Source organism: Peromyscus eremicus, chromosome 2 (assembly GCF_949786415.1).
Source record: "Peromyscus eremicus chromosome 2, PerEre_H2_v1, whole genome shotgun sequence".
Classification (NCBI taxonomy): Eukaryota; Metazoa; Chordata; class Mammalia; order Rodentia; family Cricetidae; genus Peromyscus; species Peromyscus eremicus.
Window position 1 is genome coordinate 47,800,226 of NC_081417.1, and position 72,089 is coordinate 47,872,314.

The window sequence follows — 72,089 nt, forward strand, 5'->3', positions numbered from 1 at the left end:
ACATTTCTGACAAAAGTAAAAATGGGACAGAAATAAACGAAAACACAATACATAGTCTAATTTCTCGTGCCTTATCTGGCAACCACAACACTGGTATGCATTCAGAGAAGTTAAGTGGTATCAAAGTGATATTTACACAGTTACAATTACTGCATCAGGGTTAACAATGACTAAGAAAGGTAAGCATCTTAGGCGATTGCCAGCTAACCAACAGATATAACATGTGGTGTGCAATCACAATGGAATATAATACAGAGTGAAAAGGGGGATCATGTGATGCATCAAACATATATACATATACATATATACATGTGTGCATACATATAATCCAAAGACATCATATTAAGTGCAAAAATGCTAGGCACTGAGAGACAAGTACTATGTGATGCCTTATATTTGTGAAACATTAAAAAAGTAGTCTCATAGAAACAGACAGGCATTACCAGAGGTCTGAGGTGCATAAGGAAAACTGTATACCATAGCACATATAGTGTGGGATCTGAGCGAGGACTTTAGCTGTTCTAATACAGTGTATGGTTCAACTTTTTCATATTTTCAATCATTATCACAAAAACAATACTGGTAAGATGATGGTTTTGTGAATAGTTTGTTTCTACAATTTTTGCATAGATGAAAACATCAAATTATACTGTAAAATACACATATTTATTTATCAATTAAAAGAAAGCCTAAGTAAGAAGATAGAAAGAATATCTTGGTCCCTGCACAATACTAATTATGTGCTATGCCATACAAGATCCTTAGATATGTAATGAACACTAAAGTTTTGTCAAATTAAATGTAAATGTAAATGGAAAACTGATAGTAACTTATTTTTCTGCTAAATATCTACATACCATGAGTATGCTATTGGGGGTTAAATTATGTCTCCTACAAAAATCATGTTGAAGTCTTTATTCTTAGGTGTTGTTAACTGGACATTAAAGTTTTTTGGAAATAAGGACTTTGCACATGTAATACAGTTAATATGGATAGGTTAATTAGCTTGATTATGATAAGCATTTTACAAAACATCAGTCTATATACCTTAAATCTATACAAGGATTTTTTTTTTTTTTTAACCAAGAATCCTTCAATGTGGCAGAAGATGCAGTTCAGTGGTACAGTGTTTGCCTAGCATGATTAGGGCCCTGGTGTTATCCCCACAACAGCAAAATAAAGGAAAACAAAACAGCTTCAGTAAAGCTAAGAAAATGATGACGAAGTAACACTGGATTATTATGGTGCCTAAATTTACTAACTAATGTTGTTGTAAAGACAGATATTTGGAGACATAGAAAAATGATACAAGAAGATAGGAAAGAGGCAGGAGGTATGCAACGTCTCAAGGATCGCTGGCAACCTTTAGAGGCCCAGGAATGGCAAAACAGTGTTCCTATGGGCTACTTCTGACCTGAGGAATTGAGGGTTCTTTTAATCCACTATGTTCTGTTCTAATTTATTGATGCAGACCTGGAAAATTAATGAATCCCTCTTGAATTTAATAAGGATTTGAATAAGAAGGTCACCCTTGAAATAATGGGATTCTGTAAAGTTGAGTTCCTGTATATGAAAAACAACATAAGAATTATGTTTGCCTAGAATATGGAATCTGGTAAACAGGAAGGAAGGATATATTTAAGTAAGACTTCTACATCTACCCTCATGCAGATACCTGATCGATGATAAATAGATGGATGGATAGACAGATAGGTAGACAGAGAGACAGACAGATAGGTAGGTAGGTAGGTAGATGAGGATAAATAGATGATTGGTAGATAATAGATGACAGACAGACGGATGATAGAAGGTAGATTGATGATAGATAGAACATAGATGTAGATATAAATAAAATTTGTTGTGACTGAACATAAAGTCATCAAGTACATCATCATCCGTAGCATTTCTCAAACATTCTGGTCTCCTTTTGCACCTTTCAAGCTTTCAGGCTGATCTTGCTAACTGATAGCATAGGTTGCCAGGCTAAACATGGGTAACTTATACATCTCCTCCCGTTACTTTTCAAGAGGAAACTGAGGTCCTGCCCTCTATTCTCTTGGCAACGCTCACTGTTTTCACCATCAAACTCACCTGTCATTTGTCTTAAAGTGTGTTCCCATATGGATGTTCACTAGCTTATGTGATGAGGCACACATTTTAGTGCAGCTGCATTGATGAGAAGAATGTAAACTTAACTATATTTTTTGATATTTTTTTGTGGGTGACTGACCCCACTGTATCTATCTATAGCATAAGATGAATTGGCCTGGAACTCAAATTCAAAGTCATATGTGATTATGGCAAGGGAAATCTTAACACTATTTTAAATTAAAGATGATTATAGCATCAGCATATCTATAAAGGAGATTCACGAACCATCTCAGAAACCTTGAGAAAAAGAATTTAAATAGCACTTCTTTCTTTTAAAAATTCTATTTTTAATTCGTGTGTGTGTGTGTGTGTGTGTGTGTGTGTGTGTGTGTAAGTTGCATGTAGAAGGTAGAAGTGGCCATCGGATCCTCTGAGGCTGGAGTTTTCAGCAGTTGTGAACTGCTTGAGCTGTGTGTTGGGAACCAAACTAAGATTCCCTCTGGAAGAACACTTTGAACTACAGAGCAATCTTCCAGTCCTCTAAATTGCACATTTTGAAGAGACATGCTTGAGCACTAAATTCTGACTTTACAAAATATCTGAAGGCAATGGCAGATCTTAAGATTTCAATAAAAGGGAAAAGAATAAGCATCAGGCAATTTCCTCAATAAGAAATACAGGGTCCTATTTTCTTGTTCTGGTTAATGAATGGCTAAGACCTAGTATCAAGCTTTATTTTTTAATTAAAGTGAAATTGGTTAGTGCAAAATTCCTGATGCGTAGGTATTACTTTGTCATTCCAGTGAAGAAGGTTATATGTCTTACCCTTTGCTCATGCACGCAAATTAAAAACTGATCCTTGCAAGGAAACTGCAAGCTACTCCTTCTTTCAAGTTCATTATAGACTAGAAAGATGCATGAGATTCTTGAGATAGTGATTAGATAAGAAGGGAAATTGTGAATGACAAATGTTTCTTTTCTCTCCAGTGAGAAAAATGGTCATTATAGTAATGTAACTGGACTTATAATAAATGTCGTTATTTATTTTCTTAATATTTTCCCTAAAATTTATTCTTGAAGGTGTGTGTGTGTGTGTGTGTGTGTGTGTGTGTGTGTTTAGCATCATTTTTCAGGACTTAGAATGTTCAGGTTAAAATCTAATATGATTTATCTTTTTCATTGTGAGCCTAGCTTTTGTGACCAAGACATTTTATCAAATCTATGCCCTCTAGGCTCAGGGATCTATGCTGCAGAGGCACAGAAATATAGTTGGATGATGCCAAGGAAACAGACTTTTCCAGACATAACAGGATTGATACACATATGAAATTACAGAGACTGTGGCAGCACCCACAAGGCCTGTACAGGTTCAAACCAGAGAAAATCCCAGTACTGAGATTTTGGAACAAAAATTTCCATCCATAACCAAGAAGCTAGTTGCAGTTGATTACTGGGAAAAAGAAAAGCAAGATTCTCCAATGGTGTATCACTTGGTACATCAATGACTCTCCAAGGCAGGCCCCATATCCAGGAGTTGTTGGTGGACACAAAACTGACTTCACAGTTTTTGTTTTGTTTTGTTCGGGTATTTTTCTTTTTTAAGTTTTCCTTCTATTTTTGATATTATAATAAAATGAAATAATTTCTTATTTGCCTTTTCTCCTTCCAAACCCTTCCATATGCCCTTCTTTACTCTTTCAAATACATGTCTTCTTTTTTCCATTAATTTCTGTTGCCTGATTATATGTTAATACACATATTTCTAAATGTAATTTGCTCAATGCATATAGTTCAGATGTATGTTTTTGGAGTTGTATATTTGTTTTAACCTTTGATGTTTGCTTTTTTCTGTTTTTGTTATTTGGTTTTCTTTTTTTATTTCTTTGCTCTGAGGGACAGAGAGAGAGAGAGAGAGAGAGAGAGAGAGAGAGAGAGAGAGAGAGAGAGAGAGAGGGAAAGAGGGGGGAATTGGAAGTTGAGTGGGAAGGGGAGGATCAGGGAGAAGTTGCCGAGGGAAAAGATTAAGATCAAACCACTTCAACTTTCAGCTAAAGACTAAATCTCAATTCTGATTTGTAATAAGTCCCTCTGTTCCTTTCAATCCCACTTGGACAGGCTCACACTGTCACTTCCACTGGGACAATCACATGTTTTACACCTTTTCTCCTGTCACTCGTGTTTCCCAAAACTCAGCCCCTCTTTATAAACACAAGCCATCCTGTGGTTTCTCAATGCTGGGGCTAAAGGTTGCACAGCTGAGTGTGGAAAGAAGAGGACAATCTTCAAATTCCACCTGCATCCATCCATTTCATCTTGTCTTCCTCACTACAACCACATCTCAATAACACAAGTCTGTCCACTCTTTCACATCATATCTTCAGACATCTTTAGAATTTTTGTCTGTATTTTCACCCTCAGAATTTTCTTGAAAGCTTATGGAATTCTGGTAACCTCCTAATATAGAATTCAAACCTTAAATTGCTTATTAAATTTCATCCCTAAATCCTCCCTTCTCCCATAATTTTGTATTACACCAAAGGATTTTTTTGTAATTTAGCTTGTACTATAATGCATTCTCAATATTATGTTTCGCCACTGCAACAAAAGTGTTTTTAAAAGCATAGTAGATTTAAATGCAATAATCATTTTCATAATTTTAGTTAACAAATATTCAGGACATTTTATGATAAAACATGAGAAACATGTTCAACTTCCAATGTGTCCATTGCTTTTATAAACATTCTTGCAATTTTCCTTACAAATGTTTTCCCTGTAAATATAAATGGCTGAGTAAGAACAAGTAATTTTTCCTTTGCCATTGGATAATAAATAAATTAAATCCATTTTCAATCGACATTAGCCTTTTGAAAACTAATTCACAAATTCAAGAGGATTTATTGGTATTCCATTGACCTTTCTGAATAAGAATCTCAAGGGCAAGCTTAGAGTTCAATTAATAAAGATTCTATATAAAATTCAAGGTCATTGAATTCTCATTCCATTGAATTTTTCAGTTTGCCTTTGAAACTAATTACTCATTCTATGTGCAGGGACACTGGGTATTTATTGATGATCCTTTCCTTGTAGGAACTTTGCTTAACAAAATAACAACAACAACCATTGGATCGGTCTCTGTCTCTGAAAAGGGGGACATGAATGACCTCAAGACATTTATACTTGAAAAAAATGTGTGAGTATCAGGCATAGACAGCTTCCATGTAGAGTTCTCATGTGAGAATATGCAGATATTCAGAAACAGCATGATTTTACTGCAGTTTGTCTTTTCATGTGACTTTAAAGGAGGTACTCCAAGTATTAGTTCTCACTTATGAGAATTAATGAGATACTGTTCTTGACATTTCATAAAGAAATGCAAGGGTGTTTTGTCAAAGGAAGAAAAGAAGAGAAATCACAACAACGTGCAGTTTTGTTTGTAAGTATGAAATTTTCTTTTGGTTACAAAACTGACAGTGCCCATATGTTCATGAAGCTAAAATAGTATTTTAAGTGAGGCGCCTGCTTTCCTCTTCCCCCAGACTGTTGTGAGTCATTTTTAGCAATTTGCTTCCTACAATAATTTCAGAGAAAGCTGCAAACTTTTTTGCAGAACTCCATATTTAAGGTGAAACTATGGGAATCTTTGTTACTCATTAATTTAGTAAGCATTTCTCCAATAACTTCTATGCACATATTCTGATAATAGAGATAAACGAATACTAGACTCATTCATAAAGGACATTTCAACACTTGATTCAGATGAGACAGACGCAACTGTATATCAAGGTACATTGTAGTCAAGACAATGTCAGGAGTTTGTAATGGAATTTGTGGGCTATAGCAGAAAGACATGCAACTGAATCTCTGAGAAAATGTTCCACAGAAGAGTCTGTGCTTTATCTAAATCATCGGGATTTCAACAAGGTCTTTGAAATAAACCCTGAGATAATTGCTGTAGAAGAGCCAAATGTACATGGAAAGGAAAATTCAGTAGTTTACTTAATACTGACCTGGGATACTTGCTACCAAAGGGAAGTGATTAATGGCTCTAGGTTAGACATCAGAAAGTCACAGATACCTACCAAGAAACACATCTTTATGCCATTTAAAAGTCAATGATGTGGTCACATACAAGACATGCCAACTAATCTTGTAATGCCTTTAGCTACTATGTAACTCAATTTTCAATGATTCTGAAAGACTATAGCAATTAGTCAAAATAGATAATGGATGTGAATAGTTATACAGAGATACATTTGAGATCCACTAAGAAAATAGAAAAATTAAAAGGTCCAGGTGACTATTTTTGGAAGTAAAAACAATCTAGAGTTTTAGCAAAATGGAAGATTGTTGTGAATCATGAGAGATTTTTTTCCCCTAGAATATTAGCGGAATTTTAAACTACAAAAAGAACTACGTATTTTGCAGTGAGTGTGGCAAAGCCATCCATGCATCTTTTCCAAAACACTGCCTACCAGAAGAGGGTGACTAGAATGTGTGGACTTTGAAGCTGTGCTTAAAAAACATATGGAGAATATTGATACTTAGCAAAGGGAAAGAGCTAGGGTGCAGTAAGCGGGATCTACTAGTTCTTTATTCCACTTAGTTAATCAGTTTCAACTCTTATCTTCATGTTCCGTCTTAAATAATTTGACAAATGTCTTCAAGCTCCTCTCATTCTCATATACAGCTCTTTAACCTGAGAAGTTGCTTGGAAGTTCTGGAATGTCAGGAATAGTCCTCTGCACTTTTGTGCATTGTTGTGTCTTTACCTGGATGTGATTCTCTTAAATGCTATTTTTATTGTAACTAATACATATTAATTGTATGTATTAATGGGTTACAGTGTGACATTTTTATACATGCAGATATCATCCTTTAAATACATCCACCTAACCAGTGACACTTTAAGTTTCACCTCTCTCTCCTCCTCACAATCTGCTCACCTTTCTCTAATACTGCTTTTACTATTTTGGGACACACACACACACACACACACACACACACACACACACACATTTGTTGTCATTTTGTTTCAACACAGGGTTTCACTATGTAGTTCTGGCTGCCTCTGCCTCCCAAGTGCTGGGATTAAACATGTACATCACTACTCCTGGGTATATATAGTTTGCTTTAGTTTTTACATTTGAGTGAAGGCAAAAGATAGTTGTCTTTCTATGTTTGGCATATTTTATGAAACATAATGTCTTTTATTGCATTCATTTTTCTACAGGTGGGAAGATTGTATTATTTTTTATTGAAAAGCATTCCATTTATAGACAGACCACTTTTTTTCATTATTAAGAAATTTTCTATTCATTTTATATACCAACCACAGATCTTCCTCTCCTCCCTCCTCCCTCCCCAGCCTTCCCCTGGAGCCCACCTCCCCCATTCCCACCTTCTCCAAGGCAAGACCTCCCATGGGGAGTCAGCAGAGCCTGGTACATTCAGTTGAGACAGGTCCAAGCGCCTGCCCCCTGAACCAACGCTGTGTAAGCACACTCATGCACCAGGGACTGATCTGGATCTCACTGCCAGTGGGGCCACTAAACAGTTCAAGCTAAACAGCTGTCTCACCTATACCCATGGGGGCTCCACAGCTATTGGTCCACAGTTCATGAGTTCCCACTAGTTTGGCCTGGTCTTCTTTGTATGTTTCCCCATTATGATCTCGCTGTCCCTTGCTCATAGAATCCTTCCTCTCTCTCATCAACTGGACCCCTGGAGTTTCATCTGCCGCCTGGCCTTGAATCTCTACATCTGCTTCCATCAGTTACTGGATGAAGGCTCTATGATGACAGTTAGGGTATTCACCAATCTTATTACCTGAGTAGGCCAGTACAGGCACCCTCTCTACTATTGCTGGTTGTCTAAGGTGGGGTCATCCTTATGGATTCCTGGGGACTTCGCTAGCACCCTGTTTCTCACTATTCCCATGTTGTCTCCATCTATCATGGTATCTCTTTCCTTGCTCTCACACTCTGTCCCTGTTCCAGCTTGAATATCCCATTCCCTTATATTCTCATCCCCCATTTCCTACCCTCCATTGCCCCCCTTACCCCCAGGTTGCTCAGGGATACTCATCAATTTCTCCTTTGCCATACCACCCTGAACGCACCTGTGTGATCTCTGAAGCCATGCAAGGTCGGCCCTGGTTAGTACTTGGATGGGAGAACACATTTTTCTTGATACATTAATCTGTTAATGAGGACCTATTTTGATTCTGTGTCTTAGCTATTGTGAATAGTGCTTCCCTAAAAGATGGAGAACTTTTTATCTTTATTTCCTTAGGACATAAACTCAGAAATGGGCAGAAATATCTAGTTTAAGCTCCTTTGGTGTTATTTGTTTTTAAGAGCTTTCATACTTTTTTACATAGCTGTTCTACTACTTTATATTTTTCTCTTAGCAATAATAAATTATAGTCTTATTAGTGAGAATGACGAATCCAGGTCTAAATCTTTGTGATAGGAAGTCACAGAATTTTGTAAGCAGAGGAAATATTGAATTGAATTTATCTTTCATACAAACATGTTGAGATAGGATCATGGAGGCTTAGGCAATAAATGAGGTTAAGTATTTTGATGGTTTGGACCATGGAAGGAAATGGTTGAAGTAAATTAAAAAAACAAACAAACAAACAAAAACCTAAAGTCAAAACAACTTTACCATTGATTTTTACTTGACTGGCCTAAAAAAAAGAAGTCAAATATGCTCCCAATTCTCTTATCCTTTGCAATCAGTTGTGGTTTTCATTTGGTAAGTTTTCTGGATTAATACTTTTACATTTTATGCATAAAAATTTGAGATGCACACTGAAATTTGAAGTAGAGCGCAGACTCCAAGTACAAATAGTTACACATATAGTACACAGTTTCATTGCAAAAAATCCATGCTAGTAGATTTTCTAAATATTTGGGGTATAGATAATAAACCATATACCTGCATAATACCTGCATACAGTGTCAGACCTTAGCTTTGCCCTTTTACAGATATTCAGTCATTGAAGTTTCTAAAGTTTTATTGCATGGGTACTGATCCAATTCCCAGTTGTTTCCACTGAAGAAGTTGAGATAGAAGTAAGCAGAGATGATCACGACACCCTACCCCAACTGCCTATCACCAGAAAATAATTAAGCTGTCATTTAAAGCCAGGTAAGCTGGTGCAGGGGTCAATGGACTAAAACACATGATCAACATGTATTATCAATGTGATAATCATGAAAGACCAGGAAGGGTTATGCTTCAGAAGCTGTGGAGACACAGAGAATTGAAAAAACTAGAAAAGTGGTCTAAAATAGGTTCTGGTGGCATGCAAAGAAAACATTAAAAAGTACAATGTCTTAGAAAGCAAGAGAAGAAAAGAGTTTGAATTTCCAAAGGAGGATTGACTCCCCCAAATGCAGAAGGAAGTTCAAGGAAACTGAGACCTGAGCCTTTTTTTTCTTGGCATCATCAAGTTAGAAATGCTAGTAGAGAAGAAAAAAAAAACTGTGGTGAGTGGTGGGGTGAGCCTGAATGGAATCTGTTAAAGAGAGATTGAGGAAAGGACTCAATCAGCATGTGTAGACATCTGTTTGGAAGATTGCTCTTTGAGGAGTTCACAGCAATACTATGTTTTATCAAGGAAAACAAGAGTTAATAATAATATTGATCATTGCAAGCATTAAATGAGATTTTTAATTAAAAATACTTATTATTATGAATATGCACACATGCACACACTCATATGTGGTACACATGAGTGCAGATGCCTATAGAATTCAAAAGAGGGTATAGGATCTCCTGAAATGGAGAAATACATGGTTCTCACCTAATATAGATTCTGGGAACTCAACTTAGGTCCTCTGAAAGACCCACAAGTGGTAAGCCATCTCTCCAGCCTGGATTTCTGATGCTTTAAGATGGGATTACATGTAGTTAGTGCTCATTAATGATGCATATCAATGATAACATTGTTTACATTATTATTCAATTATTTGGCTGCATACATATGAATGCATACTGACTGGTAGGAGTTTGAAAGGAGCCAGGATGTTCCACAGATGATATATTTCAATTGTTATATAAATATGAATTCACTATATGTTATAAAAAAAGTACTTGTATGTTCTAGAAAAGAAAATAACTAGAACATAAAGAAAGGAAATGTGGCCCTGTTAGAAATATCTTCCTGAAATACAAATCTACATTAGACAGAAACATGAAAAAAAGGAAATGGAAAAAGAAAAAAAAGAAAGGAAGAAAAATAAGAGATTACAATGAAAACTAAAGATTAGGAACATTTATAGCTCTCTCTTGCAAGGAACAGTTTCCAAGAACATGCTACATTAAAAAAAAAAAAAGCTTGCTTAAATGTCATTCGGGAAGTGCTAAGTTAAGCAATGGGAAGGCTTCTTTACTAAAGGTTTCCCGAGAACTTGATGAGTACATGGCACCACCATTTCCAAAATGCATTGACCTTGTAGTTTTCAGAGCAGAGAACTACTTCTGAAGGAACATTGGGTTAGAATAGGAAGACTCAACTAGCTTCCTTAAGATGTTCATCAATTTCACCATAGCACACAAGACCAGGGCTTTTGCATCATACAGAAATGTGTTTTCATTGTGCCCCTGTCATTAGGTAATGTCAAGGAAATGTCTAAACCCTTTTGACCCACAATTCATTTTTGTAAACTCTGGGGTGGCAATGTAAAGCTAACTCTAGAACTCTCTCATAAGAAGGCAGAGTCCCAGATGCAACCATGGAGGTAGAAGTCATAGCCATGGAGCTTCTCTGGCAAGGCTGCCTTCCTTTAGAAAACAAAACAAAAACTCCAAAAGCAGCACATGTCACAGTATCTACATATTTGATGCCCAAGAAACAGTCATTGCACAGATAATCAAAAATGCTGAAAAAAAAACCAGCAAAGTTTTTTTTAAACTCACTTTGTGTTAAAATTGTTAAAATAAATACTGTCAAACTTTACTTTTGTGGATTCTTATTTACTCCACATCTTTCAAACCATGTTACTTTCTTTTCAGGAAAAGTGACTCCATACTCAGGAATAATATAGCCATGAGGATAGACAATTTAGTTCTACTTTGTGTTTCAGAGATCTATTGTATTTCACAAGCAGCATAATTTATTAGCTCTCTATGCAAGTTCCTAAGATACACCTACATGTATTATCAAGATCAGCATATTCTTCCTCCTTGGATACGCTCCATTCAATCTCCATGGCCTTTAAAGGTACTATCAGTCATAAAACCCATCCCATCTTAACCATAGAGAGATGCTTAAGTCATATTTGACTGCACTAGTGATGTGGGAAAAATAAATATGGGTGTAGAAGATACAAGAGATAACCATCTCAGAAGGAACATGATCAAAATAGAAGATACCAATGAAAGAAGGTAACTTTGCCAATTTTTTTTTTACAAATTTCATAAATATTTCACATGTGCCCTGACTGTGTGAACTTTGAGATACTGGGAACAGGATGGTAGGCAAAACACTAGTGCTCTTGTTTTGTGATTAAGTCGAGAGAGATGCAAGGGCAACATAAAGACAGATACTGATCATTGAACTACAGGCAGAAGGAGATAGTCTCAACATCCACACTTTGTATTTTTCCTATAAATATGTGACCAGAAATAAGATACAATATTTTTGTTTATTTTTAAATTTTACAAATGTGGAAGCCATTCTGTGGTACACTTAAAATTCCATGGATAGGTCTAAAACTCCAATAAAATAAATATAATCAATTAAATAATTGTCATCAAAGAATTTAGACTGCTGTTGTACTTTTAGCCACTGTGCAGGAAATAGAATGAGTTTATCTTCTAATATGTGCATTAGACAGCATTGTTTAGTTTGCAAAGTAAAGAATAACCAAAACTCGGAAAGAATATATATCACACACAAGAACTCTAGGGATTCTGGCTACAAATCACAGAAAAGAATAATCTAGATGGGAAAAATGCACAGAAAGTCTCTTAATACGTCCAAAAGATCACCTTATAGTCTGTTGAGTATTAATTAGTACACATGGGTGAGGAAAATACTGAAGATAGAGGAAAGAATCATGTAAAAGTAGCAAAAATCCATCTCCAGATATCAGTGTAGCCATGAATTGCTAGTGTTACAGTAAGACAAAGAAGGAAAATCCCATAGGTCATGAAACATTGAAAAAATATCTACGATATCATAGGAGGTAGTACTAGTGCTTGAATAAAGGCTGTCAAAAGCAAAGGATCGGAATGTTTGTAATTGAACAAGACTAAAGAAAGCATTTACAGAGATATACAAATATCTGCATCCAATAGATTTAAAATCTACAAAATATAGTATCTAACAAAAATAGATATTCATGCAAGTAGTCAGGAGAATGGATAGAGGAGGGACCAAAACATGAAGGACATTTTTAAATACTCTTTTTGAATTTTAGAGACAAAAACTACCATTTCTAAAATAAAAATATAGTACATGAGTTTAGTCGTGTACCAGACAATGCCAAAGACAATATGGGAAATTGAATATATGGCAACATCAATGATCTGGTTTGAAACACAAAGAGAAACAATAAACTATGCATCATATAGCTCTGGAAAAATTTCAAGCCACTTGACACATATATATTAGAAGTTCCTACAGAAGCAGGCGATAGAAAGGAGAGAGAAACACTTGAATAAGCAATGGTGGATTTTTTTTCTTTTTTAGACCAGATTTCTTTTTTCTTTTTCTTTTTTCTCTTTTCTTTTTTTTTATTTTTTATTTTTTTGAGACATGGTTTCTCTGTGTAGTTTTGTGCCTTTCCTGGAACTCACTTTGTAGACCAGGCTGGTCCCTAACTCACAGAGATCCTCCTGTCTCTGCCTCCTGATTGCTGTGATTAAAGGCGTGTGCCTCCACCACCTGGCTGAATTTATTTTTACATATGGTGACAGTTATAAATGTATAGAGTAAGTTCAAAAAGGCACATAGATAACATATTAAAGTAAAACATATCACAACATACAATAATTAACTTGTTTGTAAATGAAACAATAACATTGAAAAATTGGCCAAGAAAAAAAAATATTATGGACAGAAAACAATTATTATTTAAAAAGTGACATATGTCTAACCAGAAGCAGGGAAGCAGCTAACAGTGGGAGATGCCTTCACTGTACTGAAACCAAAAGGCTTTACCCAGTGAAAGCATATTGAGCAGTAAAGACAAAAAGAAGACATCTCAGACACAGAACAGCAGCGGCAGATACAGTAAAGGGAGACTTGCAGAAGAGAATGGTCCTGGGAGGAAATGTATACTTATATCAAAGAATGAACACTATGAACATTGAGTAGAGCTGTCATAGTTATCTCTTAATTATGACACCAGTCCAACAAATGTAATGTTTAGATAAAAATCAAAACAAATACTATTGAGTTATAACATATTTATAAGTAGAATACATGACAATAGCTTGAAAGTTAACAGGAGAAATCAAATCCACTATTGCAGTTTTGATACCATACGTAAAGTGGTATAGTATCACTTGAAGGTTGACTGCACTAAGTTTCCATAATAAGCACTAAGTTATGAAATAATAAAACAAGCAAGAATTTTGTCAATCAACTAATAATAGAAATGTCTTTCTTTTTTCACCTTTTTATTTTCTTTATTTTTTATCCCTGTGTGCTCCAATGTGTGTTCCTCTGGTCATTATTCAGGAGGCACAGACATAAACCAAAACCTGTCAGGTGGCACACACCTGAGCTGCAGTGACCTAGTCCCACCCACAGCATGGTTTTCAGATCATCTCATGCCTCCTAATATCTTGCTGTAATTGATTCTTATTCAGTAAGGGCTGAAAGACAGTACAAGTAGGAGGAACTAACCAAAAGAATGAAAAAATACTTGGCAGAGAACTCTCAGGATTCTCTGCTCAAATGAGGCTTTTGATATGGAAAAAAAATAATATTGGGTTCCTATTTACTCTTAATCATAACATTAAATTCCAGGAGGATTATATTCTATGTTATATAAAAGTAAAACATACAACTCATGAGAGAACAAAAGAATGTCTTGTTACTTTAAGATTGAGAAATAGTTCTTAGCCAAGTTACATACAGTTCAGCCTAAAAGATGAAAACTAGTTAATTCATTACATCAAAATCATGCATTTTTTATTTACAAAGCAAATTAATAAAGAGCTGAGCATGAGATGGAATTCTTTTTATATAAACCTGAAGACCAAATTATGTTTACAATAGAAAAATGAACTAAAGCTTCAAATCACAAATTAAAAAGTAGATCAATGTAGCTAGCAAGTAAGTGGACAGGCAGAGAAGTGCAGAGAATGTTGCTTTTGTCAAGGTGCAAATCTAGAAATTTAAAGATGCAAATGTCTTTAGCAATGTAGAGAAATGGGTCTCATTACATAATTTGTGACTGTTTTATGATGCCAAAAGTATGTGTGTAATTCAAACAAACATATACTTTTATTTATTCAGGTTGGAGTTGTTTTACTATAACAGTTATTAAGTCCACATCATTCTCAGATAAGTTGAATATGGATGATAAATTACATATTTGCTCTACAGATCACACATACGTGTTGTTTAAGAAACCCATTTAGGCCATGAAGATATCCATGTGTGCATCACAGTACAGATTGTGCTAGTTAGAAACTGGATGTAACATCAACGTCCATCTCTAAGAGATAAATTAAATAATGAATGAACACAGTCATGAGTTGACATAAAGTACTTCAAAACAGTCAACTCATTCTCATGTGTCTGTACATATGAAATAGAGTTAAATACTAGAAAACTCTATTTTGGTTTTTAAGGACTTGGAGTTCCACTGTGACTCAACTAACTAGCTGCAGTAGAATTTACAATGTAGTAGAGTCTTTCTTGGTGAATTCACTTCATCCGCTGGCATTTGGCAGAGCTGGCTTATTTATTTGTTCCAAAAGACTTCTTTTAAATTTGTGTTCTCGTATATATGGCTTTAAAGTTTGTTTCCCTCACAGTCCATGTTGAAATCCTAACCTCTAAGGTAATAATAGTATTAGAAAACAAAGATTTTGGGTGGTAACTAGGGCCCCCACAAATGGAACTAGGGTCTTTATAAGGGACCATGGAGAAGTAGCCAGCTACTCTTTCATATGAGTACCTTTATGTTCTCTAAATTATGGTTCATCAAATCTGAAATATCACTGGGACTTTTCATACTTCCTGTGCTGTTTCTTTTGTTATATTTTATACATTACATTTAAATAAAAGATATGGGTACAGGAAGTATTATGAGGAAAGATGGCTAACATTAAAGTCTTTTGAAAATGTCTTATGGAAACCTAATACTGTAGAAACTTCCTAAAGTATGTACAGGTACATGTGTAAAAAAAAAAAAAGGAAAGAAATACTTGAGGAGTGTCCTCTGTGGGGTCTGGCTATTATCTTAAAGAACCATTTTGGAAAAATGATTCATATAGTAACTGCCTGGCTAGCATGCATTTGGTAAAACAGAAAACTGAGCAAGATAATATTTTATCCATCACGATACCCCAGTATAAACTAAAATTTAGGCACAAATACCACACAGCAAATTTTGCAAGGATAAATATGTATGTAAGGACATATATATTAAATGGAGAAAATGTCAATGGAAAACAGAAATATGCAATGAGATTCTCTCAAAAAACCTTTCTGATTGGATAGAACTCCTAGATTTTACCTGAGATTTTAAAATAATTTTTCTGATACACTGTATAAGTCATATTCACTGAGCATACAATTATGAGTTTGATGTTTCCTTTAAAATTTTTCTAGGCCATTTATTCACAAGTGTCTCCAATTTGTTAGTAGCTCTATATTAGAGTGATTTGTCACAAATAGATATACAATAAAATTAATTTTGTATTCTGAAAAACTTAGTAAACTATAAGGTAAATCATCACCTTACAGCTTTGATCAATTTAGTTTTGAATCTGTAAATGTGTAAGAATGGTGAAGCCCAGTCCTAACTGATGAATCTGCAATACAAGTCTGGCATCCAAGACTCAGGAATCATTGCAGAAGACGGGTTAGAAAATTTATCAAAACCAAAGGAACAGGAAGTTTGCTGTGAGAGTCTGTGTTCTACAAATGTCAGAAGCTACACCCATGAATTCTAAACAGTATTGCTAGCGAAACATGACCTGCAGAAGAATAAAACCAATAGACATACTAACCACTGAAGGGGGAAATCTCATGGGCCCTCAAGCCTACACAAAGAACTATAGTCACCAAAGGAACATTGAAAACAAGAGAAATCCTTTTCCCCAGTGAAAAGCTCACCAACTGGTTCTACAATGTCAATTGTAGAATGTACAATGTCAAGCTCTGAAAATGTAATACAAATAATGTTATATCAATTGAAAGGGATTTTTTTTATGTATTCAGGAATGTGGTAGTGTGTGTTTGTGTGTGTCACAACAATTAATGAAAAAGAGGTCATTAATCTGAAAGACAGCAGCAAGGGGATTAAATGGGAACGTTTGGAGGAAGGAAAGGGAAGGGTGAAATAATATAATTATGATCTCAAATAATAAAAATAATGAAAACAAAAGAATCAGTTGGAGCAAAATTCAAAAGTAAAAGTTGGAAGAACTCTTTTGGGATTTGGTTCTTTACCCCAAATCTCTTCCTCTTAGTCAGAGACCAATGTCTGTAGCTTGAAATAACACATAACACGACTGAGATATGCCAGATGGTCTTTCCAGGAAAGTTAGGAACAACTTTCTTTTTCACAAAATTCTTTGGCAAATCAACTCAAAATTACTTTGCCTGTTAAGAGGAAATAGAGAGATGCCGTCTTCCAAGCTTCAAAATTTTAGTGAAATTAAACTTTAGTGTGTTATTTTTAAAAGTAAGGATGCTCAGCACTTGTTTTTATAGAAACAGCCCCAACTCTAACTCTGTGGTTAGCATTAAGAACATCTCTACTGAGTATCTATTCAATTAAAGGTATTTTATGGCAGGACTGTCTTTAAAATAGTTTCATTAATTCTTAGAAAATTCCATACACTGTATTTTGAACATTTTCATATACCTTCCAGTCTCTCCCAGATCCATCTGCATTCCATACTCACTCAACTTTGTGTCCATCATGTCCCATAGAGACCTTTGTTTTGTGACTAGGCACTGGAGCATGTGAGATCTACCAGTGATCATACCTTTAAAGAAAATCAATTCTCCTCCTCCTGGCAGCTATCAATTACCAGCACGTCCTAACCACTACACAAAAATCAAAGCCATATCTTACACCATTTTAAGGCTAAGAGCCAATGACTAGAGCAGCCATAGGCTCCAGGAAAGAACCTCCTACCACCACTCTGTCAGTAGAACAAACTGAATCCTAACTAATTCTCACTGTACCCACAGAGTAGTGTATCTCTAAAAGCTCATCTGAAAAGCTTCCAGTAGATGGCAATTAATATTGAGATCTACTCTGACCAAGTGCAGAGAATAGTGACAGTAGAGTGATCATCTCTTTAGACGATACCTATATCACATATAGAGACACCTATGAAACATCTCCCTACCCACAAGGTGCTGGGATCCTTGTGGAAGAGGGGGCCAAAAGAGTTTAAGAGCCAGAGGCTACAACAAAACAGTTGTATTAGTCAAAGTTCTCTAGAGTCACAGAACTTACAGAATGAATCTCTCTCTCTCTCTCTCTCTCTCTCTCTCTCTCTCTGTCTCTCTTTCTCTCTCTGTATGTATGCATGTATATTACATATATACATATATATACATATATGTATATATATATGTATTTATATATTATGTATTAGGAATAGGAATCCAGTAGTTGCTCAGTCACATGAAGCTGGGTGTCTCAGAAGGTCTTCTGTATATGCTGGAATCCAGAAAAAGTAGGCTACAAATGCAAGTGAAGGAGTGGATGTGATGGCAAGGTGAGGGCAAGCAAGAGAAGAATGAACACACCCCATTCCTTCTTCCATTGTCCTTATATAGGCTTTGAGCAGAAGTTGTGGCCCAGATTAAAGGTGTGCCTTCCTGCCTCAAGGCCTGGATTAAAGGTGTGTGTTATCCAGCCTCAAGATCCAGATCAAAAGCAGGTTGCCTTTCTGCCTCAAGATCCAGATCACAAGTATGCCCTCCATTTCTGGATTGAAATTCATTTCAGATATAGTCAATTTGACCACCAAGAACAGCTATCACAACAGTATCTTCTAGACACAATAATGTAGTTGCTCTTATGCGTGCCCAGCAATTGTGACAGAATACATAAGACCTGTGTAATATCAAGCCAGACAAAATCCCATCAAAGATTGATGAGTTGGATAGGGCCTAGATTAGAAAATTGTCAGATAAATACATGTTTGTAAAATATTTTATAAACTACTAATGCTTATCTTTACTTTGCTTTTGACATGGTAAAAGTTCAAGAAATAGTTATCAAAGAATGTATGTATGAAAATAAAGGACAAATTTAAAAATCTAAAATATTTAATAGATTATTTAACATATCTTAAGCACTATAATATTTGGATTACTTTGTTTTAAGCAGGATTTCTCTATGCAGCCCTGATTGTCCTGGAACTTGCTCTCCTGAACTCAGAGATTCACCTGCCTCTGCTTCCTGAGTGATGGGATTATGTAACACGCCCACTCAGGTAAGGGCTATAATTTTCAAAGATGTTGAACAGCTTTCATTCTCCTTGAGGAGGATCCTACAAGGAAACCTCGAGTCATTGAATGGTAGCTCAGTAAGAAGAATTTAGTTCAGGATGCAGAAACATAATATAGACAGAGCTACTTGAGAAATCATGGAAACATGGGGAAAAAATTGGCTGCCTACTGCAGATGGCACTCCAGAAGAAGTCATGGTCACTCAAAATATAGTAGATATGCTACACACGTGGAGCTCCACAGAGAAACCTTGTCTTGAAAAACAAAACAATTTATAAAGTAATGGAGAATGACACAGTGACTAATAACCTAGGTTTCCTTGTTGTAGTCTCTAGATGGCTAGGAAATAAAAATATCACAAACTTGTTTCAATTTGTAAAGTGAATTCAACAATTTTTATTGCTGAGTGTTTCATGTGCTAGGTGTGGAAACTCACCAATTACTGAGAGGAACATTTGCAGGGAATATGCTATGAGGACAAAATGGTGGCATGATAAACATATTCTAGACTTTAATGTTCCTTTGACCTTTTATGCCCTTATATAAATTATTTTGTGGTTATGAAGACAACACCTGGGGCTGGAGAGTTAAGATGTTTGCTCTTTTAGACGACCTGGATGCAATTCCCAGCACCTATGTGGCTGCTCACAGCTGTCTGTAGCTACAGTTCCAGAGAATCTGATACCCTCATACATGCAGGCAAAACACCAAAGCACATAATAAACAAACAAACAAACAAACAAATAAATAAATAAATAAGCAAACAAGCAAACAAATAAATAAATAAATGGTTTTAAAAAGGACAATGCCCAATTAATGTGATCATCTCAACAACTCCATTTTCTCAGGACAAAAACCCAGTCTCTTTTCCACTTCTATTCCCAGACAGTGCAATGTTTAATACAGTGTTTTTAAAATTTAACAGATTTGGGGTAAAACCTCCTAAAGTGTGTGGATATTTGTCTCCTTCAATGAAGCAAGATTGTAATTTATATTCACAAAATAGAATAGATCAAATTTGCAGGCAGTTGCAAGCCCTCAGGCAATTGGCCCCTGCCAACAAAACCATCTATCAAGTGCATCTGCTGTCCTTGAAGTTTAGTAAAGATAACTTGACAATCTCATTAAAACTTGCTTCCTTGGAATTCAGCTCCAAAAAGGCTTCTGATGTTTCCTGAAATCTCAACATCATTTTAGAATGTATCATTTGGGTTTGCAAAACACAAACTTGCAAGCAGTCTTTTTGTAGTTTTAGCTCTTAAAGAAAGGAAGTGGAAACCCTGTGGTTCTATTTCTGAATCTCATGGGCTGTTATCCACCAAGAAACTGAGTGCCCTGAGTCACAGCTTCCCTCAGACCACTTGCCCATTATTTATAGTAAATATATAGGTGGGTGACAGGCTGTGAGCAACACAGCTGGTGTACCTGTCCTTTAGTGGTACATTGAAGGGGAAGAACAAAGGATGCTCTAGCAGCAGGATCTTTGGGGCTATAAATACTCAGTAAACTTACTGTAAAGCATGTAGGAGGAGAAAAGCAATGTTATCCTCTTATGTATCTTAGGGTATGGGATACACATCAGAGTCCTGCAGGCCTTCTTCACTGACCTGCTGTCAAATCACTTTGTAGAACTCAGATGAAGAGAAACTCAAGGAACTAGCCAGTTATGGCCTGAACTGCACAAGTCTGTTACTTTAAAAGTTAAAATTATTTAAATGAACTTTACAATGTGAATTAATTACTGTTAGTTTCAGTTATACATTTATATTGCAAAAATATCAGTCTATAGAGTATCTAGTCTATTAATTCTTTCCAAATATAAGTTACATTACTAAAAAGTTAAAAAAATAAAAATTATACATCATTTAAATATTTATATAAGTAAAACCTGCTTTGGAAAGAAAGCTAGTATTTTTATTTGTCAGAAAAATAGACCTCAGGCAAGGAAGTGTTGACTTACTTTAATCCAAGCATTTGATCTCCTTTAATCCCAGCATTCAGAAATAAAAGGGAAGCAGATCTCTGAGTTCAAGGCCAGACTGGTCTACACAGCAAGTTCCAGGACAGCCAGAAAAACTCTGTTTCAAAAAACCAACCAACCAACCAACCAAACAAACAAAAAACCAAAACAAACAACAACAAAACAAGAAAGAAAAAAAGACTTCATTTCTGAGGGGATAGTTCTCATCATGTCCTTACCGATGCAAAATATGAAAGGGAAATTTGTAAGAGTTTGGGTTACATACCTTGCCCAGGTTTTTAGTATTAAACTCTGTTCAGAAACCCTATTGCTAGGGCATCAGTGTGAACAGGAAATCTGACTACCCTTTTTTTAACCCTTTAGCGACCACTAGTCTCAAAGTGAGATCAACCCCAAATAGACTTTTTACCTTTCCTGAAATCTGCACATCATTAATAAAATATTGGTTACTCCGGCTTTGTAGTATATCTTAAAATTTAGAAAGATACTCTCTTCAATATTTTCTCCTTCAGGATTGTTTTGGCTATCCAGAAACTTTTGTAGATTTTTATGAATTTTAGTACTTTTTCCTGTTTCTGTGAAGGCTATAGGGATTTTGGTTGGGATTGCATTCAATTTAGAAATTGTATTTTGGTGGGATTATCATTTTGACAATATGAATTCTGACAATTCATGAGCATGGAAGGTCTTCCACTTCTAAATGTCTTCCTCAATTTGTTCAGAGACTTAAAATTTTAATTGAAGAAGTCTTCTGCCTCCTTGGTTATGTTTACTCCAAGATATATCATTTGATTTGAGGCTATTATGAATAGGAGTATATCCATGATCACTTTCTCATCATGTTTTCTAGAAATCACTAGGAAATAGAATCAACCTAAATGTCTTGTATTTGATGAATGGATAATGAAATATGATACATCTACAAAATGGAACCATACTGAGCTGTAAAGAAAAATGAAATCTTGAAATTTGCAGGTAAATTGATGAAATTGGAAATTATTATAAATAATTTGCTAATATAGGCTAAGAAAGAAACCAGATGAATGAATATTTGTGGTTCTTCATCTGAGTTTTTAGAAGTACATATATAACCTGGAGTAACTGCAGCAATCACGAGAAGAAAAAGGGACCATGGTGGAGGGAGGACTATCAGGATACGAAAAAAAGACATGGGAAAATGGAAGGAGGAGGCCTTTAATGGGGGAAGAGACTGGGGAGGAAAAAAAATTAAATAACACTAAGGATGTTTTAAAAGCTTTAAGAAATAAAATATAAATGTATGTATGTGTGTATGCGCATGTGTATGTGTGTGTGCTTATTTGTGTATGTATGTGGATATGTGTGTGTGTAGTTATTCAAACATACCACCAGCAGGGGTAATAATGCTAATTAAAACCCGAGTACCAGGGATGAGAAATGTCCCTTTGAGTTGTTAGTTGAGGGATTTCAAAAGACCCCAAAACAATACAGCCTATTGCCATTTCCATGGCTTGCTGCCTGCAAGTTCCCATTGCTGAAAATAACAGGTACTTTGAGGACAGGACTTGGAGGGATTGAGCTGGATTTTACCTGAAGCTTCCTCCCTGAGGACTAGCTTTCATAGTGTAGGAAGGTGTCATGCAGCTGTCAAGGAGAAAAGTCCTCCCCAACTTTGATGTCTATGAATCACAGCGGTGACTGGTCTAGCAAGACATCTGAAAAGGTGCAACAATGGCACTTACATCTGTTCAGTAACCAGCAGCAATCTGATTGGATGTAGTGCCCACTCAATAGGAGGGAATTCATGTCTGATACTGTGAAACTACCAACTACCTACCCCTGACTAGTTAGGTCAAGGAATCTAGAAGAGAACCCGCTCCTGTTACTTTCCCAACTATTATAATCTCTGTCTGCACTCTAAACAGTAATTTTTACACCTTCAGATGAGTATAGCTCTTGTCCCTCATCAAAGAAACTTCTTTCTGCAGCAGACAGGTACTATTGCAAAAAGTCACAACTAATCGAAATGCAGAGAACCACTGACCATGGGATGCCCATCCCTAATTGGTCATCTATAACAAAGTATCAACCTCTATGTATGTGTAAATTCATGTATGTGACCTATTTATGTGCTACCTATGATCTAAATCCTTCTAATTGATCTATTGTCTGTCTTTTATGAATTACAGTATTTGAATGTTAAATCAATATTTTATTTCTTCTGAAAGAGTGTGTTTTCTATGTTGGTGACCAGGTTGTTTCCAATGCCCAGATTTTAAGCCCCAATGTCTAAAAGGACAAAAATGATATTGCCTGGGGTTCCTACATGAAACACAATGTAAAAATAATTGTAATCCCACTTATTTTACAAAGAAGAAAAGCGATACATTACTGGGATAAGTTTAGCTTTTCTAAGACTCATAATTAAATAAAAATTTGACTCCCACATAGATATTAGTGAATTAAGCTTCTTGATGAAATTCACATTCACAACTCAATATTAATCTCATTATATATCTTACAAGAAATTACTCTGATTTTAGTCTCATCCTAACAAACCAAAGAAAACAGGTTTCATCACATACAGTTGACAGTCTCTGTGTATGTTCAGACACAGAGACAGAACGGCATGTATTTTACGTTAAAAATCAGTATTGAAAATACTCATTGACAAAAAAGACTAATGCTTTCAAAGACCATCAAGGGCCTCTCATAACCAACTTTACTAATTGATATTAAATTTTCAATTGTAAGGATTTTTTCATTATTCTTATTGTGCATTACTTCTTTTTATTATACAATAATTTCAAGCCAAAAAAATTTAGCATATAAATCAAGAAAGAATGTACATTGTTATCTTGTAATATTGAAAATTTCTGCAGAGTGATTTTTTTCTTAATGTTGAAGAACTCTGTGCTTTGGTAAACTAAGTTGGGAGCACAGGAGCTGGCCTTGTTACCTCATTACAGAAGACAGGTGTTGTTGTAGCTAAGGGTTACTCAAGGGTGCCCTGCTGAAGACAGAGAGACGGTACTTCAAGGGGAAAACTTTCTTGACAGAGCACTCTCTGGGACACGTAATTAGCTCCTCTTCCTCAGACCACTTCCTCTTCTTTTCCATCCATTATCCTTCCCAGCCTTTAGTCCTCTGGCCCTGCTTGTCATGTTGTACCAAGATTCTAGCTAATGGCTAGATATTGATACTGTTCAACCAGTTTCTCTAATCTGACCTCAGTGTTATATTCAAACTTACATTATCTTTAATCTAGCAAACATTATGCATGTGTGCATGTGCACATGCATGCACACACACACACCTGTACACACATGCACACACACAAACACACACATACACACTTGCACACATCTGTGCACACTGTGCACACACACGCCCACACACAAACAGGCACACACACACCTGCACACACACAACCACACACACACAAACACTTGCACGCATACATGAACACTCAGAGTCTTCTCAGCCTTTACTGGACTTTCATGTTTATCACCAGTGTTACCATCCTTCATCTTTGCATCTCTTCTTCACAGAGCAGTTCAGAACTCACATCTTTACGACACCTCCAATTTCTACCTTCTGTCACAATCAGATAGGAATGATGTGTGCCTGCATGCAAGCTACTACATTTACCTTTCTGTATTTTGAGATGGAGTAGCTGTCTATAGAGTCAGAAAGAGCATTACAGCTTGGAAGGGTACCAGCTGCTTGTTTGTAACTGCAGTACCTTCACGTGGCAGCACTGATGTATAGAATATAGTAATAATTTATCAAAATGTGAGAAAGTTTTAAACAGTTTTCCTCATAGTCAAAATAATCATAAACATTAGGTGGCTACATTTGTGCATCTCATATTAAAATATGCTACTTGAAATATTATATAAAATAATAATAACTGCAGAAAACATTACCTTGGCCCATTGGAGAAATAAAACTATAATTTTATGCATAAAAGTATGTAGTATAGATTGTTATACTAAAATTTTCTCAATTATGGGACATTTACATTGCTTCCAATGTTCTGATATCACAAATATGTTTAAATAAATGTCTTCTCTGGATTGTCGATTTATTACAATAACATCATAAAATGATAATTGAGACTAAGAATATAGAATTTTTAAGCATGTGATATTTGTGTCAAACATAAATATGGTTCCCCTCATATCAGCTAATCAAAAGATACAAAAATATTTTGTTGCATTTTGCTTAAAGATTTATTTATTTTATTTTGTGTGTATGAGTGTTTTGCCTGAATGTATGTATGTGTATCACATACATGCTTGGTACTCCTGGAGGTCAAAAGAAGGCATTGGATCCCCTGGAACTGAATTCCAGCTGGTTGTGGACCATCATATGGGTTCTAGGAATCAATCCTAGAATCAATCCTAGCTCATCTGCAAGAGCAACTAATGCCCTTTACACCTGGGCCATCTTTTTATCCCCACACATTGTACTTTTATGTTCTCATGTTTTTATTATTTAATGAAGTTAAATGGTCTGTCATTCATGGGCTTTCATATTTCTAGATTAATGAAGCATAATTAATTCATGGGCTCTGTTGAGATATTTCAAATTGATTTCTAGGTTTTAATTATTTTGCTGTTGCTTAAAATACTCTAAAAATTTCTTATGTTCACTCACCTTTCTAAACATGATCTTATCAGAATTTTGATGTTTATATGAAATTTAAAATTGTTTTTAAATTTCCTAAAGTTCAAATTTTAATTGAAAATAAAATAAATTTATTTTCCAATTTTCTCATCATGAATTTGTGTATTCCACATAGCCAAGTAAAATAATATCTCTTTAATTTTATGAGCAAGTATTTTAGATATTATGTTTATTATAATACCCTTAAATATAATAATTTTCTATTATAACTTCAGCAGATATTATGTATGTTTGCAAAAATCTCTAGGTTATTAGTTGCTTGCATTCAAATTGTTTATTTATTTGACTAAAAACTTTTGACATTTTTCTACAATTCATTTTGATGGGCTTTCCATTGTTTTCTTTCTTTAGCCCATAAACAAAACTATCTGAATTGTTTCTCATGATGGTCTGGATAAAGGCATGAGAACAAGCTTCCTTGGCCTGCAGTTTATTGTAAAGGAAAACTGTAACAATTCCATTGGCAAAAGGACAGAGCCGCTGCCTCTGTTCCATTGACAGCATGGCCATGGAATACAAATTTAACTCCAAACAATAGCATAACATTTATTTTCTACTTACTCCAATTAAGATAAATAAGAGCATGAGGAAAATGTACTCTTATGTTAACAATTATCTCTAATTATCAACTTGTATGATTACTTCACTCATAACAATTATTTATTGAATTACAATGAACATCTACTTCTATGTGTTGATAACGTGTAGTGATATTTTGTTTGTGATCTCACAAATAAAGTTTGCCTTGAAGATCAGAGTGCTGTGCTGAGCCACTAGTTAGCCATAAATGCCAGACAGAGGTGGCACATATCTTTAATACCAGCACTTGAGACTCAGAGGTAGACAGTTCTCTGTGGGTTCAAGGCCATCCTGGGCTACACAAGATTGATCCAGTCTGAAAGAGAAACAGAGCCAGGCAGTGGTGGCACACACATTTAATCCCAGCACTAAGGAGGTGGAGACAGAAGTGATATGGCTGGGCAGAGAGAGGAATATAAGGTAGGAAGAGACAGGATCTAGCTCCTTTTGAGACTGAGGATTTTGTAGAGGCGAGAACTCTAGTGGCTGGCTGCTCTGCTTCTCTGATCTTTCAGCTTTCAGCCTGATATCTGACTCTGGGTTTTTATTATTGAGACCGATTAGGATTCCTGCTACAATAATATAACTTTTATCATTATCTTTCTTACTAAGTTCTATATTTTTATTATTATATCCATATTTCCATATTCCTTTATTACATAGCAAATATTTTCAGATACTATGATGGATTTTTTTGAGATTATAATTACAATATTTCTCCTCACCTCCTTCCATACTCTCTCATACTCTTCTCTCCCCACTCTCCTTGAAATTCAAAGCCTCTTTTTCACTGAATGTTATTGCATTGTATGAATAGATACACACACACACACACACACACATTTTGTTACTTTTATTTTGTATATTTTGTTACTTTTATTATTGTATATTTTCAGGGCTAACCACTTGGCATTGGAAACCCAGTAGAAGTGCTTTTTCTTGGAGAAGGCCATATCTCCCACTCCCTGAATTCTTCAGTTGTCTGTAGTTTTTTATGTACAGTTGAGGCCTCATAGCTTTTATCTGACATTTAAATGCTGGGCTTTTTTAGAGGATTATTTTGTTTCTCATTTCTTTCTTTTCTTTTTTTTTTTTTTTCTAGACAGGGTTTCTCTGTGTAGCTTTGTGCCTTTCCTGGAACTCACTTGGTAGCCCAGGCTGGCCTCGAACTCACAGAGATCCGCCGGCCTCTGCCTCCCGAGTGCTGGGATTAAAGGCGTGCGCCACCACCGCCCGGCTCTTTCTTTTCTTATGTTTTCCTTTACCCATTCAAATTTTCCACAGCCTCAAATGTGACCTATAGTTTGCTGACTTCCAAATTTCTGTACTATTCATACACTCTAGAACTACAGTTTTATAAGATTTATTAATTTGTTGTTTTTATTTTCAGGCATATAAATCACCTGAGTACATGTCCCAGAAAACAGAAGAAGGTGTCTGATGCCCCCAGAACTAGAGTCACAGGAAGTTATGTTTCCATGTATATGCTGAGAACAGAAAGCAGGTCTTCTCCAAGAGCGATAGGCAATCTAAATTGCTAAGAAATATCTTCAGACCTCAAAACTATACTGTTGAAAGCTTGTTTGATTGTCAGTCTTATCCGGATGTTTTTTCCACGTTTAATTTCAAAAAGAGATTTGTGGAGCTGGATAGAAGCCTCAGTGTTTAAAGCACTTGTTCCTCCTGCAAAGGACCTGGGTTTGTTTCCTAGCACCCATACAGTAGTTCACAACAATCTGCAAATACAGTACCAGGGAATCTAACATCCTTTTCTGGCCTCCATGGGCACCATGCATGGTACACATACACACGTGCAGGCAAACACTTTTAAATATAATTTTTAAAAACTCCTTTTAAAAAGTGATTTTCATTTTTTTTAAAAGACATCTTTTTTGTAGTGCCAGAATGATAATGACAGTAATGATGTTTCATGGTAGCAGTAACATATAACAGAATTGAGAACATTTATTCATAAAATTAAATCGAAAGATTCATAAGAACATTTACAACATATTTACCAGTCATTAACTGCTGTATCTAGTAATGTTAAAGCAATATTAAATATCATGCCCATTTAGAATTTGAATACATTGCCCAAGGTTGTTCTTATAACACAAAACTGTCAAACTAGCTTTTTAGACTCACCACAAAATCTTAAATCCAAACCTCTGTGTTTCCAGGCTAAAAGCAATGAGAGTCATCTTTGAGTCATTTCTTCCTCTTTTATCACTAAATGATTTGTTAACAGCTGTCAGTCTCACAAATATTCAATATTTTATTACATCTACTACACTTTCATTTTTCCAGAAATTCCAGGTTTCATAGTATAGCAAAAAAATTCTAATAGTTCGTTTATATGCTATTTATAGTATAACCAGGTCAGATTCTATCATTCTTTTGTTTAAATTCTTTCTTTAAATTCCCATTCCCTACACTATAAAATTCAAGCTTCTCAGCATATTACACAAGGTCTTTTATACTCTAAATTAACATGACATTTACAAATGTTCACCATTTATTTCACAATCCTGCTTAATATGGTGCCAATCATATTGAACTTCTATTTTGTACCCAAACATCAAGACATATGTGTATACAAGTATGCATACATGTCTGTATATACGTATTCGAAGCCCTATGCATATATGACTATTTATCCAGAAATCTATATATATTTGCATAAATACACTCATATTCACTGCATTTTAACATAATCATATGTAATATCTCATGGCAGTTTTCAGTGTTTCTTTGTTTTGTTTTTTGGTTGAGAGAACAAAGAAAGGAACAGTAAAGGAAAGAAAGCAAAGCTTCTAGGCAATTATATTAGAGAAAGCATGTTATTCATTAGTGTCAGCCAATCCCATAAGCAAAGTAGTTTGCAGAACAAAAGATTCAGGACCTTGGAAATAGTTACTTGTAGTTTGCAGGGGGAAGATTGTAGGAAAGTTTTACTATATCATTTCCTCAATAATGCCATAAAGCTATAGTTCTAACAATAAGGTGTACATACTCACACATCTGAGTATGTAGACCCTCACTACTGTTTATACGAGTTTTTTTTTTTTTAAAGATTTCAACATGCTTTATCTACTTAATGATTACTTGGCCTAGTTCAAATTTGAGGAAGCTGGCCTGAATCCTATAGTTTGAAGAAATTAGATAAATTCTGAATTCATCATCATGGTCGAAAGGTGGGAAAACATGGTTATGAAAACAGATTTATTAATTAATTGTGATCAATGATTATTAGAATTGGCTTGGAGCAATTAGGGTTGCTAGTATCTAATAAAAATATTACAAATTTATTTCAATAGATGACATTTTCCAGGTGTAAATTTTAAAGAGCAATCAATGTACTTTATTAGAGTCATTAAGCTTTCAGTAATGTAAGTATAATTTTCCTTGGTTCTAGAACCTTATATCAATTTCTACACTATTTCTTTATTAAATATACAATTGAATGCCAGCCTTTCTGAGTGAATTCTTAAGTTGTTTTATTTTTAATATTATTATATAATTACATTTTCCCCTTTATTCCCTCCAAACCATACCATATACACCTCATTGTTCTCTTTAAAATGCATAGGCACTTTTTTCATTACTTGGTGAATGCATAACAATTTAATAGAAAGAATAAACTAAAGTTGTATAAAATCAACTACTTTTCTTAACTATTTTCTTGCAATAGTATTTTTACTGTGCTAAACACAACGATTACTCAAATATCAAGTTCATAAAACTCTAAATAATCAGAAGTAACCCTGGTCATTTAGCTACACAAACATCTGGCAGGTAAAAGACAGCATCTAAATCAAAGATTAGCTAGGCTGGGGAAAATGAAGCTTTCTTAGAACAGTCGCTTGCTTGATAAATGCTTCCCACTTTTCTTCAGTGTTTATTTTTGATAAATTGCCAGGCTTTGCAATGACTTTGCCTTGACATTTATCTCACAGTTAGCTGCCATTATCTTGTGACAACCGATTCTTTTCTTTTATCTCACAACTCATAATTGCAGAGTCTTCTCCCTGGCTTTCCTATAAATTTTGAAAGTGATGTTATAAAATTCCAAACTTTCTGAGAATATATCTTAAGAAATATGGGAACGGATAACTAACACTAAAGACCTCTTAGAAAACTAACTTTTTCTTAGCAGAAGCTTCCTAAAATATATACTCACATCCTTATAAAATATTTTAAATAGATTTTCCCTATGAGTTTGCAAAAGTACTATATATGTATCTATATCTGTATGGACATATATGTATCTCTATATATGTATATATGTCATAGGTTAACAAATACAAATACCTGTGCCAGAAATGAGTTACCTCTTTTGAAATTGCTGACAATAAGGTGTAACATACCCTATAAAATTACAGACTATTGCCAATGTTCTTTTTATACTCTAGAACCTGTTTGTAAAATCTTAATGCTAAAGACACCATATAGTCGACTCATAAAAAAAAAAAAAAATCAAGCCGGGTACGGACCTTGAAGATTCATCCCTTATTGACTACCTTTCACTGTGCTGTTCAACACTACTCTTTGTTTAGGATTTAAACTGCTCTTCTATTGCTCCTGATTATTCAAATTTTGTGTGAGTTATTTTGTATGTAAATAAAAAGAGGGAAAAGAGGAGCCTGATGTAGGGTGCATGCTACTGTAGGAGATAAATAGTCATCGATCTTACCCAACTACGAATCCTGCAAGATCAAATAACCTGTGTAACAAGATACGCTCAGTGGGGCAATAGTGGCATGAATGTCATAGGAATAACCAGCCGTTTTCTCATGGGATTTAAGACCCATCACACAAATGGAAATTCATAACTGCTGCCATTATCAAGCATGAACATATAGTAGACAGGTCATAGATCCTAATGGGCAATCTACTTCTATCACTGGGCAAAACAAGTGCATTATTAAATTTGTTCCTAATAACTTATTGCCATGCCAGCAGATTTCAATCCCCATCAAAAGAGCTTTGTTTGTTTGTTTGTTTGTTTGTTTGTTTTGCTTTTTTTCTACCTTTCTTTCTTTTACCACTGGTATCTGGCAAATAACACAGATATATATCGCTGATCAAAATGCAGGGAATAAGACACCATACACCCTCCTCTCAAAGCTCCGGGATCTTTGTGGAATAAGCCAGAGGAGTATAAGAGCCACGGGTGGTTGGCGACTTCAAGAAAAGTACTTTTTGAACACAGCACAGCAGTTGCACATTTGAACTCACAGTAGTTATGACAGGATGCACAAAACCCCTTCAAGTTCAAGCCTACAGTTTCCCGAAATACAGAATGAGAGGTGAGCTCAATGTTCCATCCCTAGCTAAGAAGCTATTTATTGGCAGATCATAGGTGCTAGGAGGGGGATATACACTTTTCTTCCAGGGTATTGTTCCACACTGGTTGGGTACATTCTATTGAAAGACCACACATCTAAGAGTATAAAGAAAGTTCGTGTGCGCGCGCGCGTGTGTGTGTGTGTGTGTGTGTGTGATACCTGGGACAAGAGGAGAGAGGGGAAAATGTTGGTCCAAATGTAAATCCAAGCAAAACAATAAATACCAAAAAAGAGTATAAGGGCCACACAAAATTTTGTTAATGGGTTTAAAAAGAAAAGACAAAAACTGGGTGGGACAGAGAGGGGAGAAGGATTTTGGAGATAGTGGAGTAGTTAGATGAAAAGGATCAAAACACACTGTATATAATCACCAAATAACTAATAAAAAAGAAAAAAACTAGACCTATAACATTTCCATGGATTTTGTATATATGTGTACGAAATTTTAAATGAAAATTTCTTTGCAATCCAAATGATTTCACAAGAAACTTCATATAATAAAATTCAAGAAGGCACAGCAATAATTTCATTGTGAAAACACTGGTCATACCCCATTTTGTGAGGTGCTGTGATCTCATGACCAGCTACTTAGAGAACTGAACAAGTTGCCTAGAACTTGAAACCATTGATAGTCCTCTCACTAAACAATTCGCATTTTCTAAGTCATGTCTTTGGCTGTTGGAGACATCCCCATATACAGAAGGAAAGGGAAAAAAAAGGATATCTTCAAAGAGCTCAATGTTTGCACAGACAGTACATTATAAAGAACAGACGGACAGTGAATTGCACTAACTAGACCTAGAATATCTATGAAAATTCATTTTTATTGTTTTGCTTTGAAGATGAGGAAACTAAGGTTTATAACAGATTTATAATACACTCAAGACTAGTTTTATAGAAAAAAACTAAAGCAACCATATGACATTAGTGATTCTGCTGCACAAACCTCATGCAAAGTTTTTCTTAAAGTTATTATTCTAAAACAAAAAACATTTGGTAAAAAAAAAGATTATACATTTTTTATGATGGCAGAAATATCCCAAGGTCTCTGAACACCAAGCAAGTGCTCTTCCAATGATCTACAGAGCAGACCTGAATGCTAGGCATGTGCTTTTCCAGTGAGCTACAAAGCAAACCAAAATACAGTTTTCTAGATCCTTTCCCCAAATCTACTGTAAAATTATGAAGTCTGTTATATTGTAACCCAAGAGATTCTGATAGAGCAGATCTAGGGTGATTCTTGGAGAAATAGTGTTCTGGATCACAGCATTTAAACAATCATAAACTTTCAATTGCTTTGGCCATCACAGCACACAAATAGGATTTACTAGATGTTTACCTTTAGAACATCTAGTGCAGTGGTTCTCAACATGGGTGTCAAGTGACCCTTTTACAGGGCTTGTCTAAGACCATTGGAAAACACAAATATTTACATTGTGATTCATAACAGGAGCAAAACTACAGTTATGAGGCAACAATGAAATAATTTTATAGTGTAGGAGTCACCACAATGTGAGAAACTGTATTAAAGGGTCACAGCATTAGGAAGGTTGAGAACCACAGATCTACTACTGCAAGGGGTGAAATGTGTGTGTGTGTGTGTGTGTGTGTGTGTGTGTGTGTGTGTGTGTATGTACATTCATGTTAAGGTAAAAGATGAAAATGAGGAATTGTTTAGATGGGTCCTTGCTCATAAACATGCTAAGAACAAGAAGAAATCAAAACAATTAAAGTGTGCTTGTTTTTCACAATTGAGCTATTTTTATACACAGGATATATGTTTCAGAAGAGAACATTTTGTGTCTTGGGAGCCAAAGAAAAGTTACTCCAAAATGACAGCTGTGGCCAACAGATTCTCTTAAGGACTTATGATTATAATGGTACCTCTACCTTTGTATATGTTGTCCTTATCATGCACTCACATGTCTGTTGCATTTTATTGGGTATTGCCAATCAGTTTTAATTTTTTCAATCATGATGAATACCTAAAGAAACACATCATTTTCCACATGACTCAGCACTCCTCCCCAGCAAACAGGTTGTGCCTCAGTAACATGCAGCTATACTATAACAGGTAAAATATGACACTATTACCAAAAACAATAACTTGCATAATAGGTGACTCATGACAGTCAGTATGGAGAAGCATTTTTTCACTAGGGAGTGACCCTGAGTTAATAAAGCCAAGGTAATGTTTCCACCCCAATGCCAGTGTTTCTGGGACATTTACCATAAATGTGTACAGTTTGGCAGTGATTATGTCATTATAGGTTTTAAAATAGATCTGTAATAGAACCCGATTGTATACTCAAAAAATTCGGGTATACCGAATTGAGTCATAATTATTTCATTTGGAGGCTTTTCAAATGTCTATAAATAATACTTTGTATTTAAGTTTAATTGTACAGATATTTGTCCATTAAATTGTTTGTCTCATTCCATTGCATTCCAATATTACAATAGATGTTTTACTTAATGGAATATGGGATACTTTTGTGAAACTATCATGACTATTTCATAACTGTGGCATAGTTAATTGTTAAAACATTAAGTTACTTAACTCAGATAGTCCAAAAATGACTTAGATTAATTTCATTTCCACATGGGATAATGTCCCTGGGTACTATATATGCAGCAGTGCTTCAGTAGCTCAATAGGGGCATGTCTTCACTTTTTCTCCTTAGAGTGCAATAAAAAACTGTGCTGGAAAGATGCATATAATAAAAAAGGGGGGGAAGATAAGAGCCTTCTCTGGTTAAATGGTATTAAGCAGTCAGCTTCTGCGACGGACAGATTACTATATTTGTGGTATAATGTTGTTGAAAAAATTCCATTAGAATGAAGAAGAATTAAAAGCTTAAGAACATAGATGACTCCAGAAACAGAAAGGTACAATCTCAGAATCATAAAAGAAATCACCATTCACGAAGGCCCGCGGCCGGTGTTGACTCGATGTGATTTCTGCCCAGTGCTCTGAATGTCAAAGTGAAGAAATTCAGTGAAGCGCGGGTAAACGGCGGGAGTAACTATGACTCTCTTAAGGTAGCCAAATGCCTTGTCATTTAATTAGTGACGCACATGAATGGATGAACGAGATTCCCACTGTCCCTACCTACTATCCAGTGAAACCACAGCCAAGGGAACGGCTTGGTGGAATTAGCGGGGAAAGAAGACCCTGTTGAGCTTGACTCTAGTCTGTCATGGTGAAGAGACATAAGAGGTGTAGAATAAATGGGAGGCCGCCGGCAGCCCCCCCCCCCCGTTCCCTGTGAGGGGTCGGGGTGGGGTCCGCCGGCCTCGCCAAGAAAGAGAGGTTCCTGAGTATCTTCATCATGTTAATAAACGCCTAGAAGAAGAAGCAGACAGACTTATTACTTACTTAGATCAGACCACCCAGAAGTCACTAATTGCTTCTGTTGAGAAACAACTTCTAGGTGAACACTTAACAGCAATTCTTCAGGAAGGTTTAAATAACCTCCTTGATGAAAACAGAATTGAAGATTTGTCTCTCCTGTATCAGCTCTTCAGTAGAGTTCGAGGTGGAGTTCAGGTTCTCTTACAACAGTGGATTGAGTATATCAAGGCTTTTGGAAGTACTATTGTTATTAATCCTGAAAAAGATAAAACCATGGTTCAAGAATTGTTGGACTTTAAAGATAAAGTTGACCATATAATTGATACCTGCTTTATGAAAAATGAAAAATTTATCAATGCTATGAAAGAAGCATTTGAAACATTCATTAATAAAAGACCAAATAAACCAGCTGAGCTGATAGCGAAGTATGTGGATTCAAAACTTCGTGCAGGCAACAAAGAAGCTACAGATGAAGAGCTTGAGAAAATGTTGGATAAAATAATGATTATATTTAGATTTATCTATGGCAAAGATGTTTTTGAGGCCTTCTATAAGAAAGATTTAGCCAAACGCCTATTAGTTGGCAAGAGTGCATCTGTAGATGCTGAAAAATCAATGCTGTCTAAACTGAAACATGAATGTGGAGCTGCATTCACCAGCAAGCTTGAAGGGATGTTTAAAGACATGGAGCTTTCCAAAGACATTATTATTCACTTCAAACAGGTAAAATATATGCAGAACCAGAACATACCTGGCAATATTGAATTAACTGTGAATATTCTGACAATGGGTTACTGGCCAACATATGTGCCTATGGAAGTCCATTTGCCACCAGAGATGGTAAAGCTTCAGGAAATTTTCAAAACATTTTACTTAGGCAAACACAGTGGCAGGAAACTCCAGTGGCAGTCAACTGTGTGCTAAAAGCTGAATTTAAAGAGGGCAAAAAAAGAACTTCAGATCTCTCTTTTTCAAACCCTGGTGCTGCTAATGTTTAATGAAGGGGAGGAATTCAGTTTAGAAGAGATTAAGCAAGCTATTGGGATAGAGGATGGAGAATTAAGGAGGACACTGCAGTCACTAGCCCGTGGCAAAGCTAGAGTTCTGGCTAAAAATCCAAAGGGCAAAGATATCGAAGATGGTGACAAATTCATTTGTAATGACGACTTCAAACACAAACTATTCAGGATAAAGATCAATCAAATCCAAATGAAAGAAACGGTTGAAGAACAAGCAAGCACTACAGAAAGAGTATTTCAAGATAAACAATACCAAATTGATGCTGCGATTGTTCGAATTATGAAGATGAGAAAAACACTTAGCCACAATCTTCTTCTTTCAGAGGTATACAATCAGCTAAAATTTCCAGTAAAACCTGCAGATCTAAAGAAGAGAATAGAATCCCTAATTGACCTGGACTACATGGAAAGAGATAAAGAAAACCCAAATCAGTACAACTATATTGCATAGAATGTTGGCCTTGGAAGATTTGTTGTCATATGATGTAGCCAATGGATAAACTAACTTGTTGAATCTCATATTATTTGACTTCTTTTATACTTCCAATGACCAAATGAAGCAGTGTAATGGAAATAGTTGCGTGGACTTTTCTCAGTGGTTAACATGCCCATTTTAAAGAGTAATATTTAACCTTTAAGAAGAATGTTGTTGAACTCTTTGCATGTTATTTAGTATGATATGCAGAAAACTCTTTAAGAAAGTGCTCGGTCTTCATGATTCCTTTTGGAACTGGGGAAGAGACCCCTATGGCCATTAAAGAGGGGAGGGGGATTCTTATACATCACCAATGAAGCAAAAGGTTTATTTGCTTAAAAGTCACTTAAAGATACATAAACTGCATGCAAACTTTATTTACTGTACAGAGTTCTGGATGTATTTATTATATAGAAAAAACACCCTGGACTTGGTTGTTCACCCATTTTATGGTTTCCCTTGAAAAGAAAAATAGGTTGTTATTGCTGTTGGCATTCTGTTACAATGAAGGGATTGGTTAAGAAATCTTATTTGGAAACAAGTTTTTCAAGTAGGGTGACAGTTACTTCCATAATACCTTATATATTCACATCCTAAAGTTTTCCATTTATGAGTATGGGATGTGTACATAAGACTTAGCCCCAAATTTACTGTGCTGATTAATAGGTACTTATTAAAATAGATAAAATAGAAAAATTGCTGATCATCTCACACTAGAAGAACATAGTAAGGGGGGAAATCCAGTTATTTTTATTAAAAATGAATACAGTATGAAAATCACAGGAGACCAAAATCAACCTGTTTTATAAATTTCAGAAGCAAAAATTACCAGCTGCATTTCATCATACTTCAGTCTTTAAATGTTGTTTGCATCATTTTGTCTTTAACTTGGGCTAGTTGTCAACTGTTAGAGGCTTCCTAGGATTTGCATTCCAGTGTTTTCTACTGAAGTGGTTTTTTTATTTTTTTGGAAGCATCTCTTCTCTTTGTTGGTAAACAAAGCTTTTACTTTCATCCACCTCCTGACTTGGAGAAACTCTACATATGATTCTTCCTTATCTCACTTACACACTCCTTATTTGAAAATGTCAAGTTCTGTATTCTTTTTTTTTTAATTGCTTGAATTTAAGAGTTCTCATAGCCACTGGACACCTGCTTTTCAGGGAAATGTCCCCAAATTGTTCACACACACACAGAATAACAAAAGTATTGTTCTTCAAATTCAAAATGTGAGTAAAAGACATCTCTTCATCACCAGAGGTTTTGCTTTGCTTACTGGTTTCTTTTTTTCTATGAAGGGAATTGATTATGAGAGAGAAGCAGACAGTTTTAGTGTTTACTTTTGAATTAGAACTTCTTCAGTGCTTTATCCAACAGCATATTTCCTTGTCTTTCTGGAGCCAGTTAGGGGCACTGCTTAGACCTGAACCTTCAGCTTAGGAGATTTGGGGCTCTATGTCTACTATTGATGGTTCTCTTGAATTCTCAAAAACCTGTGGCCACTTCTCTGTATTTTTTTAAGTTGCCCATTTCTCTAATGCATCAACTTGCACACTGTTTGACTATATATTAATATTTAGAATTAGCTTCCCAATTCTTTTCGAGCAGCTATTTCGTGTATTTTTGTCCAGCTCCTATCTGATTTCCTTACAGGAGCTCTTCTGACAAGGAAACGTGGCTGTTATGTTTACTGGACCATCAACATCAGTGTTTTGATTAATCCTTGTTGGTCTCTGGGATATGGAGACTATTACACCACTCACTAATTACTCTAAGGAATATTTAGGTAGAGTTGTTCCTACTAGGAGGCAATTGATACCACATTCTTTATCTTGAGAGTGGGTCCCTTTTCTGGGGTTCTTAATTATTTGAAAATTTGATGCTGTTTCAGCTGAAAAACTAGCCAGACTATTAAGGGAAGCTAGTTAAGAAACTGAAAAGTAATGGCAAACTACATTGCATAATTGTTAGTTTCATTTGTTCTGTATCAGTTGAATTTTTGTGCTTTTATTCCCCTGTGTATGTGGTGGTTCTATTTTTCTCCAATAAAACTTTTATTTTAAAAAGGAAAAAAAGGAAATCACCATTAAAAACAATAAAATATGTAGCATAAAATTTCCAGAAAATTTAAAAGTGTCAAGAAGTAGTTTAGTGGCCTTTATTCCCTCCCTTCCCCTCTTCCTCCTCTGTCTTTCTCTCTCTCTCTCTTTTTCTTTCTTTCTTTCTTTCTTTCTTTCTTTCTTTCTTTCTTTCTTTCTTTCTTTCTTTCTTTCTTTCCTTCATTCTTTCTTACCTTTTCCTTTTTGGTAAAGACACAAATAACAATATAAATAAGAAAAAAGTTAGGAATGCTGAAATTATCTAGAGAATAAGTAATGAATTCTAAACTAGCAACACTATGATTATCAGAATTTACTCCTTTAAGAGAAAGTATAGTTAAAATAATTCCTTGGGAGATTTAATGAATAATAGACAGTAAGTTCATTCTGAAAATGAAACATGGTTACATACTAGAGTTATACACATAATAGAATCTGTCTCGTTGTTACCATTATAAAATAGATTATTATATATGTAGAATAATAGGCAAATTTAAAAATTATACATAAAAATATATGCCTTCTCCTATATTCCTACAAACCCCTAATGAAAGCTCATAGGGTTATTATCAGTATTAATGCAAATCAGGCTGGGAATGCATTTTAACATGTAGTCACAGGAAAATGAATGTGTACATTTATAACATTGTTCAGTAAAAAAAGCAAAGCAAAATATAATGGCAATACATTTACCTTCTTAAGCTCTCTGGTTTGAAGTTAGACATTGACTTTTTAAAATTGAATTACACTAGCTAAGTGCATTAAATCTCCAGCTTTGTAAATACTAAAGATGTGGTACATTCTAGGTAGTCTTTATTATAAACTGAAAGATAATAGTTTACTTAAATTGTGGTTTTCAAGCTATCCTGATATATTCATAATATTAGCAGTATCAATTTAAAATAATATTTCTGTAATTAGTGTTTCTAAATGTTACATGTTGTAAAATAAAATCAAATTAATTTTATGTGTTGCTATTAAATGTTCTTTGGAAGTTGAAACAGTTTTAAAGCAGTAGTCTTGGTATGTATAGTGTGTTGGAGTATTCATTTATTGTATTAAGGAGCTTATTACTGTAGTTAGGAAAATTACTCACCCTGTAAAGTGTTTGTCATGTATGTATAAGGAATCAAGTGCCATGCCCAATACCTGCAGATAAAAAGCCAGATGCAGCAGCAGTATAGATCTTTAGTCCCCACATCTGGAGAGGCAGACATAGGTAGGTAACTAAAGGTAGCTGCCTTGCTCATCTAACCAAATGTATAAGCTCCAGGTTTAATGAGAGACCCCCTATCAAAAATTAAGGTGAAGAGCAATTGAAGAATGTACCCAACACTGTACCCGGGTCCTCTACATTGTTCATGAATCTTCACATATAGGACACACATTCATGGGTACATGTGCTTATGTGCACACATCTGTACATATGTTCATATCTGTAGGAAAGCCTTTCACATGTGAGTTTGTATTGTTCAATTTGACACTAAATACAGAGTGTTAATTCAGATCAGTCACTTTCCTTGTATACAGATAATTAATGACAATGAAATGAAGTTCTGTCAGGTACTGCTTTCATAAAATGAGATCTGCCAAGAAAGAAATTAGATTATTTCTCTATATAAATAATAGATGTGTTTTGTTGCTTTGGATTCTTTTAGTATTAAATTTATACTTAACATATGATTATACAGACAAGATTATTAAATGAGTACAGAAACACCATTTGAATTATTTATCTTCAGCTAGGGCATAGCGTAATGGTAGAGGCTTTCTTAGCATGTTCTTAGCATGAGTAAGGCTCTGGGCACAGTCACCCAGAACTGCAATAATACAGGGAAAAAAGACACACAAAACCTTCAAAACAGCCACCTTTGAAAGGTCTACGCCAAACATGCTGCTGTAATATGAAATATTTTTGAGATGCCAATTTAAGAACTGTTTTCAGAGATAAGATATGACTCAGAAGAAAATCAGCCTCCTTGTTTTATATTCTCACTTTAAAATAAAGGAGGTAATTTTTTACATTCAGAGAAGATACTGCATAAAAAACTGAGAGATTGTTCTAAAAATTAAATCCAAATGATATCCTAGAAATTAGTTCTAAAGCAGCACCAGTTAGTAATTCACCCAGAGTGATGATGAAGGAATGAGATGAATAGTTGCTTTAGACATTTATTAAAACCCACATGTGCACACACACATACATATGCACACACATATATGTATGTATGTATTCAGGCATCCATCAAGCTTCACCACATCAGACATTCTTCACCATTAGATAAAGCATATTCTGGGTAACCATCATCCTTATGGTGGGTGTGTTCTAGAATGAAAGCCTTGGCCCAAAGTAAAAAATATTAGCTTGTTAGTAGGAGGCATGTAAGTGTGTATGCATGTGGCTAATCTTATATTTTCCTCTGGACCCTACAAGTGGGGTCAGCACAGATTAAATGGAGAAATACCGCTAAAGAAACCTGACACAAAATAACTACTGGAATTCTAAAGGAATGCTCCTGATGGCATGTGCTAAATATGTAACAGCTTATGTCCCGTTCAACAGAGAACACAAACTGCTTCAGCTTGATAAATACTCAGACCTTTTTGCATTATAGGTCTCAGCCTTCCCTGTCTTCTACACACATTTGTTTTTATATTAAAATTCTTCAAATACCAATGATTCTCATACCTAGACTTGATTTGGCAAGAATATTCAAAACTAATACAGTGCTAAAACCTACTCTATATGCTAAAATCTATTTCTACATTTTCCAGGAAAGTGAAATACCATTAATGTTATTGTTAAGTTATGTGTAAGACTGTTTAATGTTATTATTAGAAACAAATTTAAATAATGGGATATTTTTATGTTTACATCAGCACTATTTTTACCATGCCCAAAATTATTTTTCAAGTGCACAGAATCCTACTAAGCAAGCATAATCAATAGAGATAATGTTATCATCATAAACTGAACAAAGCATATGAGTAACAAAATATTAAGAGGCAAGACCTTGCCAGGTTTTTAATTTGTCTCTTCCAAGTAACAGCATTGCTAATGCTCAATGTGCATTACAGAAGGCCGCTGCTGCTTGGTCTCGCTACATTAAACATTCATAAATTCATCACTCAGTCCTTAAAACATGTACTTATATTTTTTACATGGAATTATCATGCATTTAGATTTTACTCATTTAAAAAAGTTCCACAGCATTAGGTCTTCAAAGAGATTTCCGAAGTGTTCAATTACTTCTTCTAACTGCAGCTTTTTCTGTTGTTTTGGAGAAGAGCCAGGTTCCCAGTCTTTACACTTTCACTCTTACTCTCTTCAGGCACTTGTTCCATGGGGAGTGAAAAGAGGTTTTTCTTTCATGATTGCCTCAACAGTGAGAGTTCCTTTAGAGCTTTAAAACAACCAAGCTTAAAAAAAAAACCTTAAACTGGCATCTTTACAATGCTGTGGTTTTTGCTCAGTGAGAAATCAAGCTTTATGAACAATGAATGCTTGTCTAAAGCAACTATTCACAAGAGGTACTGCCTTCTGGAGACTGGGCAAAGTTTTTACCTACTGACAAACAGCGGCAGCATAACAGAACAGAACTGTGCCCAACCCAAAATGTTTTGTGTTTCCACCGCAGAAGCAAGGAGATCAGTTACAACCTCCTTGCTTCTGACCCATGATTAAAAAAAATCAGCAAAGAATATCAAATAAGATGGAGCAGTAGTCTAGAGAATAATGTGAGGTGCTGTCAGTGTCTTTAATTTACAGAATTAGAAAGTGTTCTGGGATGTGAATGGAGTTGGAGAATGGAACTTCAGTGACCCTCTAAGAAAGAAAAAGCACAGTATTGAGAAAATTGTCTAGTGTACATAACAGTTAATTTAGATTTTTGTTGAAATCAATACATTTATTTATGTATTAAAAAACATGTACATCAAGCCAATCAACTGTCTCACCCATTCATTCGGGAAGCATCCAGGCAGTGGGACCGGGTCCTGTGCTCATTGCATGAGTTGGCTGTTTGAAATCTGGGGCCTATGCACGGTCGCTTGGCTTGGCCTGGGAGGAGGGGACTGGACCTGCCTGGACTGAGTCTACCAGGTTGATCTCAGTCCGTGGGGGAGGCTTTGCCCTGGAGGAGGTGGGAATAGGGGGTGGGCTGGGGGGAAGGTGAGGGGGGGCGGGAGGGGGGAGAACAAGGGAATCCGCGGCTGATATGTAGAACTGAATTGTATTGCAAAATAAAAAAAAAAAAGGACATCATACAGATGTACACTGTATTTTGATTCTATCCACCCTGCACCACTTCTCTCCAACTACTTTTCACATGTCTAAACTTCAGAAGGCCTTGGAACAAACTCCGAACGTGTATTCTCTATGACCAGCACTCACAGTACTCATTAGTCCCTCTGAAGATTTGAGCTATAAAAACCATTTAGAAAGAACTGAAATGCATTTTTTTTTTCCCAACGAAGATGGATCCAGCATGGCCACGGCTTTGTGTTTAGGTGTGATAGCAGGTCCTTGTTAGAACCCTATTCTTCCCTCTTTGGGTGACGCAGATGAGAGAGCCGCATGACGCAACTGAACCGGGACACTTTACTTTGGACTTAGTGGATATCTTGCTTGCTTTCCACTTCTCTCTTGCCCATCTCAGCCCCATCTAGACCCATACAGTACTCCTAGCAGCTAGTAAGGGAAAGAAGGGAGGGCATAGAGAAAAATGAAAACAGAGATGAGGCACAGCAGGATAGAGTGTGAGTGTGAATAGACACAGAAGCTTTAACGGTAACAAATCTACCATGGTTTGAACCTCTCTCTAACAGAGCATAATTGTTACCAGTGTGATGACATCAAGACCTACAGCTCTTAAGAGGTTCTGAGCCAGGGAAGTTCCTTTCTCATTAATTGGGTTGTGGGAGCCCATTTTCAGGTTTCCGAGAGTGGCTTTATCCAGCAGGTCCGCATAGAGAGGATGATTGGACCACGGGCCTGAGTGTAGATGTCTGAGATGGTCTGCACTTGGCTGTGCGGGGTGGTGGGGAGTGGGGTGGGTGGGGTGGTGGTGTGGGGGGAGGTCTTTTGCTCCACCCCTTGGAGCTTCTATAAATACCCTAGGGTAGAGACAGCCAGGGCCCATTGGAATAGGTTCCAGGTCCTCTCGCGGATATCCTGTATTTTCTATCTGTTTATCTCCACAATCTAAGTCCTCCTATCTAATATTTTTGCTACTCCCACTCAAGAAAACTCTGGGGAACTGTGGGATTGTTGGGTAGCCACCCTGCACTGGGTCCAGCACTTACAAAAGAGTCCACACACCAATGGCTGGCTTGTTACCTGGCCAGTCTTTTTTCTGGAACCTGAGGACACAGTGTTCCTTCCTGTCTAGGGATGAATCTTGGAAACAGATGGCTACACACATGGACGAAGACGTGACCCTAGATCTCTTTTTTGTTGTTGTGTTGTTCACAGCACCATACTTCGCAAAGGCAAGATAAGGAAAATAGACCACTATATAAATTGATAGATACATTAATTTTCTATATATGCATCCTAAAACAGTATGTTGTATACCTTAATTATACAGAACAAAAAATCAATTAAAAACTCTAATAAAGTAATGTTAGTTTCTTGTCTCCTAGAATGTTAAGTACATCAATTTCATAGATATTCCTTAAGCAGATTCCCTCAACTTGAGGAAAGAAAAACATGAGCTAATTATAAGCTCTTGAAAAGGAGGAAATTATTCTTGTCCTCATGTGTATTTACTTCATGTCCAATGCAGAAACTGGAGAGGACAGTCCCTTTGCTTTAGGTGTTTCCCATTTACTTTTAGCTGTTTGTACATGCAGATATTTTTATTCCCTCTCTCTCCTCTCTTCTCTTGCCACCTCCCCCCAATTTGTTCCTTCTTCCTCCTTACAAAGTTTACATTGCCAAAGTTATATGGCATTTGCTAAAGTTTAACTTTCCTGCAGACAGCATGGAATTACAGGGTGGCAGTGATCTACAGCACCCTCTTCAAGACTGCTTCACATAGCCGGTCCACGCCATTACCTGAGTTTATGTCTCTTCTTCAGCTTCTTTCTAGAGTAGCTCTCTATACAAAATATGGCTCCACATCCTGTGTTGCCATTATAATCATTTTCTATAGCATAATTTTAACAAAAATTCTCCCTATTAAGCAATTTTAAGCAATAGATTATCATCTAGCCTAAATTTAGAACTTTTAAAATTAAGTTTATCTGTGAAATATCAACGATGCAACACCCCATGAAGTCTCAATAGCATGACTGGCTAACTGAATCTGATAAGGGTGACAGCACTAGGTAAGGTAATACGGAAGGGACAAGCTTACTCTATTCCATCTCTAGACAAACTACTAGAGGCAGTTAAGGAATGCTGACAGCAGGAGAAATCGTCTTCCCCAGGGAAGAGCACACCAACTGGTTATTCAATACCAAGTAGTAAGTAGGGCCTGAGATCATACACAAGTAACATTACAAGTATCATACAAGTAACACTATATGAAGTAAGCAGGTTGCACACATATTTAGGAATATATATATATATATATATATATATATATATATATATATATATGTAATAGCAGTTAAAAAAGAGATCATCATTTTGAGAGAGCAACGTGGAGTACATGGAAAGGGTTGGATCGAAGAAATGGGGGAAATGATATAATTGTATTTTATTATCAAAAATAGTTAAAGTAAATTTATCAGATCAACTTCTGCAAATTGTGTACATTATTGCTTCTTACATGGCCGAGTTTCTTGTTTACATTTTGGTGGTACCCAGCTTACATTTTTCTTTCATTTATTTTTTTTTTTCGGGGACTGTGTATGAAGTGTTTGCTTTAGTGAACATTTTTCCCCCTTTGCCTTCCAGAGTAGTTTAATTCAACTCTCCTTAGCATCCCAAAATGCCTCTAGAAATAAAGGAAATGGAAACTAAAATATTTTGCCACTTATCAAAACTTTTAAGAAAAAGAAAATAAATTGATAAAGGAAATTAAACAGCTATTTTATCTAATTAACCTATTCTAATTAATATCATGGGTAATCAAGAACTATACACATTATAAGTATGTAATATAACTATTGCTCTAGATGGCTAACTAGATGGTTATTTATAATTTAGGATTTCAGATATCAGAAATTTTTGCTTATAATAAAGTTTTTTCTCTACTAAAGAAACCTTGAGAATTCAATCAGCAGTAGTAATTAGAGATGGTTTATAATTCACTGTGCTTTTGCTGATCAAAACATCTTAATTGATTTTGTGGAAAATTAATAAATTTACAGTAAAATTGAGTATCCTCATGTGATTCCACCTCACACCTAAGACTTTGTCATAGAACTGAATCAAGTTCTAATTGTCCTTCCTACCCCATTCAGTGAGAGTCAGATATGCATGTACTTGAGAGATATAAAGCAAACAAGACACTTATTCAACTTAAGTTTAAGAAAGATAAACTTGAAGACATAAAGAAGGAAACATTGGATAGGATATAAATGATTTCTTTTATGAAGGAAGAAAGGTATAGAGTTTAACTGTACTGAAATATCAAGCAATAGAGGAGAATGAATCAATGTATCCAAAATGTGAATTCTCTTTGAGAAGTTTGAGTTTTTAAAAAGTATAATTTCTTAAAAACTTAGCTTCAAGCATAATCTTATATATGTATAAACTCATCTGTAATAATCTCATATATTGGTAAGCTCATTTGTAATGAGCATAAGTATCCTATATATCAAAAGTACATGATATGATCACAGCTATATCATAATGTGAATTTTCTCATTAAATATTTTCATTAATGAATAAACATAAATTAATATACTAAATAAGCCACTCATAATCACTAAATCAATTATATTAAAATTATGTTATTTTAACAAAGGTGTTAAAATATACTTTTTAGTAAGTTAGATTTTAATATATAAAGTATAAAACAAAGTATTTTGTACCATGAATTGTTGACACAATAAAAAAGATAATCATAATTCTAATGAAAAGAGAAACAAAACAAAAGTTAAGATAGGTGAAAGTAAACCAATAAAAGTAATTTGATCCAGTATCCATTATATATTATGCATATATGTAAGCTTATTTCTGTGTTGTTTAATTTTCACTAATTTTTTCCCTTTAGGGCATAAGAGGTAGGAATTGCTTCAAAACACCAAACTCTAAGAAAGGGTCCAAGGACTACCCTCTAACCTCCAGGAGAATCTAGGTTGCTAGGACTTGCCCACAAGCTCTCTGTGTTTCTGCCTTATGTTCTAATATTCAGGTGCAACTGGTTACTCCACCTTTGAATCTATCTGTTGCATTGTATTCTAATATCCATTGTATTGTATTGTGTTGCCCTTGTTTATAATCATTATATTTATGGAACTTGCTATTGTTATCATCTCAAATATAAACCCTTTAAAGACATTTCTCTTTATTTTAGTAGCCTAAGGGTCTAACAGAGTGTTGGGATCAATACAATTACTTGGGAAGAGTAGGCTGAATGTAAAAATTAATAAATGTAGCTGGAAAGACTCATATTGTATATCAGTGTATAGTCTTTCTCTTGGATTTTGGTAACTGTTAATCAGCTGCTAGACTGTATAAGGCATGAAGGCCAAGACCATTTCTGCCCTCATCTTATTTGTGACAACCTCAACAGTTTGCACAGAGGATGATTGTGCAAAGCCAACTCTGAGAGTTAACTGAGTAGTCTTTCCAGCTGCATAGCTGAGCACAGGAGCACCATGTTGCTGTTCCCTATAATATCCTATGCTTCACAGAACACTGTTATACATCCTAAAAGGTAAAAACAAAACTGATTTTTCTGATTTATTAATTTCATATTCTGTGTCATATTATATCCACAAATAATGCATTGTCACAATTTTTGTAGAAGAATAATCTGATACTAGAAATGAAGAGCACAAACAATTGATGTGACTGGTGTGTTCAATCAGATGCTGAGTCACTTCCCAAGAGAACTTTACTACTTCAATAGGAAACATGTAGCATATGATCTCTGGACTAGTGTTGCAATGCTTTTTAGAAGTTTCTGTTTAGACAATTATATCTCTCTCTTTGAATGAAGGCTGAGTAGTTTCTCCTGAGAATGGAAAGTTTTTCTTCACTCAGTGCAGTCATTGCTCTAAATGGTTCTTTGGACAGAACACTTTAAATTTTCTGAAATATGAAAGTAATTGAAATGACCTAATAGCCTCAAAAATAAATGCATCACTTTAATGTTTCCTTTTCCATATGTAAAATGTATAAAATTTAGCCTAATCCTGAAGACTTAAGTGTAAAATTAATTTTGTGAAAATGTAAAACTAGTGAATTATTTGACAACTTTTTGACCCATGTAGACAATTATTCTCTTACAGACTATGAAAGGTCTTGCTAGTTAATCTGATTTGGTACATAATTTTTTTTAAAAAATTACACTTTCATTCATTCTGGACTTATATTCAGTGACTGTGTAGCTTTGAGGGTTCTTGACCAACTCCTGTCTAAGAAAGAAACAAAATTAGTAAAGTGAAGATTCAAGATTATTTATGGGTTTTTATATTTATATTTTGACCACATTCAGTATTTATAAGCTTTTTAATTTTTTATCTGCATTTGTTTCTACATTACAACTTCAGGTAGAGTATCAGCATCAGACACTTGGCATCTGAGGCCAACATTGACTAGTTTCATTCCACTGGGAAATCTCTCACATCTTCTTCTTGATCCGGTTTCCTTTCAGTCACAGCCTGGCCAGGTTAGAAAGCATACATAAGATTTGGGTGTCCATTTTTGTTGTTGTTGTGTGTCTGTTTCTGTTTTGATTTAACTAATTGGTAGTTGACAGAAAGAAATGGTGTTCAACTAACAATGGAAACTATTGAGAATTGGAAAGTGGTAATGTTTTCCCAGAATCTCAATGGGAAAACATGAGAAAATAAGCACTGAGGAGCTCTGTGGAGAAAAAAGAGGGCACTTGAAGAAAAAATTCAACAGTGGTCAGATCTTGTAGCTTGAGTGTTTTCTCTCCGGGTCCCACCAAGCCCAGGCAGTCCGACAGCCCACTTATAAAATAAACATACAGATGCTTATATTATTTAAACTGTTTGGCCTAATGGCTCAGGCTTCTTGTTAATTGTTCTTATATCTTAAATTAACCCATTTCTATTAGTCTATAAATTGCCATATGACTTGTGGCTTACTGGTACCTTACATCTCGATTGTCATGGCAATGGCTGGCAGTGTCTCTCCCCTCCTTCCTGTTCTCTCCATTCTCCTCTCTGTTAGTCTTGCCTATACTTCCTGCCTGGCTACTGGCCAATCAATGTTTTATTAATTAACCAATCAGAGCAACACATTTGACATACAGAACATCCCACAGCACTTCCCCTTTTCTTTTTTTTTTTTTTTGAAAAGGAAGGTTTTAAGTTTTACATAGTAAAATTACAGATAACAAAACAATTATCAAGCAAGAATTACAGTTGGCCTTAATAATTTCACCAGTAGGATCTTCTAGTTCATTTTAGTAACTCTGCCCTATGTAAGCATGCCTGTGAAACCACTACTCCTTTTCCATAGACATCAGGTTGGTCTGAATGTTTGTTCTTCTCTATGAGAGTACTAATTGAAGAAAAAGTCATTTATAAATGATAAATTTTCAGCTTTTCAATTAACTGGTTTTACCACAATTTTGTTTTAAAACCACCATGTGGCGGTATCTAAAGTAACAAAAATTAAAGTTAAAAAAAACTGCTGATATTATATAACAGAATTAAAACACAGGATGAGGCACAAGAGTGTGGGTAACCTAAAGGCCATTGGAGCCCAGATGGTTTTACCAGGATCCCCACATGCTGGACATGGAGCTTTAGGGTTTGGCATTGGCCCTTCTGAGTTTTGTTATTGTTTTGGTCCAATCTTGCCTTACTTTCCATCCACTCTTAATTTCTTTCCTTAATGAGATCTCATACTCTGTGCAATTTGTCTTAGGGTTTCTATTGCTGTGAGAAAATACCCAAATCAATTGAGTAACAATGAGTATTTTTTACCTTACAGCTCCATATCACATTCTATCATGGAGGGATGTTAATACAGGAGTTTAAATGGGCAGTATCCTAGAGGCAGGAACTAAAGCAGAAATCTTGTAGGAACTCTGCTTACTGGCTTGCTCCTCCAGGAGAAAGACTGCCTTTTCAGTTTGCTTTCTTTTATACTCCAGAACCACCTTTCCAATGGTGGTACTGCTCACCTGAAATTAGCTGGGCCATCCCACATCCCACATCATTCACTAATAAAGGAAATGCATCACAGGCTTGCTCACAGACCAAACTTATGGGGGCATTTTCTCAATTGGTGTTCTCTCTTCCAAATGACACTGGTTTGTATCAAGTTGACATAAAAGTAGACAGTATGCTGTTGCATATTAGAGCTGAGTGATGTGTTTCATTTATTAAGTTTTATCTTATTTTATAAGTTCTCACAGTTAAGAGACTGTCATGAGTCTGAGAAGAGACTTTAGGCTTTTAGACAATAATGGTCTGTGAAATTTTCTGAGTGTTTTATAGAAGAACTAAACCTATTTTGTATCATGTGAACTTTAGGGGCTGGAGGTCAATCATTATAGTGAAAAGTGATATATATGGGTATTAAGCTGACAAGAGATGGACTGTGGGTAATTTTCATTGTTTACTTGACACCAAGGAGGCATGCCTCTGTACTCGTATATGAGGTTGTTTTTCGAAAGGTTTAACTGAGGAAGGCAGACTCACCCTGAGTATGAGTTGTGGTCCAGACCGAGTCACAAAGAGAGATTGGCAGGTAATGATTGTTGGGGAGGGTGTGCCATGTATAGTTACTGATAAGTTGCCCTTGATTTGATGAAAATCCTCTCACCCATGGTAGGAAAGAAATTACACTCAATGGGTCTCTCACACACACAGGAAGACATGAAAGTAGAAGGGGACTTATTGAGAAGTGTGTTCAGTGGGAGAAGACAGGTAATGAGGAGTGGGAATGACTAAAATTCTCTTAAATGTGTGAAACTATCAATTTCAAAAAGGGGCATAAGTACAAGCCTCTCTCTCTCTCTCTCTCTCTCTCTCTCTCTCTCTCTCTCTCTCTCTCTCTCTCTCTCGACTATGGATTGGTTCACTTGTGTTTCTACCACCATGCTTTCTCCTGTATCAAGTTTTGTGTCTCAAACTGTTAATCAAAATAAATCTGTCCATTACTTAAGTTACTTTTGCTACAACAAAAATTTATTATATATGTTGTTTCATCACAACAAGAAATGTAATTATTGCAACAAGATTCAGACACTAAAAGAGACATGGCTACTATGTATAAATCTATTACTCATAAATGAATTAAAATACTTTCATGTAATATTCATAAGTTTTATATTGGGAAATAACACTAAAAATCATCTTTATTGTGAATGGATCACTGGTAAATGCTTATCACACAAACTCAAGGATAAAATTCCGAGCCCCTGGACTCATATAAACCAGCTTGGTATTGTAGCCCACCTGTAATCCCAGACTTCAGGAAACAGAAACAAGGGATTGCTTTAGTAAGCTGGCTAGTTAAATCAGTCTGATTGATGACGAACTCTGGGTTTAAATGAAAGACCTTGCATTAATATACAAGGCAGAAAGTGATTAAGGAAGATGTTCAATGTCAATCTACGGCCTTGATATGCATTTCACCTTTCCCTTCCCCCTACATCTACTCACAAAAATGAATGTGCATGCACATTCATGCATGTCACACAGATATATATATATATATATATATATATATATATATATATATATATATGATATATATATACATACATTTAAAGAAAATCAACTTCATTATTGAAAAGAAGACATAGAATTTTACTTTCGTGGAAGCTACTAGTCAAAGACTTTTATGGAACTCTTTATCCCCATGTCTTATTGAGGTGAATTCAAAGAGACAGAATAGGCATATTATGGTTGGATGGCAAAATATCCTTCACAGACATGTGTTTGAAAACTGCATCCTCACTAGTGGATGCTAGTTGGGCTTTTAGCACATAAGATCACAGGAGTGATGCATAAATTTACAAGCTTGCCTGCTTCTTGCCTTAGCTCTCTGATATGATTTCGAAAAAAATAATACCAGCTGACACATCTCCCACCTCCAGGAATCAGGTATCTCAGCTGTCATGTTTTTCCTACCAGGAAGGACTGTATCCCTATGAGCTTTGAGTCAAAAGTAACACTTCTTCCCCTAGCTAGATGTGGTGATGTAATGCTGGAATCTCAGCATTGGGAAGATGAGCCAGAGGAAATAAATTAGTCTGGGCTAGACTACACAGTAAGCTTCAGACAATCATTGGCTACAATGTGAGATTATCTGAAAGAATTTAAAATGTAAAAAATAAAATAAAATAACTTCTTCTCCCATGTTGCTTCTGTTTTTTCTTACAGTGACCAGAATGGAATTCATTAAGGAGGTGCATACTTTCCTCGGATTTGACATGAGTGATACCAAACAAGGACTATATAAATATACTTTTTTTTGCAAAAATATCACTTAGTGAAAGACTGGATTAAAAAAAAATTCTCTTGTTAAGAAAACTTGAAGGCACTGGGCTAGATAATGAAGAGAACAATTGTTCATGACCAGACCATTAAATCAGCACCACAATAAAATCTGCATCTGTAATTGAGAAATGATGGAAAACAAACCAGTACTTCTTTTTAAAAATGAAATTTGGATAAAAATACCTTTATCTAAGTTAGGGTGGATTAAACTGAGAAGTAGATTAGTGGGTATATGACCTGTGCCTTCAGCCACTCACAACATCACACTTGGGTTTAGCAAGTGCTCTGCTGGTTCACTGTGAAATTCTTAATAACATTGCATAGCATGGCCACTCCTCTTTGCGTAGTGTTCCATGTGCCCCAATGGAATCAAAATCCTACTGAACAAGATCCTGTCTGACAAGTTCCTTTATTTCTCAGATTCCCAATTTTTGAAATGAAGATCACACCCTTCTGTTGAATGATACTGAGAATATATGACAGTAGCACATTATACACACACACACACACACACACACACACACACACACACACACACACACAAACATGTATCAACTAATCCATATCTACACGACTACAGTGTCAAGAATTTCATTCTTTACTATTGTTTTGATATAATCAAAATTTCTTGTCTCTCTTCTCTGAAAATAAAAATAGAGAAATGATCAAAAACTCAAAAGTAAATAAAAACCATACAACATACAACAAAGTTTAACAAAAAGATAAAGTCAAAATTATAACTCAACTAGTATCTCAGTCCAAAATTAAAATTGATGGTATGAACATTAACATCTTTGAGAGATTATTTTCAGTGTTTTTCACAAAATAAGAAGGAATTAAAGGCACCTTTTTTCTTCAGTTCCCTGTATAAGATTTTGCCTTGGCTGATCACTTTCTTTGAAACAAGATGGTCTAATATAAGACTCAGAAGACAGAAGGAAAGATTTTTAGAATGTCTGGATTAATATACAATTCCTTTATTGAGATAATATATTTAAATTGTATGTAAATATTTTTATTATTATCTGTTTGAACAGTGAGTGAATTATATTAATATTTTTGGACATCAGTTTTTGGACTTCCATAAGAATATATATTACTAACTCATGTAACGTTTAAAAAGAGATACTAGAATCATAGCATTGGAACTAGGGTATCATAGGATCACACACAAATCAAAACAAAACAACAACAAAAATGCTATATGTCCTCACAATAGAAAATATACTTTCTGAGAGTCTTTGTCTCCTACATGATTTCCAACTCACTCAGACCACCAAACTTTTTCTTCACGAATATTCTTGGCTTTATTGCCTCTTGTCTTTGTACTATTACAGTTAGTAATTATCTAAGTCTTTCTATATACCTGTTCTGTACACTTCACATGGATTAAATCACAAATAAAACTATGAGGACTGCACTTCGATTATGCCTGTCTTATAGAAGAGAAATCTGAATGGCAGAAAGATTGATCACCTGTAGGTTACCTAAATAGGAAGGAGCAGGCTGCTAGACTTACAGGTCTCTTTTCTCTCACACCTAGCTTGAAGGCATCTGCACCTCATCTACACTGGAAAATCAGACCCTGAATCATCTCTAACAACACACAGTTAACTTCACCCTGCTTGCTTTTTATGCCTGTCTCATAGCAGAGGTCTAGAAATGTTTGAGTGAGTGACTGTGTGAATCAAAGGCTCCAATGCAAGGCTCTTTTTTGAACCTTAGTTCTTTCAAGAATGCACAGATCTTCTCTCAGATGAAACATTAAGTATTAATGGAACCGTAAGTCACAATGATGGGAAGAATTCACTATCTGTCATCTCTCTGCTAACTTATATCTGCAGGAGCACAACTACCACTTATTCCTCTATTGAGTAGCATTTTCCTCTCTCCTCCTTACTTTCTTTGCTGTTTTCTTACTAAGTGTTGTGCACATCAAAACCCCATTCTCCACCTATAAATACTTGCAGTGAGTTTCTATGGCAGTCAATTAATTTATTCCAATTTAGGTATCATGGCTTTGACAGATACATGTTTTTAAAACCCCAGTCTTTCCATTTAGCTACTGTGGTACCCAAAGTGCTTCCTCCTCCCAAGACATCAAGGTAGGAAGACCCAAAACCTGTAAACATATATTACCTATTAGCATATGTGAAGATTGAAAATATGATTAATTTAAGATCATCCAAAGAAATATTGGATTTTTCTGGTATGGTAGTATAGTCAGATAGTTTTGTAGAAACAGATAGGTTTGCAAAAACAATAGTTGGGGTAATTTGAAGAAAATTAAGTTGGCAACTTTGGGTGTAAAGTAAGTGATCATGAGACAGACCCTAAACGATGGCATGTGAGGAAATACCATCCTTAAGAGTTCCCAGGAAGAAAAAGGAGCCAACACTTTCTTTAAGTTCAGTGAAATTGAAGTGTTGGTTCTTACTTAGGGAACTGTAATTTAATAAATTCAAGTTTCATTATACCACTAAGTTGGGAATAATTTGTTGCTTTCACTACAGAAACCTAATACATTCTCAATTATCAATCACTCCATTGATACTTAAAGAAGTCTTTTTTTCTTTTATTGAAAGTAGATTTTTTTTCAGGCAATATATTCTGAGTACCACTTGTCCTCTTCTCCTCTGAGTTATTCCCCACCTCCTCTCCCATTCAGCTACAACCTTTCTACCTTTCATCAGAAAACATAGATATCTGATGAATAATAATAAAATGTACTATAATAAGGTAAATATAAAACAAACAAAATGGAATATGACAAAGTAAGAAAAGGAGAGAGAGAATAAAAGCAGACAAAACATATATAGATGCAGAGACACACATGCTCATACACAGGAATCCCATGAGAACTCCAAACTGGTGGCCAATAATATTTTTTACAAGGGACCTGAAGGTGGAGTAAGAAACAAACAAACAAACAAAAATGCCCTGAAAACATTATGAGACAAAGAACTTCTCAAGATGCTGTTTAATTTCAGATCTTGAAGATTATGCAGAAGAAATGAATATTTCAATTGGAAAAAAAAAGGTTAAAAAAACCACCAAGTCACAAAATATCAGGGAAATCTTGGACACCATGAAAAGATAAAACCTACTGTCTTACTTAGGGTTTTTAATGCTGTAATAAAACACCATTGCCATAAACAACTTGGGGAGATAAGGGTTTATTTCCCATACATTTCGATATCACAGTCCATCATCTAAGGAAGTCAGGGCAGAAACTCAAGCAGGGAAAGAACCTGGGGCAAGAACTGATACAGAGCCCATGGAGGAGTGCTGCTCACTGATTTGCCTCTGTAGCTGGTTCAGGCTGCTTTCTTATAGCACTCATAACCATGACCCAGAGATGGCACTACCCATGTATCCTGGGCACTTCCATATCAATCACTAATCAACAAAATGTCCTACAGATTTGCCAAACTACTGAGGTACTTTCTTAAGAATATGTCTTCATCCTAGTGTGTGCCAAGTTGACATAAACCTAGCAATCATGCATATGAATAATACATATAGAAGGAGAGAAAAGAGGAAACAACCAAATAAAACAGGTCCACAGTACAGGAGATATTTTTTAAAAATCAAAGAAGAAAAGTACTCTAATATAAAGAGATGTCTATCAAGGTACAAAAAAGCATACTAAATACAAAATAGACAATACTCGGTGGGGGACTCTCTACAACACATAATAATAAAAATATTAAAACTATAGAATAAAGGAAGAATATTAGAAGCTACAAGGGCAAAAGAAAATGTCACACATGACAGCAGACCCATGACAAGAGCATTAGACTTTACAATGGAGACTGATGACAGACTTTACAAACCAAAAGGGTTGGAAAAGAGTTTCTGTAAGTTCTGAGAGACTAGGGATACAGCCCGGACTAGTATACCAGCAAAGCTCTCAATCACAATCACTAGAAGAAGAAAAACATTTCATGATAAAATAAAAAAAAACTTAAGAAATTTTTGTCCACCAATCAGCTCTACAGAAGGCACTACAAGGAAAACTTCAGTCTGAAGAAGTTAACCACACAAAATAGAACATAAGCAATAGTAATTACAGAACAGTTAATCAAAGGAATGGGTACAAAACCTCACAACACAACAACAAAATAACAGAAAACAACAAACACTGCTCATAATAACCCATAATACTCATGGTATCAATACCCCAATAAAAATTATAGAGTAACTATTAGATAAGAAAAGAAGATCTATGTTTGAGTGGCATCCAAGAAACACACCTTGCTACCAAGGGCAAACATAATTTTAGGGTAAAAGGATAGGGAAAGTTGTTCAAATCAAATACAAACCAGAAGCAAGCAGACACAGATGTGCTAAGGTCTAATGAAAAAGACTTCACAGGGACTGAATCAACAACCAAGGAGCCTGCATGGGACTGACCCAGGTACTCAGCAAATATGTTACAGTTGTGTAGCTTGGTTCTCCTGTGGGAGTATTAACAATGGGAGTAGGGGCTGTCTCTGACTCTTTTACTAGCTTTTGGGACCCTGCTTCTCATACTTTGCCCAGCCTTAATAACTGAGGAGGTGCTTAGTCTTATGGCAATTTAATATGTCGTGTTTTGTTGATATCCATGGGAGACCTGTCTTTTCTTAAATAGAAATGGAGGAGGACTGAATTGGGGGTGGGAACAAAAGGGGGTGGGAGGAGAACTGGGAGGAGAGAAGGAAGGAGAAACTGTGGCCAGGATGCGAAATAAATAAATAAAATTTAAAAAATAGACTTCAAATGGAAACTAATCAGAAGAGATAGGAAAAAACACTACATATTCATGAAAAGAAAAAATACACTAGATGAATATTACAATTCTAAGCATTTCTTCACCAAACAAAAGGGCACCCAAGTTCATAAGAAAGCACGACTATAGCTAAAATCATATATGGAGCCTTACATAGTGATAGTAGGCGACAATTCCTCACTCTTGCCAATAGATAAACTATCGCTAAGTCTATTTGCAGGGGCATTGGCTAGCTGGCTCTGATGGCTTGAGAATGGAAGAACAGGTCATGCTTGCCATGTCGTGAGGGAAAGATACCTCCCCTAGCCCTTCACCACCTGCAGCAGGTGAGGGACCTGACCCAACTCCTCACCAGGTGCAGCACTCAGGAGAACTGGCCCTTCACCTTGCCTGGGCACCACTGTGGAGTTGACCCTGTAGACAGGGGTGCAGATGAGCCAGCCCTGAGGGCTTGAGAGGAGCATAGGGGATACCAGCTCCCTCATCTGCAGTTTAGTGTTGGGGGTGAGGGAAAGATGCCCTTCCTCCTCGTCCCTACCACCTAGAGCTGGTGAGGAGCTGACTCCCCATAGGAGCCCCAATACTGGGGAAAGCTGGCCCTGCACCTCATCTGGGCAGCACAGTAAAGCTTACCTTGTTGACAGCAAGCAAAGAGCCAGCCTACAAAATGGGACAAATAACATATCTACCAACTATATTTCTGATAAAGGGTTAGTATCTAGACTATATAAAAAATAAAAAAAACCTGAATATCAAGAAAAGAAACAACCTGACCTGATGATGGTGGTGCATCCCTTTAATTCCGGAACTTCATAGGCAAAGGCAGGTGAATCTCTGAGTTTGAGGCCAGTCTTGTCTATAAAGTGAGTTCCAGGACAGCCAAGGCTACATAGAGAAACACTGTCTCAAAAAAAAAAAAAAAAGAAAGAAAGAAAGAAAGAAAGAAAGAAAGAAATGAAGGAAGGAAGGAAGAGAAACAAAAGAAAGAAAACAAACAACCCAATTAAAGAATGTTCCATGGAACTAAAGAGAGTTCTCAAAAGATTAAACACAAATGGCTAAGAAACAAATAAATGTTCAACATCTTTAGTTATCAGGTAAATGAAAATTAAAACAACTTTAAGATTTCTTCTTACCCCAGTCAGCATGGCCAAGATCAATAAAACAAGTAACAGTATATTATGTTGAGAATGCAGAAAAAGAACACTTTGTTGTTGGGAGTATAGGCTAGTATAGCTAGTAAGGAAATCAGTGCAGAGATTTCTCAAAAAGCTGAAATACAGATCTACCACAAGATTCATCTGTATGTTATTGGGCATATATCCAAGGAACTCTACAAGAAACCCAAAAGACAAATACTATATATTTTCTCTTTTATGTGGATATTAGCTTTTAAGCTTTTGATATGTGTGCTTCAATCTGAATAATCACAAAGTAAGGGAATAGGTGGGAGGAGGTGATCTTCTAAGGAAGGGGAAATAAAATATAGTGATAAAAAAGATCAATGGAAAACTAAAATTGAAGGATTAAACTGGGAAGGAGTTGGAAGGGCAAGGAAAAGGAAGGAATATGAGGAGGGACAATCAATACTAATCGCCTTTTTTCAAACTACATGGAAACTTAGAAGCTTCCTAAAATATAGCCATAAATGAAAGGAATTTAAATAGAATGACCATAAAACTGGGGAGACAACGCCCAAATTTGACATTTTGTGTTACAAATTGATACTTACAGTGCCAGGAATGGATTACCTGAGTCTTTGACCAAAGGGATCCCATACACCCTCCCCCAAAAACATCACAGGCTATTGCTAAGGCTGTTGGTTACACCCCATAATCTCTTAGTATGGTTCCAGTGCTGAAGACATCACTAACACATCACTGGCATGCCAGCATGTCTATCAGTCACTTTCTTTGAGCATGATATCCCTTGACATTTTTTCCTTCTTGTTTTGCTCTCTGACTATGGTATCCAATCAACCACTTTGACTGATTCCATCCTGTAGATATATGTATCTTCCCTTGCTGAATTCTCTGATCTTTGGTGCTATATCTTTAATGAGACTGATGCAATTTACTCCCTCCACTGCAACCAAATTTATATTGAACATCTGTACATGGTACTGTGATGTATTTCATCAAAAGACATTAGTAACATAGGGTATCATGCATTCTAGCATAATCATGTGACTGTTTCAACCTATGAGTGTTCATAGCAATAATAAATGTTTAAATACATATATATGAACCTACACTATGATTCTAAGTTTACTGTTAGTAAATAACTAGTATTTCATAAGTACCAGAATGAGGGATGATTTAAAATCCATGTGACTCATTGGATGTAACAGTTAAATACATTTATAAATAAAATTTTCAGAATAATCAGAAATTATGGTTCTAAAGAATGTGATTTTTTAACTGTGCTTAAGTCACTAAAAAGAACTACTGATGAATTTTCCAGTGTTTAGCCAGGAAATTCAACAATTCCTTGTTTGTTGGTGGAGAGATTCTATGTAAGTGTAGGTCTCAAACAACATAAGAAAATATGTCCTCTATTGGATTCAGTAACATTGTTGGAAAATGAGTTTTGTTTATTTTGTATGCTTAAAGCCTGCTTTAGCTTTAAGCATTCAACTGCTTTTCTAATCCAAAGTCCCAAAGTCCACATTCCTCCCAACAAAACTTGCACAGTCAGGCCTATCATAGCATTACCCCATTCCATGCTACTAACTTCTGTCATACTCAGGGTTTCTACTGCTGTGAAGAGACACTATGATCAGGGCCACTCTTATAAAGGAAAACATTTCAATGAGGCTGGCTTAAAGTTCACGTTTATTCTCTTATCTTCATGGCAGGAAGTATAGCGGAGTGCAGGCAGACATGGTGTTGGAGAGGGCCTAAGACTTCTACATCTGGATCCTCAGGTAGATGGAAGGAAGAATAGAATGACACAGGCCTGGTTTGAGCATCTGAATCCTCAAAGCCTGCCCCCAGTAATATACTTCCTCCCAAAAGGGCACACCTACTCCAACAAGGCCACACCTCCTAATAATCCACCCCCTGGGGACCAAACATTGAAATACATGAGTCTGTGTGGGCCATTTCTATTCAAACCACCAAATCTAGTAAAACACACACACACACACACACACACACACACACACACACACACACACACACTTAATTGAATAATACTGTAATTTTCCATTGATTTTTTTTTAAATTTAGGAGCACATTACAGATAATAAAACCTGCAGTTGGAATTCAGGCATCTAGAGCTTTATTTGTATACAGCATAGGCATTGTTTTAAGATATTGAAGAAGTACAAATACTAAGTAAATTATAATGCTATTGGTTTCTGTGTTCTCCTGTACAGCCTCTTAGTTATGTACACAACCAAATGTAACTATTGTTGTTGTTTCTCTCCCAGGGAAGTGAAGTTTTACATCTTACCTGCTGCCTCTAAGGAAAATCAAGGAAAGGAGAACAGTCATGCCTGCTGGAGCCACATGATTTCTTTGGGGGACAAGGCCTGAGAATGACACGGACAAATTCTCCTTGTGGCAAGGCCATGGAGAATCTGATCCATTTTTGTCAAGGCCAACGGAGAGTTCACTGCATAATTCTGGGCATGACCCCAGGAGCATATGTGCTACCTGCTCTCCTTGCTTTCTTTATATAAATCACATTGCTGGCTGCCTCTAGTTTCGCTTTCTTAGAGCTACTGATGAAATGGCTTTTGTACAAGGACAACTTCTCCCTGATGATTCTCCTCTGAGTGAGCCAGAAGGGATGTTGTTAAAAATATACAGTGGACCTAATTCAGCTCCTAAAGCCTGTGATGTTTCAAGTGTGACCATGAACTCAGGATTCTCAAGAACAAGATGTTGCCTTTCCAATACACCTTGTGACTAGTCTGAAAGATTCACAGTAGCTCATGGTATTACAAACCTGCATAACTGTTCTGGGAGAATGATTTTAACTACAAGAATCTAGTAGAAATGCTAATAAATAGATAGTATCGGGAGTTGATGGTAAGAGCCTAGAGACAGGAAATGAAGCAGAATCATAGAAACTCACGGTTCTCTCATTTCTCATACCCTAAGAAGTTAAGGAGAAGGATATGAGAACAAGGGATAAACAATCCCAACTATTAAGTTTCCAAGTTACGTTGCCTATAAGATAAATGGGAAAACTTGGAAGAGATAGACTAGTACAGAATGAAGAATGAACTGATTCAGCCTTCACTGATGAGTGAATTGGGAGAACTTAGATTTGACTAGAGGTAAGCATTAACCACCAGAGGCAAAACCCTCTTTCACTTTGCATGATGCTGTAACCACAAATGCTGTCAGCTGGGCACACTGTTCTACCTGTAGGTGTGCCTAGTAAGAAAAACTTCCTTTGTCACTTGCAACACTGCCTGACATTAAAGCTATGAGTCAAGTAGGGAATGGTTACTGGTGGGAAAGCTGGGGGACAGAAGGGGAAAGAGGTAAAGGAACAAACTGGAAATTATTGGAACCTTTTTTAGAAACTTAAGGAAATAAATTTGATTGTAAACCTGTTCATGCAAACTATTAAAACTGTATAAATAAAAACAGCCCAGGATATTCTGGGGCCACTTGTTTGAAATAGGTGGTCATAGTTTCTTTGACTTCACACATCTGTCCCAGGTCATTGGACCCATTGGGAATTAGGAGTTAGAATCCCAGCACATGTCATTTAAGCCACCATGAATATCAGTACATAGTAACAAGCAGCCACATGGCAAGGAGGGAGGCTTCAGAGAAAGTGTATGGATTTCAGGAATGTTGGGGAAACCCAGAGTGTTAAGCAATGTGTATTTAGAAAACAGGTAAAAAGAAGAAAAGGAGAAGTTACACTTTTCTGAATAATTCAAAAAAAATTCTGCAACATAGGCAGAATTATGATGCTACATGGCTATATTCAGGTGAGCTACTACAATAGAGCAGGGGATCCACGGAAGAAAAAGTACAGTATCTTGTTGCAGGACTGCCTATCTTATAGCATTAGGTGATCAGCCTAGCTTCACTAGAATGTTAAGGAATGTTAGGTTTTCACACAGGTCAGAGACTTTACAGTCAATCAACTAAGTAAAGATTAGTGTGAACAAGTATATAATAAGCAACAAAATGAAGCAGTAATAAAATGTATCCCAATCTACAAATAGCCTGCTCAGGATGAATTCCATTCAGAAGTATATGAGAACTTCTAAGAAACACCAACACTTTCCAAGTTATTCCATAAAATATAAATGGAATAATGCTTTTAAAGTCACTATTGCCCTGATACCAAAAATAAGCAACACCACAAGAAAGTACAGATCAGACTTCCTGCCAAACACAGATGTTTAAATTCTTTACCAATCTTGGAAAATGAATTAAAAACATCAAAAATTATTCACTGTATTCAAGTTGACTTCAATGCAAAGACACAAGAAAGTTTCAGTAACCAAAGATCAACTAACATTAGTTATCACATAAATGTGCTTAAGGACAGAAACCTCATGACCATCACAACAGATAATGAGAAGGCCTCTAACAAAATCTAGCATTTCTTCATGATAACATACCAGAAGATGGAATATATATATATATATATATATATATATATATTAGTGTATGTATATATTTGTGTGTATATATGTATATTAACTATATATGGAAACCTATAATCAACCTCATAATAAATAGCATTTCTGCATTTCCAGTAATATCAGGAATAAGACAATATTTCCATTTTCCCCACTCCCATTCAATTAAGTGCTAGAAATCTTACAGCAATAAGACAAAGCAGGAAATTAAAGGGATACAAATGAGAAAAGAAGTCAAAATGTCCTTATTTTCAGGTGATCTGATTCTATACAAAAGGATCCTCAACATTCCATTAGAAAATGCCAGGCTGATAAACACTTTCAGGAAAATGGCAAGATACAAAATTTATGCACAAAGTTGTAGTTTTTCTATTTGCCAATGGCAAACATACTTAGAAAGAAACCACCCAGGATCCTGTATAGTTCTCCCAGTGATGGAAGATACTATGAAGTGTGCTGAGTAATAGAGGCACTTATGTTCTTACTCAGCTGTGCACAATGTGAACTACAGTGTCAATTCCCAAGCAAAATGTGCCCAGTAGTGCAAAAGTGGCAAAATCCAATTGTTATCAAATTGATTTGAGGTCTGTAGTAGAGGAGGAAATTAATACCTGGTCCAGTGAATTTGTTCAACAATCCATAAATGAGAAAAGGAAGAACTCACTATTGTTCTTCAGCTGAATTGACATGGCACATTTTGAATACTTATGTTTATACCAACAGACAAATGTTCCCTTTATCTTTAATTAAAAAGTTTCTCTTTTCAGTGAATAGTAGTGAATATAGACTCATGGCTTTTCAACATGCTTAGAAAGTGGTGGTTAAATGCTCAGCCTTGAACGAGTTTTCTTGATGAGAGGTGAGGACTACACTTATCATTGGGTATAAGGACAAATATTTAGATTATTCTGGTTCAGTGTAAGCAGTGGTTGTAGATTCTTCTCCAATATCCATGACTTGAGCTGTTGGTTACCATCAAGATATGTGTACCACTACTGCACACTTAGTGCTACCCTGTCATACAATCCACAGGTGTCATAGCTGAGTAGGATGATAGGTTGTGTCCCTCCTTTGGAAGCTCAAATGCCTTCTTGTATCATAAACCTAGTGCTCAGGGAGGCGACATTCAGGTCAGTTCCAGATTAGAGCTCTCTGAGCTCTGCTTTTTAAGTGCATGTTGTCTCCAGAGATAGATACTTGCTTCTACCTCCAGAGGACAACCAAGGCCAATAACAACAGCCTGCATGTTTTGGCTGGTCAACAACTCAAACTTGGGCCTCTTATGTCTGGCATCTGGTATTGGGGGTTTTGTTAGGTGGATTTTAGCTCTTAAAAGGAGTCTTATCAGTCCAGACGAGAAAAGCTCACTAAAACTGTTTATACATATTTATTCATAGAATTTTGTGTATTATATTGTTTTTCTTTAGTTAAATAGACAATAGTATGATTCCTTAAGACCTTTTGAGACATCCCCATTGTTATTTCACTATCCTGCCCCTTTCTGTATTTACCTTCCTCTGCCTCCCTAAAGAGACTCTCCTTACCTATTTCCCGTATCAGACCACCTGTACCCTGCTGTTGCCCTCTCTATGGCCCACAGCTTCCTATCCTTTCAATGGTGCCCTTTTGCTTTCATGGTTTCTGCAGCTACTCCAGGCTGTGTACTGATGTCTGAAGATTTGGAGTTTGAGATGTGCAATTAAAATTTAGTGAATAATAATGACGTATTAGCACCAGGAACAAATTTTAGTTTTCTTTTGGAAATAATGAAAACTAACTCAAATGTTTGAATATTATAATTTACAAAGAGAGAAAAAAGTTTGATGAAAATGCCTTGTTTTAGTGTTATGTGTTTTTCTGAATGCCAACTATTTTAATTGTTGAATAGGGAATCAAAACACAGAACAAATCTATATAATCACTTCAACCCTATACAAATACTAACATAAAGATCAATTTTAGCCAAAATCAATTCATATTCAGTGATCTGGATATTTTCATAAAATATTTTCTCTGGACTATACAAACAATAGCCATTCTTATTTTCTATAAAAGTAATATCAGAAGTAATTTAATTTTTTCCACAAAACTTTATAGTCTGGTGAGAGAATAAGACTGAAGATATGGTGATTATAAATGGGCCAATAGATTGTTTTAGTGCGCTAGAATTCTAAAATGTACAGATCAGAGAATTGTTTCAACAAATGTACTTGGAAATGTACATTTATAAATGAGAACATTAAGAGTCCTAACAGTCATCACTCTTGAGGTCAGCTATAGGCAAGGCTAGCTGGCTCAGGCAGGGCTAGCTGGTTCAGGCAGGGCTAGCTGACTCCAGGCTTTTTCTCCTACCCTACCCTGGCAACCCCTCTGCAGAGTTGCTAGGCCATAATTATGCAATGTAGCCAAAAAAATGTTTCAAAAGAAATCTACACGGAAAATGCTTCCTTTAAAGTAGCCATCTGGCTATTTGCATTTAGGGAATACTAAACAATTATATTAATTTTGAAATATGGGATATATATATACATATATATATATACATATATATATATATATATATATTCAATGAATGATGATGACATATTAGCACCAGGAACTTGTTATATATAACAAGTCTTATAAATTAGCAGAGTAAAATAGGGAAAAATTAGTGATACAGGATACTTCATCCTGATTTTCTTAGTGTAAGAACACTTTAGATAAAATACTTACCAAAAGGTAGGACTTATGCTGCCTAATCAAGGCATAGCTAAACCCTGTTCTCAAGGAGAGTATATTCATACACAAATAATATTCACTATGTTGTGTTTTGTAACATGAAACTGAAAAGGTGAGGGAAATCATACTAGAGAAATATTAGTAAGAGGCAAAGTGACTGTTAGTTAAATGTGGGGAAAAGATTGGGTAGTCAAAGAAAAGGAGGACATACACTGTTTCCAAACCTGGGCTTTCCTCAGGATCAAGTCCTGTTCTGCTTCCCTCTTATTATTGTAACAAAACAGTAATCAAACAGGAAAAGTGATCATGTTTACCACAAAGAAGCTGCTAAAATGTTGACACAACAAACTTTCCACCTTCCAATATGTTGTGAATGTCACTACCAATCCCAATCCAGATTACATTATTCCTTGGCCTTCAATTCCCATATCCTATAGTTCAAGACCTAAGAATGTGACTCCAACACAGGTATCTGTTATAGACTTCTTTCCAAGAATCTGTGCTATTCTCTCCTACCTCATTGTTTTTATTTGGATGACTGTATCTGGATTTACTTTCTTTAACCCTCTACTTGGTTGCCTAAAGAATAGGCACTATCATCCACAAAATAGGATTTAACCTCAACCTCTATTAACTTCAGTGTTTTAAGATCTTCTTTCCATTGGTATTGTGGCTACTATATGCCCTTCTTTCTCTACCTCTAACACTGTTCTCCAGAAACACTTGAAGTTCTGAAAACATGTCAAATTTTGTATTCCTATGCATCTCTGCTTGTGCAATCCTAGCTGATAGGCAGTTAAAGCTTTAGATCACACAGCATACTACCTTGTTGATGAAAAAATAAAGGCATTCATTTTAATTCTTCTCATCAGTGTTCAGTATGTCAGAGGGTATTTCAACATCTCTAGTAATGTGTTTAGTTTTTCTAATGGTTCTTCAATGAATGGGCCATTTAAACAAATGTGTCCTTGAACTCTGATGAACATCAAGACAATAAGGTCAAGTAGTTTTATGTTCTGAAACACATGACACTAGTCAATATCTTGGGCACTGAGAAATTAAAGTCTTTTGTGTAGGTCATAGCCTATAGACTCAATATAATGTAAGGTATCACACATAGCATGTAATAGAAATCAAATCAATGCTAAAAAGGAAGGAGAGAAAGCAGGAAGGTCAGTAAGAATGACAAGGTAAAAGAGAGATTTCTTTAATTTAGTCAGTGAGATATGGTTTTCTTATGTAACTTCAACCCAAGTTCTTTCACTATATTTTATAGAAATTCAAAAGGTAAACAGTCCTAATTCCATTAAATCTATACATATTTGCTGATCATTTTACCACATAATTGAGCTATTTCCACTGACGGAGACACAGGACAGAGTGACATAGATATGGTTTCTGATTTAGAGCTATTTTATTATTTTACATTTTTCTATTTAATTAATTAACTAATTGGTGTGTAGGGATGTGTTACTGTACCCACAAAGAGGTCAGAGGATAGCTTGTGGGAGTCAGTTCTTTCCTCTCAGTGTGTATGATCCAGAAATTGAACTTAGGAGGTCGGGTTTAGTTATTTTTGCCTGCTGAGCCATGCCGCTGGGCTCATACGCAGCAAGAAAATTACAATAAACTTTGAAATGGAGTATTATGAAAATAACATAACAAAATAGTTTAGTAGAAAATGAGGCAGAAGCAATGTGGCTACATTGACGAGATTATTGAAGAAGACTTTAAGAAGTGGGGTGAATATTTGAGTTTAGAATCGGAGAAGTAAAAAAGAACCTAGGAAAAAGAGCTACCATCTACTTAAGTCTTGATGTAGGAAGAATTTTGTTGGTTTTAAATGGAATTGATGAAAATGATTAAAAATGCATGATATAAAATTAGGACAGAGTGATAGCTCAGTGACACAGGGAAAGGAGGAAATTTTTGAATTCCTAGACAGGTGATAGTGAGTAGGTAGTAAGCACAGACATACCTGCCAGTGAAAAAGACCTAAGAAGTTCCTCCCAGTTCTCATGTCTGCAATTCACACAACCAGCATTAGTTTGTCTTCTTTCCCTTGTTTCTCACTAATGGCACATATAACTGAACGGTGACTATTTCAATTAAACAAACATTTCATGGGCACCTACCATGAGATTTCAGTGAGTCAGACATGAAGGACATGACTTAGAGAGTATTCAATGCAGGCAGAAAGCCAGCCACAATGGCATCATTTGGGAACAATACAAGAAAGGATGATAAAGTCAGTATATTGAAAAATGGCAGTGATTACTGAATATTCTAGGCTGGTGATTTGGGGAGTTTCTTAGAAGACGAAACACTTGAGTTCTTAGTTAACTATTCAGAACCAAAAAGTGCTCTTTGAAGAAGGAAAGCACAAGCAGAAGAAGAGGAAGAAGAGAGGAAGACTCATTTCATACAGATTATGCAAAAACATTTTTGGTCAGTTTAGTAAAGCTTCAAGTATGAAACAGAGACCAGTTTCTTGTTCAAGAAACAGAACAAGAGAGTAACTAAAGCTATGGCTAGCTGTTCAAATGCTATCCTGACATTTTAATAGCATTGGTGGGTGTTGAGAATTGATAGGACCCCATAAGAATTGAATTTTAAATAGGTCACAGGTAGCTGGTGGAAACACACTAGACTTTTTCTCCCCTGCTTCCATTTAAGTAGACACTTATTTTAACAATGTCAAATCACTTCTGAATTCTTTATGCCCTTTAATCATGATAGAGCAATTTCTAATATCACTTACAAAGTAGATTCCAACATAACTTGAATTCATGTGGCCTAGATATGACAAAGACAGTCAGCAATGAATATTTGCAACCTTTTAGCCAGCATTTCCTTTCAGAAAACCATTGGTCCTCTTATTTTATTCAATAACTTAGAATTAAATGGAAAACTATAACTTTATACTTTACATTTCAAATTTATGTTTCTTTTAAATGAGGTATCTAGTTATATTTTACAGATCTTCCTGTGGCCTACTGAACTTTGGTACTGTTTAAAATGTTTTTATTTCCTCTGTTCCAGGCAGCAGCTGTTGTGAGGATCCATGATTAGATGTATGCTCTGTGTTATCTTTAATGATGTCCGTTGCCTGGAAACTTCTAACAGTGTTTGGAATTATAGCACAGCTTGAAGTTTTTACATGCATGCCTCATGAGTCTGACAAAACAACTACCTCCCCAACCAGGGGAGAAATTCTTTTAAGAGCATACATACTGTTACAAAAGACACAGAAGAGCAAGAGATGCACAATTCTGGAGGTTCCACAATGCTTGTCTTCAAATTACACTAGCAAGTATACACTATGATGATATTTTATTTGTGCTGAAATGTGGTTTTACTTGTATGTTAATAAATAAAGTTGCCTGGGGATCAGAGCTAAAAGTAAGCCATTTAGCAGAAGTCCAGTGGTGGTTGCACATGCCCTTAATCTTATCACATGGCAGGCAGAGTCTCTGTGTAGTCAAGGACACAGCCAAGTAGTGACCCTAACCTTTAAACCCAGTATGAACCATAGAGACCTGGAGGTCTGTATAGACAGGCAGTAAAGAGGAAATAATGTGGTTGGGTTTAGAGCCAACAAGAAGGTAGAACGGAAAGGCAATAAAAAGACAGGTCACACAGGAGAAGGGCTCTCTCTCAGGGGAAGGACAGCAGCGAGTGGTAAGTTAAAGGCTACTTGCTACTGCTCTGATCTCTTGGGCTTTTACCTCTGTATTTGGCTCTCCTGTGTTTCTTGTTTTTTCTTTTTTTCTTTTTTCTTTTTTTTGAGACAGGGTCTCTCTGTGTAGCTTTGTGCCTTTCCTGGAACTCACTTGGTAGCCCAGGCTGGCCTGGAACTCACAGAGATCCTGGCTCTGCCTCCCAAGTGCTGGGATTAAAGGCATGCACCACCACCGCCTGGCTGTTTCTTATTTAATAAGACCATTTAGAATTTCACCTACAATACACGAAGGGTTGGATTGTCATTAAGCCTTAAGAAGGTCAGTTTTTTTCATTTGCTTGTAAAAGAATGGATCTGAAATGTTCATGTTAAATAAAATTAAACTATACTCAGGAAGATAGATATTCCATGACTTCATTCACATGCTTAATCTAGATATTTTTTAGACAATGAAATGGAATGGGGAAAGGGAGGGAGACAAGGGTTAGAAGGAAGAAAACAAAAGGATAATAGTTGTACATTATGTACATTAATGAAAACACCATATCTAAACCCATCAATTAAACAACTAAATGTTAATAAACTTCATTTCAAAGGATGTATGCTATTTTTATGTTTTCTTTACAAAATGATGCTTTAAGTACATTTTTTGGAGTGCAGATACAAAGATTTTTTTCACTTATTAAAAATTTTTAATATTCAGTGAAAATTTTAACTTAATACAAGTATTTGTGTGTACAGTTTTTATTCAGATAGAAAAAGATAACTTGAGTTTTTATATATAACCTCTGTTCTAATGCATAAATGTTCTGGCTCAAAGCATTGAAATGAAATTTAAAAAGAAAATTAAAAAGATTTTACACTTTATTATTCTATCAGATGTCGATAAAACTAGGATAAATCGTAAAATTCTTCTAAGTAAAGACCGTGTTGGTCTGTAAAATTGTGAGTTCTCTTCCTCCTTCTTATTCACATATTTATCCTCATTGTTCTTCAGTACTTGGAACCAAACTCTGTTTTGAACATTCTATGCAATGCTCTCCCACTAATATATACGACTGGTCCTCAGAATTACCTTTAGCTTTGAGCTCTGTTGCCTCTGCTTTCACAGTCACAGCCCTTGCTTTTGCCACATTCTTCTCTGTCAAGGACATTATTTATTCATGGCATTATATGTTCCTGACTCTTCACCAGTTTCTCCTATAATCTATGCCAAATACCCTTAAATCCTTAAAGGGCTCAGTTACCTAAACATGTTTACATTCCCTTATTTGTTCTTTACTGTCACTTATTTAGTGCATTTTAAATTTTCTTCTTTCTAATCAAAGCCTGAAAGACAGTCTAATAGTACTACAAAATTTTCTGCCTTGGGTACCAAAAAGTGAAGGCAGGTCCAAGCTTTGTAGCTCACCATCAATCTTGCCGAGATCTCAGCCCCCTTGTTCTTCAGTTCACTCTTCAAAAATGGACTGAATTGAACAGAAGTAACATAATTTAAATCATAAGATTCTCAAACAATCTAATAATTAAAATTTACACTCCAGAAATACACATTTATATCCACATACATATAAATATTCTGTGAATAATAGAATCATAAAACCTCTGGTTAAATGCTTTGGAGATCCAGAGCCTTGCTTAAGGGCCATTGAACTGGATGGTTTTTATGGTATAGTTTAGCAGGTCCTTGCTACTTAAAGCATAGTCCCTAGAACATCAGTTAACAACATTTGTCAGAAATCCCATGTCCCACACAAGATTAATAAATTAGAATTTGCATTTTAATAATATCTTGAGATAATTAATGAAGAGCTCAAGCATGGCTAGCCATAAGGTTTGATTTAAATACACTTCATGGGAAAGAACAGAATATTAGATGATATTTAGAGACGTTCTTCTTTTGTTTCCTTCCTGAGGTCCCAAGGAACAGACATACCACAGCAAAGGTGGTGAAGCTGCATTTCAGGTTTCGTAATGAAATAATGAGCCTAACAATGAAAAAATCATTGTCTAGAGGAAAACAATCTTCTTTATAATGTACTATGCTTGATCTAATCAGAATCATGGTTAATTATGAAGGACATTAGCAGAAAATATCAACATTAGTGGTGATATTGATGAAATGGAAAGGAAAATGAAAGAAATCCCAAAATTACATTGGCATAATGGCAGCCAGTTATGTGAAGCATTTATTTAATCAAGCAGCACAATAATGATCATGCTGTTCATGATAATTCCAACATATCAAATTAGCACTACTCTAGATGTGATTTAATTATTGTAACAGGTTTCAGAATATATCCAGTTTTTATAATCTATTGTTATTGCAGTATGAGAATCTGCATAGAACCTTTCATAATTAAGATAAATATTATTTTAAAAGGATATCCTAATGATTAAGTTAGGTTACTACATTGAGCTACTTAGTTCTTAGAATCTCTGTTCTGAAGTGTAAGTGCTCTGGCTCAAAACACACATGCAAAAAAAGAAATGTAGAATTGTAACTATTCATTCACAGATATTAGACAAAAATTTTCTATAAGATCTGCCTAAAAGTAATTTTTGAAGCTCTGCATAAATATCACATTAGTCTATAAAAGTATGAGTACTTGTATTTCTAAAATTGTCTCTTAAAAATGTAAGAAGCTAAATGATTTAGAATTGTATCTGTATATATATATATATATATATATATATATATATATATATATATATATATATATATATACATGAGGTTGAGTGGCACAGGGTATGAAAACAGGAGGAAGAAAGTGAATTTTCAGGCAAAAATGCCTGGTGACATTTAATGTTCCAGTAAAAGAAACAGAATAGAAGGCATGATTTTAAGTATTCTTAGACTTTTCTTGACACAATAACAGTAACTCAATAATGCTTCAAAAGTTCATGGGACACCCTCCCTTTTTCTTTCTCCCTCCCTTCCTTTTTCATGCTCCTTTCCCTCCTTCCCTCTCACTCCCCACCTGCTTTGTGTGTCAGAGATGTAGCATATTGTGCTGTTCTGGAAACAGCAGAATTCCTTAGAGAAAAAAAGGGGTAGTTAGCTTTCTTCTCAATAAGTATTTCTTATCCTTAGAAGCTCTATGAGTTAAGTGAATTGATAGTTACTCATTCCTCTGTAACTTCTGCTTTAAGAGAAATGTTCACTTGCCAGTGTTCTCTGATATAAATTTATTGTTTTTCTTATTTTGTTTTATTTTTCCATTATCTAAACTATGGGTGGCTTTTAGTTCCTGGTCCATGTATGGCATGCTTTCTGCTTTTTAATAATAAGTACTTTCTCTAGAAGAGATCCTTCTTACAAGCTTAGAAATTGAGCAAAGATATAAAAATCATGGGTGATTTCTTTTACTTCACTTTCATTTAAGAATTTCAC

The 72,089-nt window shown here is 35.6% G+C and overlaps 1 protein-coding gene across 1 annotated transcript; it reads left to right on the forward strand.

Moving 5' to 3' along the window:
• The first annotated feature begins 31,247 nt into the window (after positions 1-31,247).
• LOC131904734 (cullin-4B-like) lies at positions 31,248-36,333 on the forward strand. The gene is given in 2 exon segments (XM_059255784.1): positions 31,248-31,303; positions 34,616-36,333. Coding segments are annotated over 2 exon segments (1,608 nt in total). The 3' UTR covers positions 36,168-36,333.
• Positions 36,334-72,089: the final 35,756 nt, after the last annotated feature.